The 72089-nt window shown below is 34.0% G+C and overlaps 4 protein-coding genes and 1 non-coding gene across 8 annotated transcripts in view; 1 reads left to right on the top strand and 4 right to left on the bottom strand.

Moving 5' to 3' along the window:
* Nucleotides 1–1600: 1600 nt before the first annotated feature.
* LOC145030405 (clavaminate synthase-like protein At3g21360) lies at nucleotides 1601–5330 on the top strand. Its single transcript, XM_078978780.1, has 3 exons — nucleotides 1601–2151; nucleotides 2253–2506; nucleotides 4748–5330. Exons 1-3 carry the CDS (start codon nucleotides 1783–1785, stop codon nucleotides 5112–5114), a joined length of 990 nt encoding a protein of 329 aa, XP_078834906.1. The 5' UTR covers nucleotides 1601–1782; the 3' UTR covers nucleotides 5115–5330.
* Nucleotides 5331–5461: 131 nt separating this feature from the next.
* On the bottom strand, nucleotides 5462–9000 carry LOC145030397 (lysM domain receptor-like kinase 3). The gene is made up of 11 exons (XM_078978774.1): nucleotides 8180–9000; nucleotides 7858–7926; nucleotides 7412–7687; nucleotides 7175–7320; nucleotides 6991–7080; nucleotides 6791–6896; nucleotides 6352–6503; nucleotides 6188–6285; nucleotides 5958–6105; nucleotides 5782–5889; nucleotides 5462–5690 (listed from the first exon to the last, which is right to left on the bottom strand). Exons 1-11 carry the CDS (start codon nucleotides 8793–8795, stop codon nucleotides 5526–5528), a joined length of 1974 nt encoding a protein of 657 aa, XP_078834900.1. The 5' UTR covers nucleotides 8796–9000; the 3' UTR covers nucleotides 5462–5525.
* Nucleotides 9001–16437: 7437 nt separating this feature from the next.
* Nucleotides 16438–16544, bottom strand: LOC145027972 (small nucleolar RNA R71). The gene has a single exon (XR_013675733.1). It is a non-coding gene; the product is annotated as a small nucleolar RNA R71 (small nucleolar RNA).
* Nucleotides 16545–59185: 42641 nt separating this feature from the next.
* Nucleotides 59186–63498, bottom strand: LOC145030392 (hexokinase-1-like). The gene is made up of 9 exons (XM_078978770.1): nucleotides 62982–63498; nucleotides 62349–62496; nucleotides 62077–62259; nucleotides 61919–61993; nucleotides 61674–61829; nucleotides 61223–61321; nucleotides 60979–61109; nucleotides 60773–60854; nucleotides 59186–59854 (listed from the first exon to the last, which is right to left on the bottom strand). The coding sequence occupies exons 1-9, from the start codon at nucleotides 63251–63253 to the stop codon at nucleotides 59522–59524; spliced, it is 1479 nt and encodes a 492-aa protein (XP_078834896.1). The 5' UTR covers nucleotides 63254–63498; the 3' UTR covers nucleotides 59186–59521.
* A 7189-nt stretch (nucleotides 63499–70687) lies between these two features.
* LOC145030373 (nuclear poly(A) polymerase 4-like) overlaps nucleotides 70688–72089 on the bottom strand; it is a 4028-nt gene continuing 2626 nt past the window's right edge. For 2 of the 4 annotated variants that reach the window (XM_078978756.1, XM_078978751.1), the window contains 4 exons: nucleotides 71598–72053; nucleotides 71272–71348; nucleotides 71120–71187; nucleotides 70688–71040 (listed from right to left, as the gene is read on the bottom strand). In XM_078978756.1, coding sequence (XP_078834882.1) covers nucleotides 71163–71187; nucleotides 71272–71348; nucleotides 71598–72053 — 558 coding nt within the window. In that variant the 3' untranslated portion in view covers nucleotides 70688–71040; nucleotides 71120–71162. Of the gene's footprint in view, nucleotides 71188–71271; nucleotides 71526–71597; nucleotides 72054–72089 lie in introns of all 4 variants that reach the window. The other 2 variants (XM_078978760.1, XR_013676603.1) reach the window with 2 other exon arrangements.

Raw genomic sequence — 72089 nt, 5'->3', positions numbered from 1 at the left:
TAGTGTCCAAGTGTAGTTGGACTTTGTTTCCTTATGCATGTGGATAAATGTTATGCAAAATTTATGATTAGTGTGAGTTACACCAACTTTTTTAATACAATGTTCTAATCTTTGCTTATAAGTTTTTTTTTATTTTTTTTTTATTTTTTTTTATTTATTTACATTTTTTATAATTTCATATAATTTTAATACAAGTGCTTTTAAACCAAATATTTTATAAATGTTTTGAAATTTTCTTACAAGTTTTTAATTTTTAAAAAAATATTTTCATACAATTGTTTTTATAACTTTCATACAATTAATTATTTCTAAACTTTCTTCTACAACATTTTTAAAGTGTTCCACAGATTTTGTATGACAATTCAATACTTTCTTTTATAATATGTTTAAAATGTTTATTAAAAAATTAAAAGTTTATAAACTTCTAATTAAAAAGTATTAAAAAGTTGTAATAATTTTAAAACATTTACATTATATAGATTTTTTTAATGTTTTCTATTTGCTACGTAATTTTATTTAAAAGACCCTCCATACTTATTGTTATATCTTAAATTTATTTAATTTTATTGTTAGATACTATTTACTTTAAAAATATTGTATATGCTTAAAACAAAAGAAACAAATATAAGAGGCTATATAAAATATTTCACAAACCAAAAAACATATTTATTAATTAAAAGGTATACTTTAGAATTAATCAATATTTAATTAATATTTAGGACATTATGGATACTTTAAAAGTAACGTTCGAAAAAAAATACAAACAAATACGAAATATAAAATCGCTATTAAAAGTGAGAAAAATAACTTATTAGGGTAATTAATTTTATGTTTTGTTTACATTTAGACAACTTTCTTTTTTTTTTTACACATTTGACCATTTAACTTGTTAAATGTGTTCATCATTGTCACCTGCTATAACTAATGAAAATGATAATATGTGAACAAATATAATTATCACCTGCTATAACTAATGAAAATGATAATATATGAACAAATATAACAAGTTAAACGATAATGTGAACAAAACAACAAAGATGATTACTCTGATCAGTCATTTCCTTTTTTGTTGTTTGACCAAGTGATTTTTCAATGCTTGAGTTATGATATTTGTTATTCTACCAACACCTATAGCACATGTTCATTTACTATGCATTTTAATTTCTAACAATAAGGTGCTTGAGTTATGATATTTATTATTCTAGCAACACCTATAGCACGTGTTCATTTACTTATTATGGACTATTATGGACGTGTTCGGTATGGAGTGTTTGTGAGCTTCTAGCTTCTAGTGTTTGACAAAACGTTCCGTTTTAAACAGAAAATCTTGTTTGACACTATAAACTTCTAACGTTTAGTTTAAACAAACACTCCAAATCCAAATGTTACTCCATGCAACGTTTAACAAAACGCTATAAGATATCCACTACCTGCTACACACTACAAACTATCAGCTAATATTGCCGAACACATCATATGTATTTTAATTTCTAAGAGTCGTGCTTGAGTTATGATATTTATTATTCTAACAACACCTATAGACTATGTATTTTAATTTCTAAACACTGGGTGCTTAAGTTATGATATTTATTAGCAACACCTATAGCACATTTTTATGTATTTTAATTTCCAACACTCAGTGTACTTTATCTTCAACTCTTCAATTAATTTATAAGAAAGAAACAAACAACACAAATCACCAAATTGAATACCTGTTGGAGATCTAAGCCCATATGATTTTGGCTTATAATCGCCACTTATTGTTTGAATTTTGGATTGATCATGGCAGAAGTAAACCTATTCAGTGAAGTGGTTGGGTTGCAGCAGCAGAAATCTGATGGTGGAGTCGTCTTCCCCGCGGTTCTCTTCCCCAACCCTAACGCTTCCAAGTCTGTTCAGCTAACAGATGCCATTAAAGCTAATAAACCATGGCTCGAATCTCTGCTCCATAGATCTGGTGCGATTCTCTTCAGAGGCTTCCCTGTTTCCACTGCCTCCGACTTCAACGATGTCGTTGACTCCTCCGGCTACGAAGACTTTTCCTACGGCGCCGGTGGTTCAGGAACCAGGACGAAGCTTACCGATCGTGTGTACACTGCGAATGAAGCACCACCGGACCAGATGATCGGCTTCCATCACGAATTATCTCATGTATGATATACATATACTCCCTACCTCCGATCAAAACTTGTAGATAAATCTGTGTAATTACTATAGAATAAAACTCATATCGATCATCTTGTGTTTTGCAGGCTAGCGAATTTCCTTCGAAATTGTTTTTCTTCTGTGAGATCGAACCGGGAAGGGGAGGAGAAACATGTATAGTTCTGAGTCATGTGATTTACGAGAAGATGAAAGGGAAGCATCCAGAATTTGTGGAGCAACTGGAAGAGAAAGGATTGATTTACAACAGAGTTATGCGAGAAGGATTGGACCCTTCATCGCCGGTAGGACGCGGCTGGAAGGGCACGTTCATGACCGATGACAAGAGCGTGGCGGAGGAAAGGTTTTCCACACTTCTCCATCATTTACGTCTATATTCCGTTTTTCAAACTTAGATAATTATTAATAAAAAGAAAAACTAAACTAAGATTTTCAAGATTATTATATAGACTATATTACATTTTTGGTGCCTGATATAGATGATTTTTATAACTTTATTCCAAAAAAAAAATGGTTTGGTTCATGTGGGATCCAAGAGCAACATGATATATGAAACATCAAAATATATAACCCACATTGAAAACCAACTCCTTGGAACACCGAAATTGAAAACATCACTTAAAGCTAGGGACCAAAAATATAATTTATTCTATAGTTTGGTGTTTTTATAGTTTCTTAAATTATTTATATAAGAATTTTATTTTTTATGCAATATTTTTTTTTATCAAATTTAATAATTAGTTATTAATGATATTAGAAAAAGATATATAAAGAAAGTTAAGCCATTTTGATTCATCTTAAAAATTTGGTTGTTTAAAGTTTTAACTAGGATGATTATATTAACTGAAATGTCAAATTAAAATCGAATTAACTGATATAACCGAACCATTACAATAAGAACAAAGAGAGTGGTGATGAATGTTGTCAAAGTGTTTAAAGCCACTTAAGCATTTGCCTAAAAAAGCCCACCTTGTAAAAGTTGAGAAATAATAGTGATGTCATTTAAATATGTTTGATTTTGTAAAAAAAAGAAAAAAGAAAATCAAGAACACCAATCACAACTCACTTTTTCCCTTTCTATCTCTCATCTTTTCTCCCTGGCTAGATGGCCAAGCTTGATTGGCGAGAGCCAAGGGGGTGGGGTGTTGGCTTGAGCTTAGCCTCTCCCACTCCCTATAGTTTAAGAGGTGACGTGATTTCCAATTTTTATTAACCGAATAAACTAGAAAATTTAAATGTAAATATAATATGTTAAATATATTGTATGTAATTATGTCAGGAATATAAAATTTAAATGATAACAATTTTAAATTAGATTTTTTTTTGAAACAACAAACTATCTAAAATTACTTCTAAGAGACTTGAACCCATGACCTCTTTTTGAGATGATCACTCGTTATCGCTAGGCTAAAGACTATGTAATCTTCTATTATATTAATATAGTTATATACTTATATGCACAATTATTCTAGATTTCAAGGCACTATATTAAGGGCTTTAGGCACAACCACGATATTAGCATCAAAATTCAAGCATTCAACTTCAAGCAAGTAACTCCATAAGTTATGTTCATACACTTTCATTTTGTTATTCTAAATTTTCAGTGTATGAATGTATAACAATGTACTTATATAGTTTGTGAGGAGCCTGATGACCTTAAACTCTTAATATGATGACAATTATAAACGAACTTTAATTTTTCAGATGAGGTGAATTCCAGGTCCTATGGAATGTATTTTCACAAATCCTCCTTGTAACATGTTATTAAGATTACCATGGGCGAGTAAATCAAAATTTTCAAAAGTTTCAACTCATTGAGATAGTTTCTTATGTTGTAAAAATAATTTAGATGGTGCTGGTTCAAGGTGCTAAAAAGGTTAAATTACCATTATAATATTCATTAAATAGCAACAAAATTTAAGTTTTTCCCCCCTTTTGATAGCAACATACTTTTTTTTTTTTGTCATTCGGTCATTATGGTCAACCAACATTAACCATTAATCAAAATTATTAATCGACTAGTAACATTAACCAAAACTAATACCAACTCATATTCAATGGCTACCAAAATACATTAAGCAATTGTAATAGTTATGGTTCGGTTTTGACAAGGAACCTAACCAAACTATCATATACACACCCTTAATTTTAAGGTATCAAGACAATAAAGTTGCAGTTTTGTGTTGTGTTATCATATAGTCCCATCCAAGAATATAACGTGAGAAGCAAACCATACAAAATGACATGTTGGGTGGCTAGCATAATTGTTTTAGCAATCTTGTATCTATTCGGAACTCACTTTGGACGAATTGTCAACCAACCGACTTTATTTTATAAAAGTTCTTAAAAGACTTATTCCTTTGACTCGTTAGATATAATAAGATATTAACGAATTAGTAAAGTCATGAAACAACGTACTTTCATTATCTGGTTATACTTGGATTTATTTCTTTTCCAACATTATATTTTCAAATTTCAATATATTTCTTTCTTATTAAGACATTGTATATTGAAACATCTAGTAATTTACAAACAATGAAATTGATTTACATTTGAATCGCCTAATTTTTGGATTCAAATGCAGGGCTACCAAGTTGGGAATGAAACTAGAATGGATGGGTGATGATGTCAAAGTTATAGTAGGTCCGAAACCTAGTTTTAGATACAACGAAGCCCAACAACAAAAGACCTGGTTCAACAGTCTTGCGATTTCATATGGCGGATTGCATGATAAGCTAAACGATGATCCAACAAAAGCAGTTGTTTTTGGTGATGGCGAACCATTGCCTCGCAATGAGGTTAATGACTTATTAAAGATGTTTGATGATGAGTGTGTTGCATTACAATGGTGTAAGGGAGATGTTTTATTACTCGATAATTTGGCAGCTCTTCATTCACGAAGACCATTGCTCGCTCCACCCCGTCGCATACTTGCCTCATTTTGCAAGTGAAGGATGTCACGAATAATATATGTAAGCCTTTGCACCAACTTTGTACACAAATAAATTGTGATTCAAATAAGTTCATCAAACTTTCTAGTGCCCGAGCACAAGGAGAGAGCATTAACGTCTTTTTCACACCTTGTTGGGGAATAAACTGTAATTTTTGTCTCATTTGAGATCGATCTTTGTTCTAAATGCAATACAACTTGTTATGTTCTTGCATTATGTCTTATGTCTTATGAAACAACCCACAAAATGAAAACGGAAGAATACCAAAAAGAAGACTAGAGTAAATCATCTATACACCTATATACACACATTTATACGGTAGGTTCTAGAAGCATAATATATATGGATGTGGGAAAGTAAGATTAATTTTATATAGAAAAGAAGGAAAAGAAAAAGAGTCTGTCTGTACGGCTATCTACCTTGAACAAGGCCACTGAATACCTGGCTATTTCCAGCAAGTGTAGCTTCCCATTCCACAGATGATAAAAGAATATGTGAAAGGGAAATAACAATTTGCTTCATGTCAGGTCGTAAGACCGGATCATCCTCCACGCATTGCTTTCCCAGCATAGCCATCTGACAAATGTTTTAATGCAGTCAAAATAAAATATAATGGTTAATAAATAGGAATTAGCTATTCTTTTCTGTATTTCCCCTTATGCGATACCTTGAAAACACAGTCGTAGGGATATAAATCCATCAAATTGGGATCAATATGATCTTTAAAGCTCGATGTAGTGATAGACTCGGGTGCATTCTTGAGAGCTGCCAACATCTGCATTTTTTTCACAAAATTAATTACGTTTGTCAAAGTAATGTACTTTTTATTTCGAATAGACTTACAACAGATGCCAACGATCGCCTCTCTGAATTTTTTGACACAGCAGCTTCGGTTTGTATTATGGCATCCTTTCCTGATATTATCTCAAAAAGAACAACACCAAATGCATATACATCGCTCTTAACTGTCGCTAAACCATCCCTCAGGTACCTGTAATAATTTTATTATTATTATTAAATTTGAATTTTGGTTTTTAAGAAACGTGTGTATATACAGATACCGTTATACTTACTCAAGAGCTAAATAACCGTAAGTTCCAACCACTCTTGTCACTGAAGCTTCATCCTCGTTACTTCTTCCAACAAGTTTTGCCAACCCAAAGTCTGAGATCTGTTTAAGCCAAAATCAATAAGATGTATAAACAAAAAAAAAAAAGATGCAATTTAGAGAAAGTACCTTGGCTTTGAAAGCACTATCGAGTAAAATATTGCTTGTTTTGACATCACGATGCACATAATGAGGTGTAGTATGTTCGTGTATGTATTCCAGCCCCCTTGCGGTGTCAAGTGCAATTTGAACCCTCATAATCCAAGAAAGCGTCGGATTACCTACAGGAAATAGCAATGTACGCATATTTATTTACCCATAATAACAACCTACTTTATTTTCTTACCAATAATAGCAATACGTAAACAAAAACTTGTAAAATGTATTTTATATACGTAACATATCTTTACCAATAACAGCAATATGTAACATGAAACGTGTAACCATTTATAACAAGTTTCATGTTATATATATTGCTATTATTGGTAAAGAAATATAAGTACACTGCTATAGTTGGTATTATCCCATGCAATTTTCCCTATTTAGAATACAGGGCGTAAAGTATTACCCTTGTTTTGAGGCTCATGCAAGTGATTTTTCAAGGAACCTTTCTGAGCATATTCATAAATGAGGAAGAGCTCATCATCGCTAGCGGCATAACCGATCAGTTCTACCTTAACAATAACAAAACCAGACACAAGTCAAAAGTTGTCAAAAATGTAACATAGATAATGGTTATAAATCGAAGAAGTAGAGCACAATACTTACCAAATTTGTATGATGAACCTTGCACAATACTTTCATCTCTGCCATGAACTCCTTAGTTTTTGTTTCGGTCATTCTTTTGATAGCAACTTCCTACAATTATGCAACAATAATGTACAAAGTAGATTAACCATAGCTCAAAAATATATAGAAAGTGAACAAAAGAAGACAAATATGAAATATCAACCTGGTCACGAAGCAGACCATGGTACACAGCACCATATGTCCCAAGACCAAGAAGATTGGATTCTGAAAAACCGTCTGTAGCCGAAAAAATTTCTTCATATAGGAAAACAACAGGCTTCTCTACATCAAACACATCAGTCCCAATAACTGCAGGAATAAGAAAAACACACAAAAATCAGTTTAATGGTTTTCATGAAAAGAACATTAAAGATGGTCTAGAGAAGCCAGAAACTTTGACCTTTTGGAATGTTCATACGACGTTCACTAGATTCCCCCACATTTTCTCTCCAATCATCCTTTCTTGAACCACAACAAAAGCTTGTTGTCTGTAAGATACGGAACTTATGAGAAATCTTTTCAATTTTTGAATCCTTTCCATGATTCCCTTGAGCATCATCAAAGCAAATTGATGATCTTGAGTAGACAAGAAAACCTGTGACTGCTATGATTAGTGCCAAACCAACCCCCAAACTAGCTACTATCCATCCATATGGTACACGAGCCTTATGATTTCCTGGATAAAACAAAAATATTAGTCTCTTCGTCTCTGAAAGAGCCCTAATTCAGGTTCTAAGACAGCCAAAGGCAATTTAATACAAGGATTAACATCATAATGCATTTTTCTTTTGTTTCTAGTGTGATCTGCAAAAAATATATTCGATAAAAAGTATAAACCTACATTACCTGCAACAAAAAGGGATGGTGGAGCAGGAGCAGGAGTGTCGTTCTCAATAGGATATGGCTCACCGGGAACTGCAATAAGTTTGACAGTAAATTAGTTACGAAGTCCGATTAGTTCAAACTGAAATAATTCGTCAATTTCATGTTAAAACTCGATTATAGTTGCAGCAGATCTACAATAATGCGATGTGAAATTCATCGCGCATATGCTACAAAACAGGAACTAATCGGATCACAATTAAGGATGAAACATTTCAACTAATTAAGAGCGCAAAGAGTAGCAGTAAAAGGAACTTTATCATTAAATTAAGATTATATGACCTACCTGAATTTAAAGGTATGTAATAAAGTGCACCGACGGTGACGTTATCTGAATTTTCGATCCCATTAACGGTTTCAATACTATCCATACTAACACCAAATCTACTTGCCAAAAACTCGATGCTATCCCCTTCCTTCATCACGTAACTCATCAGATAATTCCACAGCCCATTCGAACAGCCACAAAACAACTGCAATGACACCACTGCTCCTGCACGCGCCGGCCTTGTGAAATACGGCAGATAGCCCAATCCGCCGTAAGCATCAACCACCATCCTGTACAGAGATCGCCCGTCTTTCCTCACAGTATATGTCGTATTCGTCAAGTACTTCGGAACAGGAGAATTAGAACACGAACAATTCTTCCTAACAAATATGTAATCCCTGCCGTTACCTTCAAGTGTAACATCTTGCGGCAACACATCGAACATGCTCATGATAACTGCTAGGGTTTGGTTCGGCGATAGACTAAATGCTAAGAAAGATGTACACAGACGGGATGTTTCGGTGCAATTTAACGGCGCGGTGTTTGCATACGACGGTTTCTGCAACTGCGAAGCAAATACCAGTAGCATTAGTGATTGTAGAACATGAAATGGTTTTTGAAGTCGAAAATCCATTGTTTAAGTGTAATTAACGCAATCTGAGACGACGAACACCGAGTTAAGATTTCAGGAAAAAACTAGAAATCAAAGGGAGAGTGTTCGAGAAGATTGTAGGGATTTGATATAATGAAGGAGAGCAAAAATGAAGTGTTTCTGTCATTTGTTTGCTTCGGATACTGTTTTCTTTGTACCGTTTTGGAGCAAATTGCGATGTGACAAAAGAGATGCCTTCATATTTATTCATCATTTCATTTCATAAAATGCGAAACTTTTTTTTTTCCTAATAAGAATATATTTTTATTACTTTGGTGTCAGAAATTCCGAAACTAAAGTTAAAAACTAAAGGGTTTAATATACCATCAAACATTGCTAAAGTTAAAAACTATAGGGTTACTTCCTTAAGCGAGGATTTTTTATTTTTATTTTTATTTATTTGGAAAATAAGGATAATGAATTATTGATTTTATTTATATTTAGTTTATTTATATATTATATATTATAAACTTGTTGAAATTTTTTATATTTTATCTTTATGACAACTACACCTTACAAGGATAAAATATCGCTACTAAAAAAATAAAGATTAAATGTAAACAAAATTAAAAACTCTTTTTGAGAACCAATATTTATATGAAAACTTGAGTATTTTTCATCAATTTTTTTCAAAATCAACATCACCACACCATCACTACTACATCGTCTAAGTCAATCGCATTATAATAAAAATGATGTTTATTTTTGTAATTTGCATATGTGCATATTTATAGCAATAGATTATTTCTTATTTTTAGACTAAAGGGTCGTTTGATATAGGTTCTAACTTGGTTCAAAATGGGATCGTCCAAAAAATGTCAATCAACATGTTTGATAAAGATTTGAATGTTAAGGACTCGGTCCAAGGTTTTTATTTGATCTGGTCTCCCTTTTTCTATTGATGGACCGGGAACAAAAGTATTCAATTCCATAATTGCCCTATTCTTTTGTCATGCCTCCACTGAAGAATAGCTAAATCGAAATTGTTGGGATGCTCATTGCTATCGGCTGCTGCTATCGCTTTTCACATCCAGTCGTCTTCTTCCTCCGATGAAGCAACAGGAGACAACCTACTTTCGATGACTAGGTGCGTGTTTCTTCCAATTTGTTCTTGTTTTTCCATTCCAACTGAGATTTTCGATTGGTATTGATTTTTTTGCGTTTTTTTTTATCAAGTTTGTTGTTTCTCTTATTTGTTCCCGCTGAGATTTCCATTCCAACAAAAGCTTTTGTTGTTGTGTTTATTTTTTTCTGTTCATGTTTTGTTTATATATTTTTTTGCTGTTAATTTTTTATAGATGGTTTATATGAGTAGATAATGAGTGTTATTATGTTTTGTTGTTGTTGGCATTCAGAAAGTTTGTTAAATTGAGTGTGAATGATGAAATCCATAAAGTTTTGTCAAAGTATGAAGAAGTATAGAAACTTAGTGAAGTGCACTGGAAACCGAAACCTGCTATGGTTGTTGCTGCAGAGCCTGATGAGTCATCTCAACAATGATGAGATGATGGATCATCTTTGGGAAGAAATTTGGTACCACTGTTTCTACAAGCATTTTGTGTTAAACAAGTTGGTTTTGGTTTGAACGGTTGCAAGATTTTTACTCTATAGAATTTATAGATTTTTTTTGTAAACAATTACAACTGCAATATGGAACGTGTAGAAGTTAATTAATGTGTTTTTTCTAACACCTGTTTTGAGTATCGGTTAGAAATTATCATTTGGGGGAAATGTTATGCATGAACTCGGCGAGTCGGGAGATCAACTCGTCGAGTAGGGTCGAGGCATTTTGGACGCGGCTCGGAACCGACTCGGCGAGTCGGAAGGCCCAACTTGGCAAGTCAGAGTTGTTTAGAGAAAACCCTAGTTTCTGGGTTTACCCCATATATAAACATCATTATACGCCTTTGTAGCCTTCCTTAACACCATAGGAGAACGTTCACGGCCGCAACCCCGCTAATGTGTGAAGTAAGAACGTTTGGGAGCTTATCTTTGGAGTTTTGGGGAGGATTCCAAGCTTGAAGAGGAAGTATCAAGGGGGAAGCTCTAGATCAGGCATCTATTACGTGTTGGACTCCTGAATGAGGTATTAATCTGCTATCTTAAGCTTTGATTTCTTTGGAAGATTGTAGCCATCCTTGAGAACATCTAACCAAGTTTGGGTCTGGACCTATCATAAGGATATGGTTCCAGATCTGGACCTTCTTAGGTCCCAAATGTCATAAAGTTGTCTCCTTGGTGCACCCTAATTCTTATTCATGCATTAGAGACTTGTAAAAAGCTTGTTGATGTAGTTTTGGCATTATGAGACTTTGTATGGACATAAAGTTGGTAACTTTATGTGGTATTATCGCTAGCAGAGTATAGATCTGAAGTTTGGGACCTTGAGTCCTGCTGGAAAGGGCCGTAAACATAAGGGACTAAGTGGACTCGACGAGTCATTCAAATGACTCTACGAATCGAGAGAGTTTTCTCGTTCATGGTTAAGGGTTTACGGTCAAGGGTTCACAACCAAGGGTTTACGGTAAAGGGTTCACAGCCAAGGGTTTACGGTCAAGGGTGTTCGGTTGGTGGTTTACAATCGTGAACATCAAGGAACTCGACGAGTCCCACTGGTGACTCGGCGAGTTGACGAGTTAAGCAAGGAACTCGATAAGTGGCTAGTTGTACTCGACGAGTTGAGGTCAACATGGACTGTTGACCTTGAAAGTGGATCTTGACTTTGCCTGGGGTTGACTCGAGGGTATTTATGGGATTATGACAAGTTAATCACCTGATGATTATGGGCAGTTAAGAAGGAGCAGCGTGTGGGATATATCTGACTTCGGCTTATCAGTTTAGCATTCGAGAGGTGAGTCTTGTCACCATACCAATGGGTCTAAGGCACTAGGCTCGACCCATTTATCTAGTTGGGATGATTGTTGTGAATGTGCTATTGATACATTATGTATTATGTGAAGACCATGTGTGGGTTCCCATGGCATACAATTATATATGCAATATACTAGTTGATTGTGTGGTATTTGGTATGCTAGTTGTCTTTGTGATTCTTTCATGGAAGACCCCGGGGGGTTCCCGAGGCAGTTGGACATAAGACCATGTGGGGGTTCCCATGGCTTCCCAAGCTAAAACCATGTATGGGTTCCCATGGCAGTGGGCTAAGACCACGTGGGGGTTCCCGTGGCACCCGATGTAAGACCTTGGAGGGTTTCCAGGGCATCCTTATATGCTTGTACATTTAGCTTATATGTTTATATGTATAGTTTGCATCAGGTATTGTTTGGCAGGAAGACCTTATGGGGGTTCCCAAGGCAGAAAGACCATGTGGGGGGTCCCATGGAAGATAAGACCACTTAGGGGTTCCCGTGGCACTAGGTGTAAGATCTTGGAGGGTTTCCATGGGTTCCTTATATGATTCTATGCAGGGTTTATGTGGTAGGGATAGCTTTTATAGCTAATATGATATGTGTTATGTGGATTGTGTGTGGGGTATACTCTAGGGGACTCGCTAAGCTTTGTGCTTACGATTGACAGTTTTGGTTTCAAGTATTATCGATTTGGGAAAGAAGAGATTGGATTGATCGCAATGCACACACCTACGATTTCCGCAATGAATGATTTTGGGATGAAATCTGATAAATGGTTTACTTAAAGATGATTTAAAATGTTTGAAATAAATGGTATCAATGTTTTAGCTATAATAAAATGAAAATTTTACCCTAGATTTTTGGGTCATTACAAGTTGGTATCAGAGCCTTGGTTTGAGGGATTCGGGGATACCTTCCGGTGTGTCTGAACTCAAAATGAGGATCTGTAAAGCTTTCAAAAGAAAATGTTTTAAGTAAAGAACTTTTAAGACAATAAAGGGTGTGGTGCATGCAATCAGCCGAGCTCAAGTAAGTTTCCCCAGAATACCCACATTTGTTATCCGTTAGGATTTGATTATGAATCTGTGAATCGCATGCTAGATAGGACTAGGGGAGATGCATGTATATGTTGTATGAGCTGGTAGACTTGCATGCTAGTGCTGAGTAGTCAGCAACAGGTTGGCCTGATATGTGATACTTGTAGCCATGAGGATATTGGATGTCATGCTTGACTGAGAATGATAATTGGTAATTATAATTGCAATGTGTATGTTTTAAAAATTGTATACGGTTAGGATCTTATAGCTTTAGAATAGCTGATTTGACCTTATTTCATGAGGTCTTAGGGTAAAGTCTATTATTCGACAATCTATTAGATCCTTTTATGTGTACAATTTTCATGCATGAGGCAGCCGACAACGTGGATGGAGGGATGGATGCGGATAACATGGGTTGTGGTACGTTGACTGAATGTCTGATGATAGCTTCGCAAGTTGGAGACTACCCTAGGGAGAGCCTATGATGAGATTAGTGATAGGTGTTACCTACTTGCATATTGGATGTGAGGATAGATTGACTTGTCTAGTGTATGCTGGTTAGATTTACCGATTACCTAAATGTTGCTTGATTTGTGCTTTGTAGGAATCTTATTAATGTGAGTTAGTTGTTAAGTGGGGTGGTTCGGTGAAGTTGGGAACCTAGGGGGAGCCTAGGAGGTACTACAGTAGAGATGGTTTTGTTGTTTAGCAAACATTTATTATATCGGTGGAGTAAGTGACTCTGAGGATTCAGGAGGATTGCCGAGGAAAGTATGGATAGGTGTGGAAGGTAGTATTGGGCTCGTACTACTGAAAGCATATGATCCATACTCGAATCGGGTTGAGTCTTGGAGAATCTGAGAAGCTTATGGGAAGGAGGACTCTTGTTTATGCCTTGATCGTGGGAAATAGTTGCTTCGCAGAATGAGGATGAGTGTGCATGAGTAGGACCAAGGTTTGGTCTCAGCTCCAGTGGTGAGCCAGTTAGTGGAGAGACTGCTAGGATTTTTGAGTTCACCTTGGATCAGGCAGCAAGGATTGTGAGACCTTTTTCACATTCGGGATTAGAGACCAAGTCTCAGGGATAGTTTGTAGCCAGGTTTAGAGCAGAGATTGTTCCAGTGTTGCAAGGTAGCCGCGACGATTAAGCTAGTAAGTGGATCAAGGTGCGAGACCCTGAATGACATGGATCACAGAACCGCGGACGAAAGATTGGTTAGGAAGACCTCAATGTGAGAGGTTCAAGTCAGATGAATTTGTTGGAGGGTCTCGGGCGGAGACCTAAGAGTTTGGATCAGCTTTTGAGATGCCAGCAGGGTCGGATCCAGTGCAACGTTTGAAAAAACTGCGCGAAGAAGCTTCGTTCCAAGGGGTTGGATCATCATTGGGATCAGAATTAGGTGTTACATTATGTTCTTAGGGTGGTCAAGGTACCACAGGAGGAGGTCAGGATTCCTTTAGATGTTTGCGGATATGTTATCTAATATTGCCATATTTATAGTTATTTTTAGGCAATATTTAAGTACATTTTTATATATAAGATGGTAATTTGTGTAGAATAATGGTACTTATGAGTTTAAATGTTATTTGCAGCCCAAAAAGAAGACATTTTGAAGAAAAGGGACTAAAAACGTTAAAAGAAGAAACTTTGGGAGTTAAAAGATTAAAGGACAAGAAAATCAGGGAAAAGCGTTCTCACGACGTGAGAACTGGAAGATTCACGATGTGAGTCTAAGTTCTAGAAGATATGTACGCGGGTGAAGGAATCCTTGCGAACACATTTATCTTGTATTCACGACGTGAATAACTTATTATTCACAACGTGAATTATGAAAATCGGAAAACTATATATATCCTCGACCATTACGACTTAAAGAACTTTTGGGTGATTAGAGGGGTTCCTGAAGACGAAAAATCAGAGGAGAAGGATACCTGGAAGCTGTTTTCAACACCAAAGAAGAGGAAGTTCATAATTTGCTTTATAAACTTGGTACATTTATCATGTGTTTGACTATAGATTTTTACTGTTTAGTTGTTAATATGTCTAGCTAAATCTAGTTGCTTATGTTAGCTAGATGAAGCTGGAACTCATGGTTTGAATGCATTAGAATTATCTTTATTTGTTGGTTATATGCTTGTGTTGATTGATTTTACCTAGCATGCTTAGTTAGTGATTTACTTGCTTTAAATTCTTGTTATGTGTAGTTAGTGAACACAAATCTGCATGAATATGAATACCTAATAACAAAGTGAACACTAGTTTATTAGAGCTAAGATCAAACCAATCTTAGATAAGTAATTGAATCATTGAATCAAGTTGTGTTAGAGAAATCATATTATGAATGTAATTGTGTTTTGATCAAGCAATCGTCATCGCTCCAATCTTACTTAATAATAGATTTTGTGTTAACTATTGTGTGACCGCACATAGATTTACATGAATTGGTTAATAATTAGTAGGTTTAGAACTAAACTGCTAATGCTTCTTAAATTGGTAACCACCGGTAATAGTCTTGACTAATATATAACCATTGAGTGAAAGTGGATTCGAACTAACAGAAGTATTTTGTTTATTGATTAAGTTATCGTTAAAGAATTAAGTTCATCTAAACTTGCAAAATTAGATAAAAACCCTTTTAGTTTGTTAATAATTAGATTAATTTAATAGTAAATTAATAACACCGTTCCCTGTGATCGACACCCGACTTACATAAGCTATACTGTAATCTGACTAGGTACACTGCCTATAAGTGCATAGTTAGTCTAAGTTTGTTAGGTTATAAATATTAAAATTTGTGGGTACTTTCGTGCACATCAAGTTTTTGGCGCCGTTGCCGAGGAACGACTTAGTTTATTAGCTTTAGGTTAATCGATCATTTTTGTGGGTAAAACCTGCAAAAAGATAATTTTCCAGCAAAAGTTTTTTTTAGTATTAATTTTTTATTCTCTGTTTTCCAATTTTTTTTATTTTACAGAACTCACGACGTGAGAATTGTGATTTTTAGTTTTATTTAATTTTTAGTTTATTTGTCTATTTTAGTTCATTTTTACGTTGTCTTTATTGATTATCTGCAGGAGTTCATGACCAGAGGCTCAAACACACCTTTGGTGCCACCACTTGAAGATCCTGAGTCTGCAATTCACAAGAAGAAGAAGCCCTTACAAGAATTCAAATCAGTGTTTTCAAAGAAAACGGGGGAGTCAAGTTCATCCTCGAAGAACAAAAGCAAGCTTGAACACTTGGATCAAATACCCGTCCAAATCGAATCCGAGTACAATACCGAGCCCGAATTTGAAGAACATACGAGCGAACCCGAGAACGAGCCAAGGCACGAGATGGCAAATATTGAGGAAATGTCCATGGGAGCTTACAGAAAGAGAATTCGAGATGATGTTGGTCCAGGCTTAGTACAACCTGCAATCCCTGCCACTGCCATATTCGAGCTAAAGGGACATATCGTTTCCGTACTAAATGATATCCCATTCTATGGAAAAGATCACGAGGATGCATTCAAACACTTAGATGAAGTGAATGAAATTGCTGATTACTTCAATGTCCTAAATATTAACAAAGATACCATTTTGATAAGGATGCTCCCTGTTACCTTTAAAGGAGCTGCAAAGGATTGGTTAAAAGCACTTTCACCCGGTACCGTAACCACTTGGGCTTAAATGCGCGAGCAGTTTCTAGATCAACTCTGTCCACCATCCAAGATTGCTAAACTCAAAAAGGCAATAGCCAATTTTGAGCAAAACCCGGGAGAGTCACTTTACAAAGCTTGGGACCGTTACAAAGGGTTGTTAAGGAATTATCCTCAACATGACCTTAACATTCAACAGGAGGTGTCAATATTTTATTACGGGGTAAATGTGATGACAAGACAACTCCTTGATTCTCAAGGACCACTTACAAGGAAAAATCCGGGCGAAGTCAAGGAATTAATTGAAGAATTCGCAAAACACTCTCGGGAATATCATAATCCAAGAAATGAAGGCATTAAAAGAGTTGGGGGTGCACAAACCGAAGAGATAGTTGTTGTGATGGAAATGCTTAACACTATGGAGAGAAGATTAACACAAATGGACCAATCTATTCATGCAATTAGAGTTGGTTGTGAGAGATGTAGTGGTCCACATTTGACAAAAGATTGCAACTTGGACGAATATGGAAACAAGAAAGCTCAAGTCTGCTATTCGAGTGGGGACAAGTATGATGAAGATTGGAGGAAACCAAAGAAAGAGTGGTTGCCCTATGATGAATATAAGAAGCAAAAGGAAGAGAAATATAGACAAACTGGCAAAGGCTTCTACCAAAAAGAACAACCACCAATCGAGAAGAAACCCGATCTAGAGACCATGTTAATGAAATTTATGGAAGCTTCTGAAAAGAGACACGAGGCTACTGATTCTGCTATTAATGAACAAAGAACTTTGGTAAAGAATCATCATGCATTGATGGTAGAACAAAAAGCTTTGATGAGAAATCAACAAGCCTCCATCGATAATCTTGAAGTGCAACTTGGTCAAAATAACCACTCTGATTCATGAGAAGTTGTCCCCAAAAACTCCGGAAACAAAGACCTAATCTCATGTGATGGCTATATATACTGAAGAAGAGGCCATCTCTGAGTTCCTAGAGGCACTAGAAGAAGAACCAAAGCAGCCCGATCCAAAACCAAAGAAGCCTAAGGTCGAAAATCAAGATGTTGCTGAATTGATGATCTCACGACGTGATCCATTTAAGCGCACAACGCGGACCCATCAGGAACAGAAAGATTATGTAGCTGGTTTGATTTATCAGCCACCCTTTTCATTTCCTTCCCGAGCTTCCCTTAGTCCACTGGAAAGAAATCATGTATAGTTTGTCAAGCACGTGAAGGGTATCCCGATTAATACTCCCTTTGTCGAATCCTTATCCGGAATTCCCGAGTATCAAAAATTACTACAAGATTTGATAGACACTCACAAGCAATTAAAGAAGAATTCCCAGGTGATTCTAAGTAAGCAAAGCTCAAAAGCTATGTTGGGAGAGACACCTAAGAAAATGGGGGATCCTGGACGCCTCACTTCCATGTGAGTTTGGTAACAACATGAAGGTTGATGTTTTAGTCGATTCTAGGGCTAGCATTAATTTGATGTCTTATTCATTGTATCAGAAGTTAGATATTCGGAAGTTGAAGGCTACAAGAATGACTATTCACATGGCGAATCGTTCAGTGACACAGCCCCGAGGTAATGTGGAAGACATTTTAGTGAAAATTGGGAAATTCGTTTTTTCAATAGACTTTGTGGTATTAGACATGAAAGAAGATCCCGATGTACCAATTATTCTTGGTCGCCCATTATTAAACACTGTTGGAGCTCTTGTTGATATTCGCGAGTCTAAGCTCACCTTGAGGGTTAGTGATGAAAAGGAAGTTTTTGGATTGGAAGAAAGATTTCAAGAGGATCATGCTCATGAAGAAGTTTTCACCATTGATGATGAAGATGAACTTGAAGAATTAGAGAAGCTCATGGAAGAAGAGATCAAGATAATTCATCAAGCCAAAAGAACAAAACCAAGAGAAAGTGTTCCATATTTATTTGAAGTCATTGCATACCAAAGTCTAACTTCTTGGGTGAGCAAGGAAGATGATGTGATGACAAGTGATGAAGAGGAGGTTACTTCAAAGGTAACAAAGCCAGTAGTGAAAGAGGAGAAGGAAGCTATGAAGTGCAAGGAGGAAACTAAAGGGACCAAACGCAAGCTTGAGGGAGATGAGGTCAAAGCTAAAAAGGAAAAATTCGAAAAAGGCATACAAAAGACGAGTGCAAGCTTACAGGAGGTGTTTCAAGGAACAAAAGGTCCAGCTGGTGGTAGACTCTTCAGACGATTCAACGTAGGATGCATGGAGTCCAGCTCAAGACTCCAAGAAAAAGAAGCGCTTCTCGGGAGGCAACCCTAGTTTGGTTTGAAATTTTCTTTTTAATTTTTGCATTTTAGTTTTAGAAACATAGCTCATATCATCCAATTCGCTTAAACACTGAATGTGGGGGCCCTAAAATGGAAGTAGTAATAATTGAGAATTTAGTTAAAAGACAAAATTGATTTAGTATGAATTGTCCCTTCCAGACAGAATTCACGACGTGACCCCTTCAGAATTCACGACGTGAATAGTGAATAAACCGGATAATAAGTCAATAATATATTTTAGCCCATTTTATAAGTGGCTCAAGACCAATATGTGAGTGCATGGCCCAATATTAATCCCTGACGAAATTCACGATGTGAATTGCAATAAACTCACAACGTGAGTTTTGAATTGCACGGGACCACAAAATAAAGACCTAGAAACCAGTTGACTCCCATTTCTTTAATACCCCATGAAGTGAACAAGCAATCTGGTCCCCCTTTCTCCGATTTAGGCTGACAATACTCAAATCTTGTGCTTGCTTACGTAATAATTCCATACAAGGTAATAATTCTTCTATTTTATGTATAATTTTTGCTCTAATAGTTGAATTTAGGGCTAGGGTTTGTTCATTTTTTGAATCGTTTAAAATACGCCCTAAGATTCGTGAATTACCCTTGGAATGTAGTTGATTATTGGTTGAAAATGTCATAGGAGTAAACCCCAAGCACTATTATGGCTGATTTGTATAGAAACAAGATCGAGTATAAAATCTAACTATGAACTCACGACGTGAATTCTGGACTGTGCAAGTCCTTTGTTCCTTTTATTTCTAAACTACTGGGTTGTTGTTTTGGTTGTGTTTGTTCCTTGTGTTTGTAAAGATGGCACCTAGAAGGGAAATACCTCTTGGGATTGCGAGTTTACACCCATTTTATAACTTTCCAACCAATACACCCCGGGATGTTTACACGCGATGGAATACTCGGTTGGGATGGCTTTACAACCGGGAGTTAGCTAATGCTCCCACTATTCAGTGGGCAACGCCGAGGGAGGTTGGCTTGGTTGATAGGATGTCCCAATACCTAACAAAAATCTTTTTGGGGGACGGATTTCAATTTACATGCAAGGGGTGGTTCAACTTGTTTAACATCCAGGAGTGTGTTTATAAGGAGCTTTGCATAGAGTTTCTTTCCACGGTGACATTCCATGAAAATGTTAGAGATCCCACTTTTCCCCAAGCTTTGGTCTTTCGTTTAGGAGGGAGTATCGGGAGTGCAGTTTAGTGGAGTTTTCTCGCCGTATGCGGATGTATGAAGCTCATGAGACCATCACTTATGAGTTTGTTTTATTTTTGAGGGATGCCACACGAGTGTATGCAGATGGGATTTCGGGGCTGGAGTTTTGGAGAAACATTGCCGATGGTGTGTTTAATTCCGGTGTATCTCCCGAAAGTAGCATCAAATTCCTGATACACCGTCTCATCCATCGCTTAATCACCTTCTCCATTAATCACAAACACCACGGTGATAAAGTTACTAAAAGTAACTTGTTCTTTTTATGGTGCATCTTACAACCGGGTGTTTGCTGCAATATTCCATATTTCTTGGCCCGGTATTTGGTGGATTATGCAACGAGTGCTCGTCCCGGGAGCCCCATTTGTGGAGGGCATTTTGTTACACGATTGGCCCGATCTTATGGACTCCTTGTTCCTGCCATCACTCGTTTTCTAACATGTATTGAGGGGAATGAGTTCAGTATGGGGTATCTGGAAACAATGAGGGTGGTAAAAAATTATGGGACACGTTGGGGAATTCTTCAAGATGATGATGAGGAGGAGGAGTCGGCCAACCAACCTGAACCACAACCACGGCCGAGGCGCAGTAACGTGAAAGGAAGGGGAGAACGCGGGCAACCAATGAATCCACCCGCATCCAAGGTAGGACCATCTTTTGGGAGTGACATGGCTGGTTATTTTGACCAGTTATCTTTGAGTGTCAATTGGATTGGAGGTACTATGGAGAACGTTGTCCAACACTTTGGGGTGGAGCAACCGCCTCATTTGGGGTATCACTACCCGATTTGCCCAAGGTGGATGGAGTATGGTGGACGTGGAGGTGACGAAGAACCAGGACGAGGAGGATGATTGAGTGTTTGTTTGTTTTATTTTGTTTGATTTGTTTTGGTTTGTTTTAATTTTGTTTTATTTTGTTTGGGATTGTAAAAACTATTAGGATATTATGTTACTTTTATTCGTCTTTGGTTGTTATTTCCTAGAAATTGCTAGGAGCACCTAAAAAGGATATCGAGATATAAGTGTGTATATGTTTATCCGGGAGTGTTTCAAGCCAAGAGTCGATACCCATATTTTAAATTAAGTGTGGGGTGAGTCAAGTGAGAAGAAAGTTCGATAGAGGAGTCCAAAATAGTAAGGATAGAAGAGTTTTCATACGTTAACATTGGTTCGAATACAAGAATTAAAGTGAAGTTGGAAGACCAATATTTCTGATGTTCCAGTTTTCACGTCGTGAACATGTTAAGGTTCCCCTCGTGAGTCTGTATATGGTGGCTTTCCAAATCCACTTCACAACGAGTTCATGTCGTGAGTTTGAGTATACTCACGTCGTGAATTTCAATTTTTCACAAAGAAGAGTTATATTTTTCCATATTCATTGTGCGGTTTGCCACTATTCTTTTTGGGGAATATTCTGAAGATTATGGTTCATACAATGTGGCGTATGATTTCCCGCAGTGTTCGTTCTATTTTGGAGATTTCCACCACATTAGTTGAAGATTGAAGACTTGATTCCATATTTTGCCGGTACATTACTTATCTCGCGTGTTCAAGATCCTAGTTTCTATTTCTCAAAGTCCGTATTCAAGATGCACATTCCATCCGCACTTTTGGAGATGATCACACCACTATCCAAGGGGAGTTTGTTCCTTTTTCTCCCTTTTCTTAATTTTTATATTAATTTAGGCATACAATGAGGGCATTGTATGAAATAAGTGTGGGGTAGGGGGTAGAAAAACTAAATTGCTAGATAATGGTAAATTTTGAAATATTGAAACTTTTAATAATTAAATCTAGTATTAATAATTTGAACTGCAATTGCTAGTGTTGCATGGGATGATCCGATAAGAGCTCAAATGTTTAGTTGAGCCAATACACGTTATAGTGCATTTGTGGCCTCCCTTATTTTAGTGAAATCATGGAACAAAAACACAACCTCGCTTAGTTTAAAGGATGCAATATGTTTAGCATCCTGTACCAGAAATGTATCCAGGAAAATTATTATCTTTAACCAATAAATGTTGAAGTTGAGTGCCCATGCTTAAGCATGTAGGGTTTTGAGTGAGAAAAAAAAAGTGAGTTACATGTTTAAAAAAAACAGAGAGAATTACAAGAAAAAGTTTGAAGAATTTTTGGAGCATCAAAGTCAAAGCATGAAGAACAAAAACCAAAATTCCATGAAATTCAAAAGTTGAAGATACCAAAAAATTAAACAACAAGGTGTGAATTCAAAGAAATCAAAGATCAAATTATCAAGAAAGTGAAGAAATTCAAAATAACTCCATAGTGGTATCATAAATTGTAATTGTCTAGATTATGTATGCTTGGGTTGCTCAACCAAAAATACCTTGAGGTTAAAAGGTTTTCTAAGGATGGATTCGAGGGATGCATAAAATGAGCATTGTTCGGAAGAAGTGGGCGAGTGTTTATGAAGATTCTGAGTATTTAAAGTATGGGGGTACTTTAGGGAAAATTTTAGACACAAATGCTTGCATTGAGGTCTTGGCATAATGGTTGAGCTGGAATCGGATTGCTCTATGTGATGTTAGTAATAAAGGGTTAAGTTTAAATTTGCTTGAGGGCACCCGATGTAAGACCACGTGGGGGGTTCCCGTGGCACCCGATGTAAGACCTTGGAGGGTTTCCAGGGCATCCTTATATGCTTGTACATTTAGCTCATATGTTTATATGTATAGTTTGCATTAGGTATTGTTTGGCAGGAAGACCTTGTGGGGGTTCCCAAGGCAGGAAGACCATGTGGGGGTTCCCATGGAAGATAAGACCACTTGGGGGTTCCCGTGGCACTAGGTGTAAGATCTTGGAGGGTTTCCATGGGTTCCTTATATGATTCTATGCAGGGTTTTTGTGGTAGGGATAGCTTTTATAGCTAATATGATATGTGTATGTGGATTGTGTGTGGGGTATACTCTGGGGGACTCGCTAAGCTTTGTGCTTACGGTTTACAGTTTTGGTTTTAGGTATTATCGATTTGGGAAAGAAGGGATCGGATTGATCGCAATGCACACACCTACGATTTCCGCAATGAATGATTTTGGGATGAACTCTGATAAATGGTTTACTTAACGATGATTTAAAATGTTTGAAATAAATGGTATCAATGTTTTAGCTATAATAAAATGAAATTTTTACTCTTGATTTTTGGGTCGTTACAATTTTTGATTTGTTTTGTTATTTATGGAAGGGCTTTTGAGAGAATTGCCTTTTTCATTTGTGGTTTACCTGAACCATTGACCCAATGAATTATTATAAAAAAATGTTGTTTGAGGGTAATATTGTTATTTTGTATAGTCAATCAGATACAAAATCAAACAAGTTTTGGTTAGAAGTTAACTCATTCAGAAGTTGTAACCCAATCAGCTTCTAACCCGGTCAGTTCTAACTGAGTTAGCAACTATCAAACGAACCCTAAATTATCAATGTATGTAGGTGTTTTATTTGTCGTTTTAATTGGTTATTTGTTTATTCAATTTAGTTTAATCGGTTTTTTACTTCTAAAATATTAACCGAAACCGAACCAAATAAAGTTTAGGTAAATTGGGTTTCAGGTTATTTTTTCGGTTCTTGGTTAAATATGAATAACAAAAATCAACATTTCAAGTGTATTAAGAAACATTGATTTGTCCAAAAAAAACTTAACAAACAACGTCTGGGTCATTTGTACGTCAAAAAAATATGAACAAAAAAAAAGATAAAAACTATAAATGTGCATTGTGTATATATGCATATTTGTGAATATTCAAATTTATATATATGCACATTACAAAAAACATCGTTTTTTATTATTATGGTGTGACTGGATTAGACGATGCACTAAGGATGGTTTGATGGTGTTAGTTTTGAAAAAAAAAGTTAACCGAAAAAAAATCTCGTGATCTAGACATGCATATAGAAACAATATCTACCGCTACTCCACCATCTTGTGTTAGTTTTCCACTTAAGGATATCCACAACTTTCACCAAAGAACAATAACAGTATTGGTGTCTCTACAACACCATTAGTTTTTGAACTTCGGGTGTCTGTTACCAAGGCCTGCTCAATCATGTAGGCAGTATTGATCTTAATTCCAATAACTTTATTGGTTTTTGGGAAATAAATTCAGGTGAACCTATAACGTGAAAGCAAAACTTGAGATAATTACGAGATTATTATCCCAATAAGGGAATTAAATGTGGTTCTATAAGTGCTTACTCGATTCCAAAGAATGGAATCCGTGAATATGAACCAAACATTGTCCAAATTTAAGTTTGACTTTTTTGCAGGTTCATGGCTAACAGTGGATAAAGAACATTCTCATCCTTCTCAATATCTATGTTATATAAATCCCAAAGAAGAACTGTTAAAAATACAAAATAAATGTTACAAACATAACATTCTTGGTTTTGCAGGGTTTTAAGGTGAAATATTTATTAATTATGTTGTTTATTATTTAGTCCTTGGGTTATTTGCGTCAACTACAAAAAAAGTTATGGGGTTGCATCTCACATCTGTTGACTATTGTTCGGGTAACACGCGGGTTGCATTGTAACACCATGGTTTTCAGGCATGTTCAAATTCATCTCTTGGTTTTAAAGTATGTCATTTTGGTCTTTCTTTTGGAAGGAAATCGTCGCAAGAAGCCCTAGTGGCAAAATCGTAATTTTGGGAGAAGGAGTAGTACGCTAAGCGTACATGTGAGTATGCTAAGTGTACTAGGGTGTTCCCTAGTACGTTGGGCTTACATATATGTACGCTGGGAACACATTTTTCCGAAAGAAACCCTAAGTTTTAGGGTTTGTGGGGTATTTAAGCACCTTTATGGATCATTTAGCCTCATCTTTTCAGCCTCGAAGCCCTTGATTCATTTTTGGCAAACCCTAACCCCATAAGAGAGTGTCTTAAGCTAAAAGTGTGTTATTTGTGTGCTTAATGAAGAAGGAGTTGCATCAAGGAGATTAGTAGTTGAAGCAAGCTTGTGGATCTTGGATCATCACCTTCTTGGGAAGCTCCAAAAGGTAAAAAATCCTACCTTTATGATTTGTTTGCTTGGATCTCATTTTGGTAGCTATATGGTGTTCTTTTTGTCCCAAAAGTCGCATTGTTATGCATGTTTGGTTTTGGTCGTTTTGGGTTGTCCTTTCAGTCCCTAATAGGGGTTCTAAGCCATAAAAATGAGGTCCTTTTATCTAGTTTGGCTACATACTTCTTTTTGAAGGTCTTAATGGATTAATACCTTGCATTAAGGACTTTTTGGACGTGGAAAGTCATAAAGTTGGGAACTTTATGACCCTAGTGTTGGATTAGTGTCTAAGTCCATAACTATTTTGGTATGTACTTGACCCGATGGTGCATGGTCCTTTTGGGTTGCCTTCACCAAAGCAACTTGATAGGATGAATTATGGAGAGAAAGGATTAAATATGATTTATTAATATATTATGAGAATAATATATTAAAGGAGAAATCATACTGTTTAATTAATATTAGTCAAGAATTAATTAGTAATTAGTTTTGTGACTAAAAGAGATTAATTAAACTTAAGGGACTGGAATTGTAATTATAAGATAATTGCAATTTGGGCTAAGGATTGTCTTAAATTAAGGAGTGGATGAATTCTATGGGGAAGCCCATAAGGAAATCGTCCAAGGCCTTAAGGAAAGGCGTCCATGGGTTGCTTAGGGCTTAAGCATCCAAATTAGGGTTTCCTTGTTAGATAACCCTAATAGCCTCACTATATATAGACCCCTTAAGGACCAAAAACGTGGCTAAGCTTTGTTCTAGGGTTTCACATGTTTTTGGGCAGCATCCATCCTCTCTCCTCTTCATCATCTTGCTTATGGTGTTTGTGAACCATTAGAGGAGTGACATTTGTGACTCTAAGCTTTCTAAAGTCAACACTAGGAGGAATTGGATTGTTATTGCTACATAACAATCAAGGTATGATCTTAAACCTATTCTCATGTTAATATGATTACTTGAATACTAGAATTAGGGTTTATAGTCTTGGATAACTTGCATGTACAATAGAGAAACCTAGATCCGAGCATTAGGGTTTGTATGAGCAAATAGGATGTTCTTATGACCAAAACCCATCAGTGGTATCAGAGCCTAGATTGGTTTCTATTGTATTGATGCCTTGTATGTTGAAAAAATTTGTTTTTTGTGGTTCTGCATGATGGACTCGGCGAGTTTCCCCCTACTCGGCGAGTCCATGGGGGTACTCGGCGAGTTCGAGCGTCAGATGCAGCTATTTTCGGGATTTCTTGTTGTTTATCTTTGAAATACTTGCCTTTATCATATTAGATCAATATAAATCCGATTTTATGATATATTTGACTATATTCTTGATCTAATTGAAGATATTTATCAATTAATAAAATATTTGTTTCCTTATGTGATAATTGATTAATTATTTTGATTAAATTGGTAATTGTTTGCAAGAAATCATTAAATAAATCAAATATGGATAGTTATGTGATTAAATGTTAATTTAGATTATTTGTTATTTGATCCTTGTTGTTATGAAAAGTTTCATATTTTCCCCTTTAGGTTTTATAGTTTAAATTTGAACCCAAAAGTTTTGTTGTTTTGAAATTTAAATAGTTGAAACCCTAATGTTTTGAAATGTTTTAAAACTTGCCCTCAAGTTTTGGAATTTAAGTTTTGATTAAAAGTTTAATTTTGATGTATATTTAAATTCTAAACCCTAATGTTTTTGAAATGTTTCAAAACTTGCCCTCAAGTTTTGGAATTTAAAAGTTGATTAAAAGTTTAATTAGGAATGTTAAATTCTAAGACCCTAGTATTGTTTTGAAAATGTTCAAATCACACCCTTATTGTTTTATTAATTAATTAAGGTGTATAATTAAAAGAGGTTTAATAAATCCATAAAAGTTTTGGTTTGCAATTTGATTAAATTAAAGGTATAATTATTAAATTTGACCACCTAGTATTTTAAAAGTGTAAAATACACCCTATACTATATATAACATTAAAAGTCTAACATTATATATATGTATGAGTAAAAGTCAGTCTTGCCGTTAGTAGGCCTCATTCACGAAGCTGGTCTATAAAGGGTGTTTAAGGAAATTGCTTATAATATGACGATTGAATGGGTATCCACTCTTACCCACCGCACTCTTAACTAGTGGAGGGTCGTTAGCCGAACGGGTAGGATAGGACGAAACCTTCCATTATAAGTATGATGAAATACAAAAGTAACTAAATGTTTTTTTTTCAAATTCCCAATCTTAGTTACTTAGGCAAAAGTGAATTGATGCAATTCCATGAAATTACACTTTGTGCCCTTACAAAGATGTTAGTGGAGTGTGTGTGGTTTACCGGCATACTAAATGGTTCTAAGCAAAGGTAGCAAAGGGTGACTTAATGTTTGTCATAGTTCGGTGGAGTGTGTGTGGTTTACCGGCACATCGAATAGGTGATTGTGACATGTGAGGGCACCATGTAAGTTTGCATGGTTATTCACACCCGCTTTGTGATCCTCGGCATCCTAGTCACAAACAAGAGGGGCATATCGAGATTTAAACATGCCATTGAAATGTTCAATGAATCTCAAAAGATCTAGGAATTTTCATAGATTTAAAACTTAAATTTCCTTTTGTTTTTCATGGTGGAAATTAGTGAATCGGCATTCACTTACCTTCAAATATTATGCAACTAGATTACGACATCCCTTTTCTAGGTTGTAGCGTATTGTGTTGGGTCCTAGCCTTAGTATCTCATTTGGGTGATTTACTAAGGACTCAATCAATCAACTAACTTGAATTCGTTTTCTCCCGTTTTGTAGATGTCAAAGTTCGACAATTATGGTCTTCTCAAATCCCATGGAACAAGCATTCCGCATGAAGATGGTATTCCACGATTCGATCGAGGAACAAGAAATCATGCTTCACTTACTCCACCTCCTCTAATTATTCTCCCTAACCCACAAGATCGAAGAATTGAAAGGTTCAATATCACTAAAGCCCTATTGGAAATGAAACATGAAGATGGTAAACCCGTGTGTGCCCACGTTCTAGGAATGAAATCACACATTGATAGGTTGATAATGTTGGGTGTGTCATTCCCGAATGAGTTGGCTATAAATTGGGTTTTGCAGTCACTTCCTGAATCATATAATGAGTTTAAAAGAAAGTATTATATGATGGATCATGACGACAACCTCATTTACCTAACTTACATGCTCATTGCTGTTGAATCAGAAATGATTTGGCGAAGCAATGGAGCGTATTTGTTGGGAAAGTCAATCGATCATACTTCCGAGGACGTTCTAAGAGAAGTGACCTGCATTTGCTTCCAAGAGAAAGGGCGTTGAATAGAAGTCTGCCCCAAGAGCCTGAAAATTCCAAAGATGGGAGAGTCAAAGAGTATGGTTGCGCTTCAGGTAAAATCCACTATCTAACTTCGTTAAGTTCCTATTCATTGATTCAAAATACATGATGTGATAAGATTGCATTTGAATGTTTTTGGAGGATCGATGAAAAGAAAGGAAGCTTGGTGAAAGAGCAAGATGAATCTAATCACAAGAATTGGATCTTGATCGCATGGACTTGAAGATTAGATTTTGAGCTTAGATAGTTATGATAGAGTTGTTAGAAATTTTCCTTTTAAAATACATAGTTTTCAATGGATTTTGCATTGTAAGGACAAATGTTTTCCGCTGCTTTTATAAATAAAATAAATTTTGGTTTGACTTATTTATTTATTTGTTTACTTCCTTGCAATGAAATCATTATGAAAATTGATGTTTGTATATCTCTACAACAAATGTATATGATTCTTATTTATGGTGTTTATATGGAGAGTTTCTGTAACACCCGCAGATCCGGGCTAGTCAATTTAAAGGCAATAGGGGTCAAAAACAACTTTTCGACAAAAAGATTATTTAGAATAAATAATCTTAACCAAGTTTTAGAATATGCCACAAGGTTTCCGTACATATAAAGAACGCCGAAATCCGAGTTATAACGAAGAAGTTATGACCCGTCGAAGTTTCGCGTCGGAACCGGCACGGCGTCGGGAAGCGTAAATAGTAAATTTATGATAGAGAGAGATTTAGCCTTAGCGCTCTAAACAAAATTCGTAGAATATGTTAAACTAGGAACATCAATAAAAAGAACGCCCAAATCTGACTTCGTATGAAGAAGTTATGATTTTTCGAAGTTTCGGATTAGCGGTGTACAGCCCGAAATTCGAATTTTAGATCGATTGATTTTTAGCCGACACAACCTAAACAAGAATCGAAGATCTCGTTATTAGTAGCGTAACGATAAAAAGACAGACGAAAATGGAAATCGGATAAAGAAGTTATGAGATTTTAACGGACCAATCCTGTCCCGGCCTGTTAAAAATATAACTTTAAAAATAAAGTCAAAATTAGCCGACGGAGTCTAAACGAAAGTTGTAGAGTACGTCTCCACCTACGCGTGGATATAAAGAACGTCAAAAACGGAGTTCGTATGAGCGAATTACAAATTATAATAGCATATTTACTTATTAAAATAAAGTATAAATCATGTATACGTACACATATATATACATATGTATATATCATTAGAAAGGTATCGACGATGCGGTCATTATAAGACTAATGTTGAGTGCTTTCGACATTAGTTTAGTACAAATATCATTAAATCCATTTAAAATAGTATTATAGAGGGGTGTTTAGTTGTTTATATAACTAAAAGGTCATTAAGTAATTATGGAGGGTAGTTTTTGAAAATTCAATTACTATAAATAAGAGCCTTGAGCTCTCATATTTCTTGCACCATTCTCTTGATTCAAGAGTCTTTCTCTCCTTATCCCCCGAGCATTTCGGTCCCTCGTGATTCGACTTCTCTTTCTGTAGTTTTAGTATAGTAAGGTGAGCGCTGAAGCGCTGCACGAATCTTTCTTAGAAAGATTCAGCGACGAAGTTCTGCCCCTGCAGAGCCCAACTCCTATCTAAAATCCCCTTGAAAGTAAGTTATGCTTACCCTATTTAAAATATACTTTATATTTAAAATTAGTATTGTTATTATAAATTTATAATAAATATTTGAGCTATTATTATGACTTATATAAGTGTCGTTATAATATATTTTTAACTACTCGCGGTACGGGGAATCTGGTTTAAAGGGCCGCATAGGGTTGTTGGATTTCAGAAGTGCTATACGCCAAAATGGTCCTGCCCTCCGGTGTTTTATGTCTGGCCCCTGTCTGTACATAGTAGTTGGAAAGTATTGTTTAAACGCTTATATAATAATAATAATAAGACTAATAAATAGTGACGGTAATATTAGATTAAAATCTAGTGGTGATAATATTAGGTTTCGAAGCGCTGTCCGAGTACCGAGTCACCACCTTCTCAGGTGAGTGCATAGTCCCTTTCATCTTACACATAGATATGAAGTATTTTATATAAACTACGTGCTATGTGTGCATATTATCTGAATACTTGTTGTCTATGCTTGATGAACGTTTTATACATGTTTTAAAGAATTTAAGCTGTATACGTATTTTATATATACGAATATGTTGGGTATGAGATGGGTAGATGAATGATGAGAGATAGAAGATGATACATTGGCAGCTATAGACTTAGTGCCTATGGGACAAACACCGGTAGCTATGGACTTAGTACCTGTTAAACGTTGGTAGCTATGGATTTAGTACATGTTGGGAATTGGTAGCTATGGACTTAGTACCTGTTGAACATTGGTAGCTATGGACTTAGTACCTATTAGATAAAGACGGGTAGCTATGGATTTAGTACCTGATGAATAGACCATAGCAGCTATGGAATTAGTGCTTTATGAACGAACATTGGCAGCTATGGATTTAGTGTCAGTCCTATAACCCTGGAGGTAAGGGACTTCGGAATAAACGAATGCAGGATAGATGACTCTTAGGTTAAATCCTTAAAGAGTAAAGAATATAATGGGGATGGGTAATTGGGTTGATTGTTTGATTGAACATAGTAATTATATTATTGTGGGTTGAAAACCCTATGTACTCACCAGGTTTCCCAACCTGACCCACTCAGTTTATGTATATCACAGGTGACGAAGTGAAGTGACATTACACTGAGAGATTTAAAAGAGATGTAGATCACTAGTGTAAATCATTGTAAGTTCTGTCTAAGCTTATGTTTCGGTATTAACGATGACATCCCAAACATTTTAAAATGAAATAAATACGTTTCTTCGAAAATGTTTTAATAACGTATTTACCATGTTTTTCTGGGAACAAATTCCGCAACCTTTTTATAAAATGAAGTACTCTGATTTTTATAAAGCATAAACAAAAATCGGTCTTTTCTGGCCGTGATTTTGGGGATGTCACAGTTTCTCATCGCCCAAGTTTCAATTGGACAGAAATTTGGAATCATGCAACTTGGTTGCATGATGAATGAGAAATTTCATATTTGGAAATTAGACTAATTCGTTGACAAAGTGTCAAGTGAAGGACTAGGAGATCGAGTACACAAAGTTGTGTGATGGTCAAAGTCCACCATAATAGTAACAAGACATTCATCATGATTTACTAAAAGTTTAGTAAATATGATTATACTTATAAGATTAAGTGTAATTATGAATTGATTGAAAAAGTTTAAATCAATAGCAGCACGAATAAGAAGAATCAAGTAGGCAGAAAGATAAAAGTTTCTCTTCTAAGAAGAAGGGAGAGTACTTTTTATGCTTTATGATTAAGAACCATATCTCAATTGATCCACTAAGTGAGTCTTAGTACAATTGTATGTTTAAGAAGAGGAATTAAGAATTGAAGAAATGGTTAAATCAAGAAGTCAATCATACTTCGTTCCAAAACAAGTCTTAGCGTTAAGATTGTGACAATGAGTGACAGGTATTAAAAGGTTTATAACGTTCATCAAATGTGGAAAGTTGTGATGTCTTAGATAAGACAAAGACCAACTAGGACCAATTTATGAAGTGTTTTGATAAAAACTACACTAACTCTTGAATATTTGTTTATCAAGAAATGTTTATTGACAAGAGAATCTTATATGTCAAGGAGTCAGTGGGAGTCTTAATGGTCTTGAAAAGTTTCAAGAACAAATCAAATAAACCTTATCGATCATCACTAGCACACGAGTTGAGGTTTACAACCTATCATGTTGACATTATTTTGTTTCTATGCCATTCCAATTGAGTTAATTATGCATATGAGTCCTATGAGTTCTCGTTTTAATGCATAAAAGGCAAGGACCTTGATCAAAGGAAAGTATTTTGATAGGCAAAGGTGAACTGCTTAACTACTTGGAAGACATGGTGGGCAGTTGTGCTACCATAAGGCAAAAAATCAAGATTAAGAAAGTTTGGTCCATATGAGTTTGAATTTGTCGTAAAATTTGGTTTTAACAAATTCACATGGACAGGAACACATACACCGTTTAAATCTAAGTTTCATAAGATTTCCTCCTTCATGAAAATGATTGTGAGGAAATGCTTTCACTAAGAAAGATTTTAAAAATATAGTGATTGTAAAATTGCATTCTCGAATTCGATTATGGTTACGGTATCTCTTTCCATGATTTGAATTGTGAGGTTTGGCAGTTAGTCTTAATTGTTTAGACACACATATAAACTATCTAATGCAAAGGTGTATAAGTTCAAGAAGCATTGATAAAAGATTATCAAAGCACTAAGTATTAGAAACATGGACTTAAGAAATTCAATAGGTATTGTTTTTCTGAAAGTTAAGATGTTTATGAATACATGTCGAAGCTAGTGGGAGCATAAGTGTTATGTTTTATAATAATCATCATGATAGTGGGAGCATAAATGTTATGATTGTATGATTATTAAGGAAAGTATTGCAAGTTGGCAATATTAATTATAGAAAACAAGAGTCATTCTTTGCAAAGTTGTAAGGATGGAATAGTTGTTTTGCTATAATTAAGGGAGAGAATATTATGCTTCATTTCAAATCTAAAGGCTTAGGTTGAAAAATGTTGATAAATTTAGTCAAAGGTACATAGTGTGTTCTTAAAATTTCGATTATGATTACGGCATTCCTCTTCACAATTCGAATTTTGAGAACATAGCAAATAAAACATTATGCGTCGTGTCCCATACGCTTCGGGTATAGGATCGATTGCAAATGCTTTAATGTTTAACCATTCTAAAATTTTCAAAATGTCTAGCGCATTTAGAGGGAAAAGGGACTAGAATCGATTTTGACTAAAATAATTAAACAACTATCAAAGGACAATCCAAAGTTCGACGAGGATTGGTTGCTTATGAGTTTGAATGGACCATGTCGACATTATTATGAATAGAAAAGATTCTATTAAGAATGAGTTGTCATATGGAAAATATGGAAATGTTTCCATATTGGATGGACCATATCGACATTATTATGAATAGATAAGATTCTATTAAGAATAAGTCGTCATATGGAAAATATGGAAATGTATCTATATTGGGAATTAAATATTGAAAAATCTATGACTAGATTAGAAACTTTTATGCAAAAGGATGTTCAAAGGAATGTACTTTGAGTGAGAGACATCATTTCTATGGAATTATCTTATAACAATCTCCAATAGAGAACTTTGTAACATCATTGGCAATAGTCTTTGTGACTTTGGTGCAGTGACATTACGAAAGGATCGTTGCATAGAATGTTAGAATCTAGCATATTTTATAAGTAGCAAGAATTTGATATTCTTTCACTTATGAAAAAGGATTTGGAGTTGTGAAATGAAAATGATTGGAAATGTATTCAATTTGATCTATTTCACAAAGTAAGAACCATAGGTAAACATTGTGTGTATGCTAGGAGCATGGGACAAGTGTAATAATTCAAGTAAGAAGTCGATTACCTGAAACAACAAATAATGAGTAATCAATATGGTGATAAATAAAAGGTGTTTTGTTTATGCTCAAAGGTTTGAGGCCATATGGGATTAGTATTATTCTTGTGTTTCACTTTGCATGTTTTGACTTCCTGAATAATTTAATTGATTAAGAACAGTCAAGTTATTCGAACGGGCCACAGTCGTTCATATGTTGGAAGTAGGTATGAATGAAGACTATCGTGAATTGGTGTGTGGATTGTCAAAAAGAGTATTAGACATAAGCAAATGTTTGTTGCAACGTTCATGAGTGCTTATGAATATGAATTTGAGCATTGGATCAAACCCACGCTCACTTGGATCACTCCATGGATTGTATCACGAGTGATTGGTGAGACGATAACATCTTATATTCTTGAAACCGAGATGTGTGAGTTGTATCTTGCAAATCGGTTGCACATTGATAATATGTAAACGCACTAGTAACTTGGTGTTATAAAACATATTATTGTGTGTGATTCGGTGAGTGAGTGCAAGCAAGCATTGTATCAAAGTTTATCCGTTCCTTTTATCCCAAGTAGGATAAAAGCGATATCTTTGGGCCCCTCGATGATTTAGTGATGACAAACGTAAATGCTCGGCCGGGCTAGGGCTAATTTGATTTGTTCAATTAGTCAGTCATCATAAATCGGAGATTGAGAAATAGTACAAAGAGAATGATTAGATATCATGTCACATACGATATCTAGAATGGAGGAATATATGATCCCTTATCTAAGGACACGCGTATCTGATATGATCAGAGTTGACAGCGGCTTTGGAAAGCTACGATTGCATATCAGGATCTGAAGTCATACGCAGAATAGTTATTAGACTTATCCAAGTGGGAGACTGTTGGATTAGTGTCTAAGTCCATAACTATTTTGGTATGTACTTGACCCGATGGTGCATGGTCCTTTTGGGTTGCCTTCACCAAAGCAACTTGATAGGATGAATTATGGAGAGAAAGGATTAAATATGATTTATTAATATATTATGAGAATAATATATTAAAAGAGAAATCATATTGTTTAATTAATATTAGTCAAGAATTAATTAGTAATTAGTTTTGTGACTAAAAGAGATTAATTAAACTTAAGGGACTGGAATTGTAATTATAAGATAATTGAAATTTGGGCTATGGATTGTCTTAAATTAAGGAGTGGATGAATTCTATGGGGTCCAAGGCCTTAAGGAAAGGAGTGCATGGGTTGCTTAGAGCTTAAGCATCCAAATTAGGGTTTCCTTGTTAGATAACCCTAATAGCCTCACTATATATAGACCCCTTAAGGACCAAAAACGTGGCTAAGCTTTGTTCTAAGGTTTCACACGTTTTTGGGCAGCATCCATCCTCTCTCCTCTTCATCCTATTACTTATGGTGTTTGTGAACCATTAGAGGAGTGACATTTGTGACTCTAAGCTTTCTAAAGTCAACACAAGGAGGAATTGGATTGTTATTGCTACATAACAATCAAGATATGATGTTAAACCTATTCTCATGTTAATATGATTACTTGAATACTAGAATTAGGGTTTATAGTCTTGGATAACTTACATGTACAATAGAGAAACCTAGATCCGAGCATTAGGGTTTGTATGAGCACATAGGATGTTCTTATGACCAAAACCCATCACCTAGCATGCCTCTGGACCTTGGATCTGAAGTATAAGCGCAAGTGCTAAAGCCATTAAGCACTTTTAAAGAAACTGAGTCTTGTGAGGCTATGCCCCACGTAGGGAGGCGTATGCCCCGCGTACCAATGCTGTCACCCTGATGATGGATTTTGTGCAACCTCGTGTACGCTGAGGGTACCTCCGAAGTACGCGATAGTTTTGGGATTCGGTTTTGGGCACAAATTATCTTGGGCCATGTTGGGCCACCTGGATGATCGGGATGATCGAGACTTACCAAACTGTTTCGACAATTCCAAAAACACCTCCCAGGATTAGTTATCTTCCAACAGGTTCGTTCTATACCTGGAACTTCATAATCACATTCCTTCACACTATCTCGCACTTGGATACAAGTTGCTTGGAGTCGATTCTTGTATTCGACGAGTTGGAAGGCATTGTTCTTAAGGAGGGCAAAAGTCAGAGGTAGATAATAGTGACTTCATACGAAAGCGTAAGAAACATGTGAATAATGTCCGATTAAGGGTTTCAATTAATAGGCTTGTCGGATCAATTCACCTACTTGGCCAAATCACTTACCTATATATGTCTTACACGTAATCAACCATCGAGATAGGCATTGCAACTGGGAAACCATTTAAAATCAAGGAAAATGACCGAACTGACAGGTAAAACATGAATTTAATGGCTTAATGTGCAAGAAAAACTTTAAGGATCAAATTGGACAAATGTCATAACTTTCATGTGTTACAATGACATTTTCACGAAATGAAAATTTTACACCATCTCTACTCTAATAAATTAAAAAAAAAAAAAAATCTGACACATTTCAATCTATCATGAGTTTTGACACTTGTCATTTTGTGGTATTTTTGAAATAAATAATATCCACATGTCAAATTTTTGTTTTTTTTTTTCGCTTTTTAAAATTAAAAAGTCACATAATTCTTCTATATATATATATATATATATATATATATATATATATATATATAATGTATTAATTGTAATGAATATTATAATAATTGCAATAAATATATTTCTTTTTTCCATATTTAATTTTTTTAATCAACTTATATAATATACAAATCTCACACCTAGTAACCTAATAAATAAAAATTTATTTTTGCCAAAATATCATGGTTTCATGAAATTTGACACATCATTTTCTACGATCTTTTAATTTATTTTTTTTCCACTTGTCATTTCTTGTGTTTTTTATTTACTTAAATTTAAAATCCACATTTTACTAAGGTTTTATATATGTAAGGTAGATCATTATATTAAATTTCAAAATAAATGTTCTACAACCGTTTCTTTACTTCCTGTTTCAAATCTCATATAATTAAAGTTTAAATCATTTAGGCATCCAACTGATATCATGTATAGGCATCCAATTAATATATCAAATATTATTTTTAATAAACTTGTGTAGTATACGGGTCTCACAACTAGGTAGTCAAATAAAATAGATCTGAATAATATGGATGAGACTCTCAATTGATATAGTTAACCAATATGATTTCTAAATTAAAAGATATACTTTCAAATCTGATTATTTTTTTAAAATGAAAACTGAATGTTGTTAAATTGACAATATGTGAGCACTTTTATCAAAAGTTAATTTATAATTAATTGTTAATAACTATCTTTTTTAGAGCAATATAACTTTAACCAATAAAAATATTTGAATAATTAAGTAGGACATTTACATGGTAAAATTAGGTCCATTTAACCAACACCTTTAAAATAAAAATAAAAAACTATTATCTTTATAGGTTTTGAAACTAAAAGATTATGGTTAAACATAAATAGGTTTGAATTAATTTTAACCATAAACCAAACCCAACCGAAAATATTTTGATTTTATAATATTTAAACTGAACCCAACTGAAATATTTTGGTTTTAAAATATTTAAACTGAACTAAAACGCAAACCGATATATTTGGTTTTTTGATTTTCAGTTTTTATTTGAGTTGATTTTGGGTTTTATCAGGTTTAAACCCAAATAAACTTTAACTCAACCAAGTTCTAAGCTTGGATGAAATCCTTTATATAATTTGATGAGAAGGATATAGCTTCTTTATTAGAAGCGATATGGGACGAGACTCCTAACAAAGCCTAAAGCAAACATGTTTATACAGGAGACAAGTATAGCAATTGTTTGATCAATTTAGCGATGTGGGATGGTTGAATTTTGATTGGAAAATATCAACTTAGCCACTCCTCAAGTTTGTTATATCTCACGGAAAACATAATAAATATGCATATAATCCATAGAATAAACATATTTCAAATAATTCGGTTCGGTTCAAATTCTTTCGGTTTTGCTAAACCCAAAAATCGAACTCAAACTGAAACTTTCGGATTTTGAAAAATCTAAACCCAAACCATCGGTTTATGCTTAGGTTTCGGTTTTTTAGTTTCGATTTTGTTGGTTTTTATCGGTTTTTCGATTTTCGGGTTCGATTTTGCTCACCTCTATAGAACATTAGGCAATTTTATAATTTTTTAACTTTGCCAAAATGTATAATTTTTGTAAAGTGGTAATTACTATAGAACATTAGGCAATTTTATAATTTTTTAACTTTGCCAAAATGTATAGTTTTTGTAAAGTGGTAATTAATAATTATATATATTTTTCTATTATTATTTATTTTTGTATACATAAAGGCCATATTTTGTAAAGTTTAATGGAAATACAAACTATAAAACCAAAACATGAGGAGTTTTCTAGAAATTGATGCATATACACCGTTTTAATGAATATGTATAATTTGTTTCTTTAAATTGAAAAACAATCCAAAAAACATACTACAAGCAGAAAAGCATGGGGTGGGTGACAGTTGTAAGAGGGACCCATCGATCGGGGTTTTGGCGGCAATTTTGGTCATTGGGCGTCTTTCGTTTAATTCACTCCATGCAGTGGACGTTGACTAAATATGTCAAACCCTAGGTCACCGACAATGACCCTTGAAAAGTCGGTTAGTTTTAGTTATATTTTATATATAAATTATCATGTCGCAAAATTAAAATTAAAAAGAATTAAATATTCTAAATTGGATGAAAATTGCCCAAAATATGTTTAAATATCAGAAAGACCTAAATCAGCTGTATAAAAAATGGCCAAAATGTATTACAACGTCAGAACATCATTAATTAGGAAGAATGTTTAAATTAAGCGGAATACTAATATTTTTTTAAACATAAAAACCCAAAAAAATCAGATAATTTATTCATTTTAAATGTATTTGAGTTGTTAATTAAATATGATTTGATGATTAATATAAATTTTGATGTAATATTGGCATTTGTTTGGTTGTGGATGATTGGTATGGTTGTATGGGGTATTTTACATCATCTAACTTTTTTCAAAATCACTATAAAAATAATCTATTTTTGAAAACGGATTTAATAACCATTCATTTTTTTTATTATTATTAAAGTTGCATATAAAAATACATGTTGAAATGCATAAGATCAGTGGCAATATGTTTCTTAATTCATTAACCAAATCGAAAATGTGTTAATACAATTTGCAGAAATATATAAACTTTGATTTAAGAGTACTCTCACTCTAATAAAACAAACCATGTTGAGATTGATTGTCATTTTAATATAAATAATAATATATTTTCATTTTAATTGTGTTTTAATTTTCAAAAATCATTATAATTGTATCAATGTTTATCAAAACCGTTCCCTTTTCAACATCATTACGGAAAATACATGTCTTTGTAAGATATCCAAAATTATCAAAATTTGAAACTACAATAATTTTATTAAAGTTTTAAAGAAAATCATCGAACAAATCGTAAATAAGTCAAAATATGTTTACATGTATTTCAAATATATATATATTGGAAAAATGAGATAGTATTTCAAATTTACATAGACGTACAAAGATGTATATCGAATATGCTATCACCAGATCCAAATTAACGAAACTTTTATCGTGGTTAATAAGTTGGCTATTCAAATTAATAACTGAATATGTGCTTTGCATTTAGATCCTAGATGTTTGAAAAATCTAAGTTTTCCTCTATTTTTAATAAACTTCAAAAAGCAACCAAAAACAAATAATTATAAGCAACCCAGTATTAAATACAATAACCAACTATTGGACCGACGGAATTTCATCTATCCGTACAATGTTAAGAAGTATCATTAAAGCCACTTTAGTGTTTGTTCCCTCACCTCTCACACGCAACTAATTACAATGAAACGAGGCATGTGCAATAGGGAACAAGTGTAAAATCTCTCTCTCTCTCTCTCTCTCTCTCTCTCTCTCTCTCTCTCTCTCTCTCTCTCTCTCTCTCTCTCTCTCTCTCTCTCTCTCTCTCTCTCTCTCTCTCTCTCTCTCTCTATATATATATATATATATATATATATATATATATATATATATATATATATATATATATATATATATATATATATATATATATATAGGGTTAGGTTATATTATTTCAGTAACTATGATATTACAATAGGGTAGCATTTATCATATAATCACACAATTTTTATCAAAAGGGTATTTTGGACAATTAACTACATTTATAAAAAGAAATTTTCGGATTTTTAGGGATGATTAATTCTCCTAATTTAAAAAAATCTGAATTTTTTAATTAATTCAATTTCAATTTTTACCGATTTTATTCTATCAGAATATTTTTTTGTTAGAATGATACTCTTTCAGAATTTTATTCTAACAGAATATTACTAAAGAAAAAAAAAATCATGAATAAGATGTTCAAATAACAAACATTCTAATATATTCTTATACATCCGAACTTAAATACAAATTCATACATATTCTTACAGACTAAAAGTCATACATTTTAATATAATTATAAAAATTCTAAAAGAATATAAACAAAAATGAATAACATTCTTAAAAAAAATAACAACATTCCGCTAGAATACTATCGTGTGCCATGTTTTCTTCTTGAATTCTGAAAGAATATTGCTGTTTTTGGATGTTGAATCTTGAAATTCTGAAATAATATTGTTGTTTTTCTTCATTCTTTGAGAATGAAGTATCATATATCTTTTTTTCATAAGTTTCCTCATCATTCTTGCATCACCTAACAACTGCACCTTAAGCATACAAATAATTAATTGCAATTCTTTTAGAATACAACAAAAATATTCTTACAGAATAAACTATTCTTACAGAATGGTTTTAAATATTCTTAAAGAATTTGTAGCCTTCTTTATCAGATCAACAACAGACTTGAAGTGGCACACTAACCACACAGGAGCCCATGTTTGACCGTTGTTCTTCCCGATTGAGTCCCTAAATCATTCCAATTGAGGTACAATTACCAATTTCATGGTTCACATCACACATTCGATTTTGACATATGCCCCAATTCCAAGACCAATAACACAGCGAACCTGAAAAACGTGAAGCACCAAATTGCGAGATGGAATTAGCAGTGCTTCGATAGCCTATGTTCTGAAAGTCTTCAAGGCATCGCACCATTGTAAAGGCTTGTTCCTAAAACTAGATTAACAAACAAAATCGCCAGTTCATTGCAACAACAACCTTCAATTGTTTAATCCAATTTTGACTTTTCATTCTTTGACCAACTATTCGACAATTGTACATCACAGGACCCAAAAATCTTGTTCATCCAACACCATGTTAATACTTAAAAGATTAATTTCATTTAGAAATCATTAGCAATTTTAAGAAACAAATGAACTCAAGTCAACATAAATAACGGGCATAAAAGAAAACGATGAACACAAAATGGATGAGCAACAAATTCAAGATACGTCTTTTACATATGGGTTGATTGTAATAGCTTTAAAGAAACGATCTATATTCAAACGTTTACAGACAATAGCATCAGTCAATCATCAAATTGTTAATTTTGACAAACAGGAAAGATTGACTTGAACACAGAATGAAGACGCAACCGGAGACTCAAAGAAAGAAAATCTTAATAATTGATTGGAGAAGGATAATTACCTGGTAATGGTTTTTGAATCTTAATGATTGATCGTAGAAGAAGAAGCAGAAGTCGTGGATTAGAAACGATGATGAGTTAGATTTAGGGCTAGGGTTAAGTAGTTGGTCAAAGAGATTTTTATGGTAATTCCCATTAATTAAGGGATTTTATTTTAATTATCATTATAAAGTTACATAATTACCCTTATTCAATTTTTTAATTATTTAAATATTCCTCAATTCCTATTGGTGCATTCAGTAACACAATAATTGTCAAAAACATTTGAACCTAGCTCTCTCTCTCTCTCTCTCTCTCTATATATATATATATATATATATATATATATATATAGTGCTAGGTTATAATGTGGATGAACAACTATTGTGTAGACGTGTGGATAATGCTATTTTATGAAAATTACTAAGAGAATATGTTGTTTAGTAAGGTGAATACGTTCAATCTCACAGAACTATTGTTATTTTAATTGATTCTCACCAATTCTAATTCATTTTTGTTCTCATGTATCGTTTTTTTATTTATTTTAATTCTTACAGAATTCGATTCAATAAACATCCTAATAACATTATGACAGAATGAGAATAATTAAAAAAAAGTGTGTAATAACTTTATAGGCGATTTAATTAGTGAAAATGCTTAATACTTACAATAATTATATAAGATTAAACGTATTCATATTATCAAACAACATATTTTCTTTGTCATTCTCATAGACTAGCATTATCCACACGTCCACACAATAGATGTCAATCCACATTTGAACCTAGCTCTCTCTCTCTCTCTCTCTATATATATATATATATATATATATATATATATATATATATTGTTAGAACGATGCGAGTCGGATCGAGTCTTGATTCACAAAAATGAAGGGACCAAAAGTCTAACTAGAAGGAAGAAAAAAAATATAACTATAGAAATGAAGCTACCACATAGATGAAATAGAACAATAAATGAAGAGAACGAATAAACAATAATTAAAGCCTTTTGTTAAGTCATATTTTCCCATAATGAGATTTGTATTGTAATAAGGTGTAACACCCAATTAGTTTTCTCAGTTATAAGTTTGATTTTTTAGGTATAAGTTATGTGTTTTGCAATATTGTGGTTTTTGGATTTTCCCATCACCATGATGTGGTGGCTGCTGTTTTCAAAACCCTAGATCTCGTACATTGGGTCTATTTAAAGGATGGGATGGTTAGGGTTCAACCTCTATCACCCTCCCAAGTCAAGAGAGCAAATCCTAATCTGTTGTCTCTATTCTTGAGCTCATTTTGGTGATCTTTGTAGGAAGAAGGAGTACATTTTGGTGCAAGGAACCTTTTGGAAAGTTCTAGGGCGTCCTTTGAGGAGCTTTTGGACCATTGTAAGACTTCCTATCCACATCTTGTTGGTTGGTTTCTTGTAGAAATTAGGATATAAGGTTATTTAGCCCATTTAGTGGAGTTTGAATGGTTGGTTCCATTAAAGTTTGCAACTTTATGGATCTTTGAGTTCCTAAATGCTTTATATATCTCAGATGTGATCTTCTAAGTTATATTGATGCCATGCGTGGGGTTTTGACCTTATTTTTTTTTACCTTTGTGACCTAATTTGGGATAAGACATGCCTTGGACATGCATATATTTAAAGCAAAGATATTTATGAAGCTTTTGGGTACTAGAAAGCTTTCTGGAAAGTATGAGTGTTGAGCTTGATGGATTAGGACCTTAATCCATTAAGTTGTTTTGGTTGGATCCCACAACATAGAGAGTATCTTGCCACGATGTGGTGGCGAGTTTCATCTGCGTCTGTTTTGTCATGTAGCCGCCACGACGCGATCAATGGTTGGCCACGATGTGGTGGTTGACCGTTTACCGTGACTTTTTGACCAGGTTGACTTTTGGGCAATTTGTTAGTTTTAGTTCGTAGATTAAGGCTTAGCCTTATTTGATTCATTAGGTGGTGTGTAGTACCAATTTCCCGACCTTGTGAGTTGTATTTGTTGGGTTTGGTAAACTACAACATCCTATGGTGCACGTACAACGCTAAATGCTTTGGACCTATTTTTCTCTAATTATACATGTAATATTGTTTCCAAAGCATAAAGTCTATAACTAGCATACAATTGACATAAACATCATAAAAGTGAGTTATATAATTATCTCTTTGTTGTAGCTTGTAGTTTTGGAGTTTAAAAACTTAGCACCTCAAATGTGATGTCTCAAATGGTTCACAAACACCATGAACAAAAGGATGTCTTTAGAGAGAGAGAGAGAGAGAGAGAGAGTATGCTAGCACTCAAAATCGGTTCTATGATCTCTAAGAACACTAGGGAAACCGATTTTAGGCTATAGGGTGTCATATGTATAGTGTAGGAATCCAAGGGTCATGGGTAAACCCTAATCCATACACTTGGGTTATGATCCATATTTCATGTGAGCTAACTCTTCATGGATACTCACACAACTTAGCCCATTATGAATCAATAGCCCAAAACTTATATATATATATATATATATATATATATATATATATATATATATATATATATATATAGGTTTAGGTTCTATGGAAAACAAAAAACTCTAAAAATCATAAAAATGCATAAAAAATACTTAAAGATCACAAAACTTTTTTTTAATTTATTTTTATGAAAAATAGCAAGTTTTTAAATAAATTCGTCGTTTTTTTTTTTGAATTTTTTTTTTAAATTTGATTTTTTTCAACGAATTTATTAAAAAACCTGCGGTTTTTTTAAAAAAAATTTTAAAAAAAGTTTTGTAATCTCTAAATATTTTTTATGCATTTTTATGATTTTTAGGGTTTTTTTGGAGACATGCTACTATTGAAGGTCTCACCCTGGAAGGGATTAATACGTTTTGGAAAATGTAGGAAACTAAATCCAAGGTATATCAGACCATTCGAGATCCTTGCCAGGATCGGCCCGGTAGCATACAAGCTTCGATTACTGCACGAACTCAATAACGTACACCCTACCTTTCATGTGTCAAACTTAAAGAAGTGCTTGTCCGATGAGACCCTCGTTGTCCCTCTGGATAAAATCGAAATCAACGAGAGTCTCCACTTTGTAGAAAAACCAGTAGAATCATGGATATGGAAATTAAAAGAACAAAACAAAGTCGCATACCCATTGTGAAGGTCCGCAGGAATGCAAAGCGAGGACCTGAATACACCTGGGAGCGCGAAGATTAGATGAAACAAAAATACCTGCATTTTTTCCCTAGTCCATAAATACTTACCTTAGAATAAATTTTAGGATGAAATTCTCTCTAACATGGAGATGATGTGACAACCCGATATTTCAAATTAATGTAATGACCTAAAAGTCAAGGATTTGTAATCTACTTTTGATATAATAAAACTAGCATCAAAAATAAAATGTTCAAAAGTCTGAACTGGGTTACATAAAGTAATAGATATCGTAACAAGGTTTTCAGAAATGTAAAGAACACAAAAATCCGAGTTATAACGAAGAAGTTATGATCAATCGAAAATCCGCAGCGAAACCGGTAAAACACTATTAAGCGTAAAACGTGAAATTTCAATAAAATACTTTTTAGCCTTAGGTATCTAAATGAAAGTCGTAGATATCATTAAACCGTGAACGTACATAAAAAGAATGTCCAAATCTGACTTTGTATGAGGAAGTTATGATTTTTCTACGTTTCGGAGTAGCGGTAGACAGCTAAAAACTCGAAATAGATATTGATCGACTTTTAGCTGACGCAACCTAAACGAGAAATTGAAGGTCTCAACAATATTAGTACAACGGTAAAAAGATAGACGAAAACGGACATCGGATGAAGAAGTTATGAATTTTTAACAAACTTTTCCTGCCTCGGCCTATTAAAAATATACAACTAAAAATAAAGTCAAAATTTGCCAAGAAGTCTAAATGAAAGTTGTAGATTCTACTCTCACCTACGCGTGGATATAAAGAACGTCAAAAACGGAACTAGTATGCGAAAGTTACGCATTTTAAAAGATTGGGGCACACAAACCGAGGGGAAGTACGCTATGGCGTACGAGGGTACGCCCAATGTACTCAATGTTGGGCCTCGGATCGACCACGTCTCCCCCTTGCCTTCTAGCCCGTCCCATCCGAAGTCCGGTATCCAATGAAGACGTCATGCATGACGTACGCCCCGCGTACGAGGGCAGTTCCCACCCCTATAAAATGAGATGCGAGGTATCCAATGAAGACATCATCCGAAGTTAATTGCTAAGTGTTACTCTTCTTCTTCTTCACCACAAAACACCAACAAACACACTTTCAAGCTCAAAGCTCACCAAATGCACTTAGGGTTTTGTTTTCAGGGTAAAGGGAGATGGAGGGTAGTCAAAAATGTCCAAGAGGTGCTATAATGATGTTTAAATTGATGAGTTTTGGTCATAAGACATCCTATGTGCTCATACAAACCCTAATGCTTGGATCTAGGTTTCTCTATTGTACATGCTTTGAATCCAAGACTATAAACCCTAATTCTAGCATTCAAATAATCATATTAACATGAGAATAAGTTTATAATCTTACCTTGATTGTTATGTAGCAATAACAATCACAAATCTCCTTGAATTGACTTTGGAATGCTTAGAGTCACAAGTGTCACTCCTCTAATGTCTTACAAACACCAAGAGCAAATGGAGAAGGTATAAAGAGAGAGGAGAGAGGTTAGAATTCGTCCTTAGGACTTCTTGGGAAGGGATACACGAATTCATGAGCCTTAGGGCCTTTATATAGGTGTAGAGATAGGGTTTCAGTCATTATCCTTATCTAGTTGCTTATCCACAAAGCAACCATAAGATAAGCCTTGAAAACCCTTATCCTTTATCCTTTGGACGATTTCAAGGATCCTTATCTCCTTGAATTCTTTCAACCCATATTTAGGATAACCATTACCATATTTTGTAACTATCACATAATTACAATTCAGCCCCTCTAGTTTAATTAATTACACTTGATCACAAAATTAATTCCTAATTAATTATTGACCAATATTAATTAAGCAAATATGATTTCTCCTTTAATATATTATTCTTATAACATATTAATAAATCATAATAACCTTTCTCTCTTTATTTATTTCTCCAATCAAGTTGCTTTGGTGAAAGCAACCCAAAAGGACCATGCACCATCGGGTCAAGTACATACCAAAATAGTTATGGACCTAGACACTAATCCAACATAAATAGGGTGAAAACCCAAAAAATTTGGGTTTTCCCCTGCACCATGTACGCCATACATACTCTACGTACGCCCCAGTGGAACTCGCGGTCAGGAATGGGCTAGTACGCTAAGCGTACTCATAAAGTACGCCCTATCTACCAGCCAATGAAAAAAATGTTAACAATTTTTATTAAAGGGGCAAAAAAGGAAACATACCAAAACTCGTATGTTACATCAGCTCTAGGAGACTTCCAGAAACCCTTCAAACAGTATAAAAATCATTCACCCTTTGGAACCATCTAGAATTTTCTTTCTTTGCTCAACTATGAATAATTACAATTCAACCCTTTCACCCTTAATTAATTCAAATTAATTTATGATTAATTTTGATTGATAATTAATCAATTCTAATCGATTTCACATTAATTTATTAATCATATAAATTAACAAATCAACTATTGATTTCCAATTAATACATTAATCATATAATATTTAAAAACCCATTTATTGCAATTGGTAATCATATAATAAACTAATAAATTTATCCTCTCTCTATAAATGTCATTATAACCAACTTCTAGATATGAGGGAAACCCAAAAATGAATTTTGTTCTAATTACAAGAATATACCAATTTAGTTATGAGCTTATATACGTTAATCCAACACAAACATCACAAGAGTTGTATCCAATATGTCGCGACTGATCTCTGATGTAATGAACGTGTGTATCCTCTCATCAATCGGCTCAGCATCAGTGCTTGTACCGGAACTAGATTCAGACCCTCGGGTAGTTACCACCATACTGAATGGCAACAGTGCAAAAGATTAGAAGATACCCAAAATTTCCTCACACTACTAGCTCCTTAGAATCTCTGTGACTTTCCTTGATTTGATTATGGATCATATGATTTCAATAGTACAGGCCCAATACTACTTACCACACTTATTCGTACTTTCCTCTAGAATCATCCTAAATCCTTCATTCATGGATCCTATGCTAAACAACATACATATCCTACTACGATACTACTTAGGCTCTCCTAGGAATCCACGTATCGCTTGATTCAACATTACTCGGAATCTGTAACAACACCGTTGGTTGCCTTATGCATGCAGATTATACACGATACTGGATCAGATAGACTATCAAATAAATGATTCTACCCTAATCCCACAATCAGAGAAGGAAAATGAAATAAGGGTAAATCAGTCATTCTAAGGCTATATGATCCTAATCGTATGTAATTTTTAAATATACACTTAGCAATTAACTTTGTTAATCTAGAACCTAAATAGCACATAACATTCATTTCTTCTCAGGCTATCAGGCATCACACATATCATGAAGTTCTATTATGCAATTCGCGAAGGTATCCTTAGCCCTATTCTAGCATGAAACTCACATAATAGCATACTAAAACATAATACTCATGTATGGGTATTTTAGAAATCAATTACTTGAGCTCGGTTGATTGCAGGCATCACACCTCCTTTCTTTCTAAGAATCTTTTTAGAAAATTTGTTTTACTTTCAAAAAGAATAATCAACCCCTCAGTTAGATTTCAGACATACCAATATTGTGCCTGAATCCCTCAAACCAAGTTTCTGATACCAACGTGTAATGTATCAAAAACACTATTAAAATTTTCATTTTCAAAACACCTAAAATGGTACAACCAATTGTTCCAAACCATCCAAAACATAAATATTCTCAACATCAGGGTAATCAAATAAACAAAGTGGAATAAAATCCAGGGCATGTTATGCAATCATTTCGGGCCATACCCTTTGGAACTAGAGGTACCTAAACATTTAAACCAAGAAACTATAAGCACAAAGCTTAGTGAGTTCCCCGAAATATCATATAACCATATAAGCCCCACCCATTCAATTCAAACAGGTCCCGCCCAACATACATATCGGGCCCCACCCATCATACATAACAGGTCCCGCCCAATGAACATAATGTTCGATTAGTGTCTAAGTCCATAACTATTTTGGTATGTACTTGACCCGATGGTGCATGGTCCTTTTGGGTTGCCTTCACCAAAGCAACTTGATTGGAGAAATAAATAGAGAGAGAGGTTATTATGATTTATTAATATGTTATAAGAATAATATATTAAAGGAGAAATCATATTTGTTTAATTAATATTGGTCAATAATTAATTAGGAATTAACTTTGTGATCAAGTGTAATTAATTAAACTAGAGGGGCTGATTTGTAATTATGTGATAGTTACAAAATAAGGTAAGGATTATCTTAAATATAGGGTGAACGAATTTGAGGTGATAAGGCCTTAGAATTCGTCTATGATAAGGATTCAAGGATTATCTTATGGGTTGCTTTGTGGATAAACAACTAGATAAGGATAATGACTGAAACCCTATCTCTACACCTATATAAACACCCCTTGGCTCATGAATTCGTGTATCCCTTCCTAAGAAGTCCTAAGGACGAATTCTAACCTCTCTCCTCTCTCTTTATACCTTCTCCACTTGCTTATGGTGTTTGTAAGCCATTAGAGGAGTGACACTTGTGACTCTAAGCATTCCAAAGTCAATACAAGGAGATTTTGGATTGTTATTGCTACATAACAATCAAGGTAACATCTTAAACCTATATATATGTTAATATCGATTTCCATATGCTAGAAGTAGGGTTTATAGTCTTGGATAACTTGCATGTACAATAGAGAAACCTAGATCCAAGCATTAGGGTTTGTATGAGCACATAGGATGTCTTATGACCAAAACCCATCAGTGGTATCAGAGACTAGGATGGTTTCAATTGTATTGATGCATTGTATATCTAAAAAATTCGATTTTTTGGTGTTCTAGAGGTTGGACTCGCCGAGTCCATAGCTGAACTCGCCGAGTCCAGGCTTGACTCGACGAGTCAACTCGTCAGATAGTGCTTATCTCGGGATTTCTTGCTGTTTTTGCATATGGATAGTTACCTTATCATGTTAGATCAATATTAATCCGATTATATGATATATTTGACTATATTTTTGATCTAAATGAAGATATTTATCAATTAATAAGATAATTGTTTCTTTATAAGATAATTGATTAATTATTTTGAGTAAATTGATAAATTGTTTTGCAAAAAATCATTAAATAAATCAAATATGGATAATTATGTGATTAAATGTTAATTTAAAATTATTTGTTATTTGATCCTTGTTGTTATGAAAAGTTTCATATTTTTCCCCTAGGTTTTATAGTTTAAATTTGAACCCAAAAGTTTTGTTGTTTTGAAATTTAAATAGTTAAAACCATAATGTTTTGAAAAAAGGTTTCAAAACTTGCCCTCAAGTTTTGGAATTTAAATTTTGTTTAAAAAGTTTAATTTTGATGTATATTTAAATTCTAAACCCTAATGTTTTGAAATGTTTCAAAACTTGCCCTCAAGTTTTGGAATTTAAAAGTTGATTAAAAGTTAATTAGGAATGTTAAATTCTAAAACCCTAGTAATGTTTTAAAAAGTTCAAATACACCCTATGGTTTTATTAATTAATTAAGGAGTATAATTAAAAGAGACTTAATAAATCCATAAAAGTCTAGGTTAACCATTTAATTGAATTAAAAGTGTAATTGTTAAAGTTAACCACCTATTATTTTAAAAGTTATAAAATACACCCTATACTATATATAACATTAAAAGTCTAACATTATATATGTATAACTAAAAGCCAGTCTTACCGTTAGTAGGCCTCATTCACGAAGCTGGTCTATAAGGGGTGTTTAAGGAAATTGCCTATAAAATGGCGATTGAATGGGTATCCACTCTTACCCACCGCACTCTTGACTGGTGGAGGGTCGTTAGCCGAACGGGTAGGATAGGACGAAACCTTCGATTATAAGTATAATGAATTACTAAAGTAACTAAATGTTTTTCAAAATTCCCAATCTTAGTTACTTAGGAAAAGTGAATTGATGCAATTCCATGAAATTACACTTTGTGCCCTTGCGAAGACGTTAGTGGAGCATGTGTGGTTAACCGACACACTAAATGGCTCTAAGCAAAGGTAGCAAAGGGTGACTCAATGTTTGTCATAGTTCGGTGGAGCGTGTGTGGTTTACCAGCACATCGAATAGGTGACTGTAACATGTGAGGGCACCATGTAAGTTTGCATGGTTATTCATACCCGCTTTGTGATCATCGGCATCCCAGTCACAAACAAGAGGGGCATATCGAGATTTAAACATGCCATTGAAAGTTCAATGAATCTCAAAGGATCTAGGAGTTTTCATAGATTTAAAACTTAAATTTCTTTTTCGTTTTTTTCGTGGTGGAAATTAGTGAATCGTCATTCACATACCTTCAAATGTTCTGCAATTTGGGTTACGGCATCCCTCTCTCGAGTTGTAGAATATTGTGTTGGGTCCTAGCCTTAGTATTTCATTTGGGTGATTTACTAAGGACTCAATCTATCAACTAACTTGAATTCGTTTTTCTCCCGTTTTGTAGATGTCAAAGTTCGACAACTATGGTCTTCCCAAATCCCATGGAACAAGCATTCCACATGAAGATGATATTCCACAATTCGATCGAGGAACAAGAGATCATGCTTCACTTCCTCCTCCTCCTCCAATTATTCTCCCTAACCCACAAGTTCAAAGACTTGAAAAGTTCAAGATCACTCAAGCCCTTTTGGCAAGTGAACATAAAGAAGGAAAGTCGGTGTGTGCACACGTCCTAGGGATGAAGTCACACATTGATAGGTTAAGAATGTTGGGATCCGTTGTCTGTGAGGAAATGAATGTTGATTGGGTTCTTCAGTCACTTCCTAACTCATATAGTGAGTTCGTAAGAGAGTACTATATGATGAACCGCGACGTGACCCTTATAGATCTCACCTATATGCTTATTGCTGCTGAATCAGCAATGGTTTGGCGCAATAGAAAAGCAAAGTTGATTGGTGAATTTGCCTTCGAGACCTCTATGGATATAGACAATGGCAACGAAAGACATGCTATGATTGAAAAGATTGATCATAAGAGAAAGGCGATGTCTAAAGTAGTTCCATGTCCTGTTCCAAAAAGAGTCAATTTGCTTTTATTGCCAAGAGAAGGGGCATTGGAGACGAAGTTGCCCTATTTACCTAAGAGATCTAAAGGATGGGAGAGTCGAAACGTATGGCTCTAATTTAGGTAAAATCCATTGACTAACTCTTTTAAGCTTCATTCTAGATTCTGAATACATAATGTGATAAGATTACAATTGATCTTTTGAAGGATCGAAGAAAAGAAAAGAAGCTTAAGGGAAGAAGTGAGCAGAATCTAACCGTGAAGGAATGGATTTCGATCGTGTTTCTCGAAGATTAGATTCTTGAGCTACTACTTAGAGTTAGAATTAGATTGCTAAGAAAGATGTATTAGCATAAGTTTTTCAATGAGTTGCATTGTGAAGGACAAATTTTTCCGCAATAAAATAAATTTTGATTTTAAATTTTATTTATTTATCCTTACAATGGCATGTATGAAAAATTGATGTTAAAATTATTAGCAATAATGGATTTGTTTCTTATTGTGTTATGGAAAGTCAAGAATTTACCAAATAGGGAGAGTTTCTCACCGCCCAAGTTTCAATTGGACAGAAACTTGGAATCATGAAACTTGGTTGCACAAAGTGTCAAGTGAAGGACTAGGAGATCAAGTACACAAAGTTGCGTGTTGATCAAAGTCCACCATAAGAGTATCAAAGACATTCGTCATGATTTACTAAAGGTTTAGTAAATATGATTATGCTTATAAGATTAAGTGTAATTCTGAATTGATTGAAAATGATTAAATCAATAGCAGAACGAATAAGAAGAGTCAAGTAGGCAGAAAGATCAAAGTTTCTCCATTCTAAGAAGAAGGGAGAGTACCTTTTATGCTTTATGATAGGTCTTAATGATTAAGAACCATATCTCAATTGATCGTCTAAGTGAGTCTTAGTACAATTGTATGTTTAAGAAGAGGAATCAAGGATTGAAGAAATGGTTAAATCAAGAAGTCTATAATACTTCGTTCCAATAACAAGTCTTAAAGTTAAGATTGTGACAATGAGTGAAAAGTATTAAAGGTTTATAACATTCATCAAATGTGGAAAGTTGTGATGTCTTGAATAACACAAAGATCGACTAGGACCAATTTATGAAGTGTTTTGATAAAAACTACACTAACTCTTGAATATTTGTTTGTCAAGAAATGTTTATTGACAAAAGAATCTTATATGTCAAGGAGTCAGTGGGAGTCTTAATGGTCTTGAAAAGTTTCAAGAACAAATCAAATAAACCTTATCGATCATCATTGGCACACGAGTTGAGGTTTACAACCTATCGTGTTGACATTATTTTGTTTGTTGTTTCCAATTGAGTTAATTATGCATGTGAGTTCAATGAGTTCTCATTTTAAACGCGTAAAAGGCAAGACACCTTGATCAATGAAAGGTACATTGATAGGAAAGGTGAGCTTCTTAACTACTTGGAAGACGTGGTGGGCAGCTGTGCTACCATAAGGCAAGAAATCAAGATTAAGAAAGTTCGGTCCATATGAGTTTGAATTTGTCGTAAACTTTGGTTTTAACAAATTCACATGGATAGAAACACATACACCATTTAAATCTAAGTGTCATAAGATTTCCTTCTTCGTGAAATTGATTGTGAGGAAATGCTTTCACTAAGAAAGATTTTAAGAAGATAGTGATTGTAAAATTGCATTCTCGAATTCGATTATGGTTACGGTATCCTTTTCCATAATTTGAATTGTGAGGTTTGGAAATTAGTCTTAATTGTTGAGACACACATATGAACTATCTAAAGGCAAAGGTGTATAAGTTCAAGAAGCCTTGATAAAAGATTATCAAAGCATTAAGTATTAGAAACATGGACTTAAGAAATTCAATAGGTATTGTTTTCTGAAAGTTAAGATGTTTATGAATACATGTCAAAGCTAGTGGGAGCATAAGTGTTATGTTTTACAATAATCATCATGATAGTGGGAGCATAAATGTTATGATTGTATGATTATTAAGGCACGTATTGCAAAGTTGGCAATATTAATTATAGAAAACAAGAGTTAAACCTTGCAAAGTAGTAAGGGTTATAAAGTTGTTTTGCTATAATTAAGGGAGAGAATATTATGCTTCATTTCAAATATAAAGGATTAGGTTGTGGAATGTTGATAAATTTAGTCAAAGGTACATTGTGTGTTCTTAAAATTTCGATTATGATTACGGCATTCCTCTTCACAATTCGAATTTTGACAACATAGCAAATAAAACATTGTGCATCGTGTCCCATATGCTTCGGGTATAGGATCGATTGCAAATGCTTTAATATTTGACCATTCAAAAATTTTCCAAATGTCTAGCGCATTTAGAGGGAAAAGGGACTAGAATCGGTTTTGACTAAAATAATTAAACAACTATCAAAGAACAATCCAAAGTTCGACGAGGATTGGTGGCTTGTGAGTGGTTGGAAGCATGGTATTGAATGGACCATATTGACATTATTATGAATAGATAAGATTCTATTAAGAATAAGTTGTCATATGGAAAATATGGAAGCGTGTCCATATTGAGAATTAAATATTGAAAAATCTATGACTAGATTAGAAACTTTTATGCAAAAGGATGTTCAAAGGAATGTACTTTGAGTAAGAGACATCATATCTAAGGAATTGACTTGTAACAATTTCCGATAGAAGGTTTTGTAATATCATTGGCAATAGTTTTTGTGACTTTGATGCAGTGACATTACGAAAGGATAGTTGCATAAAGTGTTAGAATCTGGCATATTCTATAAGTAGCAAGAATTTGATATTCTCACACTTATGAAAAAGGATTTGGAGTTGTGAAATGAGAATGATTGGAAATGTGTTCAATTTGATCTATTTCACAAAGTAAGAACTGTAGGTAAACATTGTGTGCATGCTAAGAGCATGGGACAAGTGTTATAATTCAAGTAAGAAGTTGATTACCCAAAACGACAAATAATGAGTAATCGATATGGTGATAAATAAAAGGAGTTTTATTTATACTCAAAGATTTGAGGCCATATGGGATTAGTATTATTCTTGTGTTTCACCTTGCATGTTTTGACTTCCAGAATAATTTAGTTTATTAAGAATAATCGAATTATTCAAACCGGTCACAGTCGTTCATATGTTGGAAGTAGGTATGAATGAAGACTGTCGTGAATTGGTGTGTGGATTGTCTAAAAGAGTATTAGACATAAGCAAATGTTTGCTGCAACATTCATGAGTGCTTATGAATATGATTTGAGCATTGGATTAAACCCACGATCACTTGGATCACTCCATGAATTATAAGTGATTGGTGAGACGATAACATCTTATATTCTTGAAACTGAGATGTGTGAGTTGTATCTTGCTAATCGGTTGCACATTGATAATATGTAAACGCACTAGTAACTTGGTGTTATAAAACATATTGTTGTGTGTGATTAGGTTAGTGAGTGCAAGCAAGCATTGTATCAAAGTTTATCCGTTCCTTTTATTCAAAGATAAAAGCGATATCTTTTGGGCCCTCGATGGTTTAATGATGACAAACGTAAATGCTCGGCCGGGCTAGGGCTAATTTGATTTGTTCAATTAGTCTGTCGTCATAAATCATAAATCGAGAAGTAGTACAAAGAGAATGATTAAAAATCATATCTCATACGATATCTAGAATGGAGGAATATATGATCCCTAGTCTAAGGACACGCGTATCTGATATGATCAGAGTTGACAACGGCTTTGGAAAGCTATGATTGCAGATCAGGATCTAAAGTCATACGAAGAATAGTTGTTAGACTTATCCAAGTGGGAGACTGTTGGATTAGTATCTAAGTCCATAACTAGTTTGGTATGTACTTGACCCGATGGTGCATGGTCCTTTTGGGTTTCCTTCACCAAAGCAACTTGATTGGAGAAATAAATAGAGAGAGAGGTTATTATGATTTATTAATATGTTATAAGAATAATATATTAAAGGAGAAATCGTATTTGTTTAATTAATATTGGTCAATAATTAATTAGGAATTAATTTTGTGATCAAGTGTAATTAATTAAACTAGAGGGGCTGATTTATAATTATGTGATAGTTACAAAATAAGGTAAGGATTATCTTAAATATAGGGTGAACGAATTTGAGGTGATAAGGCCTTAGAATTCGACTATGATAAGGATTCAAGGATTATCTTATGGGTTGCTTTGTGGATAAGCAACTAGATAAGGATAATGACTGAAACCCTATCTCTACACCTATATAAACACCCCTTGGCTCATGAATTCGTGTATCCCTTCCCAAGAAGTCCTAAGGATAAATTCTAACCTCTCTCCTCTCTCTTTATACCTTCTCCACTTGCTTATGGTGTTTGTAAGCCATTAGAGGAGTGACACTTGTGACTCTAAGCATTCCAAAGTCAATACAAGGAGATTTGGGATTGTTATTGCTACATAACAATCAAGGTAACATCTTAAACCTAATTATATGTTAATATCGATTTCCATATGCTAGAATTAGGGTTTATAGTCTTGGATAACTTGCATGTACAATAGAGAAACCTAGATCCAAGCATTAGGGTTTGTATGAGCACATAGGATGTCTTATGACCAAAACCCATCACATAATAGGCCCCAACCAACATATAGATGGGCCCCACCCAATATTTATGCCAGACGCACAAAGACAATTTAACGTCCTACACAGTATAATGAGAAGACTCACCTCGCTCACAAAATCGGATAAACCACAGCTCGAAGTCAGGAAATTGGTGCTACAACCCACGTAACGAATCACACAAGGTCACCCTTTAGTCTATACTCTAGTATTAAGCAATTTGACCAAAAGCAACAAAGGAAAAATAGTCAACGGTCAAAGTTAGTAATCAAGGTCAACATCAGCTGACTTCCACGTCGTGCCCAACCCATGGTCACATTGTGGCAACATCTAGCCCAAACAGTTGCAAATCCCTTCTTTCCCATGTCGTGGCGTCATAAGTCATCACGTCTTGGCTTATGTGCATGGGCATCCTATTGGATTTGGTCCTTAATCCATTAATACTCATACTTTCTAGAAGGCTTCTAGGGACACTAATGGTCAATAAAAATCCAATTTTTAAGGACATGCATGACTCATACTTGTCTAATATCTTCTATTTTTCTAGGTTAAAAGGTAAGAATATAGCCTAAAACTCATGCAAGGCTCACAAATCACATACAACTTTCTAGATCCAGAAGATATAAGACTCAAAGGACCTTGATAAACTATAAAGTTTCAAACTTTATCTCATGGTATCACTCTAAACTTAACAAAGGACCAAAACATGCAACAAATTTTGGTCTATAGCAATAGACCCAAAAAGTCCAAGAGGTGCTCAAATGAAGTCTCTAAGCTTGCCAAGATGCTCTCTACGCCACAAGGACCTTCTTCTTCTTTCAAGAGTAACCAAGAACACCAAAATGAGCTCAAAAGTGGAGAAGAGGGGATTAGGGTTTGCTTCAAGGTTTTAGGAGGTGATGGAGGCTGAGGGTGGAGGAAACCCTAGCCATCACTTAATTTAAATAAGGCCTAAGCCCAAAAAATTTGGGTTTGCTCATGCCCAAATGCCACGTTGTGGCCATTATCGTGACACATCGTGCTAGCTAAAGGAGATACGCGTCTCATACGGGTCATGCCATATCGTAGCCATCCAAAAGCTTATAAGTTATTTTAAAATTCATACTTCGGAGATCCAAATGATACATATTTATTACATTTATAAGTAATTTTACATATAAATATGTTTTTATGTGTATAAATATGCATTTTAAAAGTATCTATACACGTGTTTATTTAATAATAATACTAAAAACGAATTTAAAAATTAATTTATATAATTCGTTTTTAATAATAATAATAATAATAATAATAATAATAATAATAATAATAATAATAATTACATTTAAATCTATAGTGTTTTATATCTAGATCAAGTGTTAAGTCATTGGTAGAATAGACGGACGAGACCCGGGTTTGATCCTCCTCTCCCACTTTCTTTTCTCACATAAAAATTACATTTTTATAAGGGAAAGCTAATAGGCATTATATATTACTGTTAAGGATTAAAAGCGATAAAATATTACAGTCTAATTGACTAAGGGTGTTGCCTAGGAGAGAATCGATCCGAGTTCGAAACTTATCCCCTCATTTTCTTCTAAAAATCCGATTTGTTAATGGTGTAGTAGTATGTGATGATGTGACATGCCACGTCAGCTGCCACATCAACAAATGTCCAGCATGTCATGTAGGTGGATGACCGGCTAAATAAGTAGAAAATTACTAAATTGAATAAATTTCTTGATTTTCTAGGTTTTTATATTCGAGAGAAAAATATAAGACTTTTAAAAAAAATTAAAAAATAATAGGACTTTATTGTAGCAAACCTCTAAACGTTATGTTTTAAGTTAAAGAATCATCATAATCATAATAATATAATGGTTTAGGGTAATTTGCGTGTTTGATCTCTAACTTATTTTTTTAATTGGGAAGGTCCCTATTGTTTGTGTTTATTACGTGTTTGGTCTCTGTTTTATCTAAAAAGACTATTTTGCTCTTGATTTTTTAATTTATTTAGAATACGCACCCCAACCCTCCTCACCTTACCTTACCTACCCCACCATTTTTCTATATTTAAATAATAATCTTTTTAGGTAAGACAATGATCAAACGCGTAACAAAAACAAATAGTAGAGACTAAGCGCGTAACAAAAACAAACAGTAAAGACCTTCCGAGTTAAAAAAAATAAGTTAAGTACCAAACTTACAAATTATCCCGAATCATAGGGACCACTCGTGTAATTTACTCTAATATAATAAAAGTGTCCATATAATAATTATGAAAAATAATACTAATTTTTTTTTTTTTTTTAGTTTGGAATAACACAATTCAAATTAATAAGTTAATACATCTTAGTTATTATTATACAACGAATGAGAAAGCAAACGGACGATAAGTTTTGCCGCTAAACCTTTTTGTATGGTAAAATCAATTCTTTTGTAGACTACATTAATAGATCTAAAGGATATAATATTTTTTGGAATTATCATTTAGCAAAATATAATACAACTCTATGGTATTATACATTAAGATTTTCTAAAGTTGGTAGTTTGCGATGATAAATTAAAATCATAAACATGATTTTTCAAAAATTAAAAGGATAATAATTAAAAAATTACAAAAGAAAATTGTTAAATATAATAAAATTAAAAAAAAAAATAGTCATATATGCAATACATAAAAATTAAAGTATTTATATATGTGATTATTTAACATTTTAATAGGGTCTATCAAATTTAGAAATTTGGAAAACAAATATAAAAAATCCCAAAGGTTTTTTTTAGAATAACCCTTTTTTTATTAGGTTGATTTTATATCATTTTTTTAGAACAACAAATTTAAATTACTTCTAAACTATACCTTAATTACTTCTTAACTATATCTTAAATTTATCTATGTTTACAATAGAAACTGAACTTCACCGTCAACCACCGTCAACAGTTAAGCCCTAATTGGACTACTTATATCGGTTCAATAGTATTTGACTGAACCCATTCACGGCGACATATAACGCAAGATGAATCGCATGGCATGAAGAAAAAAATCTATTTCAAATTTCCCAATTTTTATTAACCATTAACGAGCTCCAAAACACAAGAATCACAAAACTAGGTCCAAAAAAGGGTTTGGGTGTAGCATAAGCATTAAGCAATGCCACATCCAGTCTCAGTAGAGTTCATACGCTTTCACCATAAAATTAAAGTAGTTCCAATACGAATCTCTCTCGCTCTCTCTATCTCTAAATAAAATGAGGGAAATTTCAACAACAATTTCCAATCACTACGTCTTCGGGATCGGAGCCACAACTATAATAAGTAAACAAACAACGAACCCTACTGAATTCCGTTACCTTCTTCTTCTTCTTCTTGGGGATCCAATTACCTAGACGTACTGGGAGTGAGAGGCGGCGAGAAGAGCAGCACCGATTCCTGATCCATCGGTGGACAGTACAAGCTTAACGTGTTTTCCGACTTCGTCTCCGAGCAATTCATGCAAAGTGTTCTCGAGACAGTGTCTGTATTCGGTGTAGTGCTCATACAACCCTCCGTCCATTGCTACGACCGTGTCCGGGATATCACCGTCTCTAACGGTGTCTCTTCCGGTTTTCTTCAGAATCCCCAAAATTCCGGCAGCCGCGAGCCGGGCACCTCGTGTGGCCATTATGTTGCATATCTCCACCACGATCTTTCGTGTCGGGAGGGGTGCATCGGATATCTGCAATTTAACCGATAATTCAATTCATCATGTAAATAGAAACAGAGAATAAATCAGCAAAGTCCAGTTCGGTTGAGAATCGGGTCGGGTTTGCCCATTATCTTTTTCTTCTTTTCTTTATTGATTTGTTTAGTATAATATTTTAACTTTAATTTCATTTTATTATGTTACATGATGTTGCATCATTGTATTTTAAAAAATAACTTTAACTACAACAATATTATCCAAATAGAAAACCTAGCTGCTTACATTTTTAATTGCATAATACTTTAATAATAATTTTTTTTTGAAAGGACTAAGGTTGTGTTTTAGAAAGACTAATTAAACTAGTTAGTAGCCGATAAACTACTAGAAGACAAATGTATAATTAAAAACTAATGTTAAGCTAGAGACAAATATAAAATGATATAAAAAGATCTTTAGATATATAATTAAAAACTAATGTTAAGGGTATATTTGAAAAAACGTATGAAAAAAAAAAAAAAAAAAAAACAAACAAACAGGAGCTTTGGAATGAATAATTTCAAATACCATTTTAAAAAAACTAGCTTGTAAGCAATTTGATTGGTCTCACTCTCACCAAACACTACATTGCAATAATAAGCTCAAACATAAACCAGCTTATGCACGCCAAACATGACCTAAGTAAATTTTCAAATTTTGATGTGGTAATAGAAAGAAATGAAAGTAAGATGTCATAATAAACAAATGAAAAAAAAAAGTACGTTGCTATTAGAAAAAAGATCAATAGTTTTGAGTAAAACATATTAGTAAGAAAATATTTAATATTACCCGTTTAGTCATTAAAGGTAAAATATAAGCTAGAATTGAGTTATTTTTACGCAAATGGTTAAAAATATCCCGTTTAAACTTTAACAATAAATATGAGAAGCTAAAACAAGTGTACAGAAAACGTACGTCGAATACGTCTTTCAATTTGCTGCCAACCACATTGAGATCGGGGGATGTGTCATGATGCATTGCGGACATTTCAGGTGTCCTGTCAATAATTACACAGCAAAGAAAGTAAGTTTCAGAATATTATAAAAAATCATATTTACTTATCATAAACTTAAGCTCTAATATTAAAAACTAAAGACTAGGGTTTACAAAATACATAATACCTCAATATAAATTGAGTTTTTAGCTTTGGGGGAACGGTGTCACCGAAAAGGGCAGCATCTTCAGCCATCCTTAATAAAACTCTACGAAGAATTTCTCCAAGATACATGCCCGAAATCATTTTTTCAAATATCTGCCAAATGCGCATTAAATTAAATCATTTTATAATCCCACAAGAATTTATTAAATAATAATTCAAATATCATATTCATATGACTATAAATATTAAAAAAGAAAAATCATCACCTGTTCCCCGGGGTTCAAACTCTCTGAATCGAGCTTGTTATCATACTCGGTTAAGGGAAGATGCGATGACCTAAAGTTACCCCACTCCATGTTGATCACCTATACAACAAAAATCACGTCTCATTATTTTTGCAAACTTACATTTCATTAATAATAGCAATGTAGTATTGTTACCCATAACATCAACATACTTGTATTTTTCTATCACGTACTTATATTTTGCTATCAGTATGGGCAATGGACTTTATCTTTTTACCTAGAAACAACATTTTTAGATTTTTTTTACGCATAATAACATTACTTGCATTTTTGGGCATTGTACTTATCTGTTACATATTCGTGGTATACATAAAGAAATATAAGCATGTTGCTATTATTAGTAAGAAATTGTAAGTACATTGTTATTATGTGTAACAAAACGTAAGTAGTTGACAACAAAATCATTGCTCACCATTTCTCCTGTTTTGGGAGGTGGGCCATGCCATTTTGGTATAGCCTGAGCTCGTTCCACATAGGCAGCATTACTTCCCGTACCCAAGATCACCGCAGCAACAACATCTTTGTTTCCATATCTACCCCCAGCCAAAGTTCCAACTGTATCATTTACCTACGAAATTTCAAAGTTAATAATAAAAAATCAATACACCTTTTTTTTTATTGTAAAGTTATTGATATTTGGATAATTCTTGATCCTACCAGTGCAGAAACACGCATATTGACACCTTGTCTTTTCATGGCTTCAGCCAAATGTACAACCACATCTTGACCAATCTAGTATTTGAAAAATATGTTAATTGAAAGATGTTTTTTAAACATCAGGATTGTAATTTGTAATGAATCAATAGAAAAGTAACCATTTTCTCAATGGAGAAGCCTTTTGTCCACCGAATAAGTGTCCCTGAATCAATAGACAATTGCATGACAGGGAACGAGAAAGTGAACCCTAATTCCCTCTGCCTCCCGGCAAGAAGCTGAAACTTCTCGCTTTCATCAGCAACAAATTTAGCAAGTTCTGCTGCAATGTAGTCAAAAAGTGTCTGAAACAAAACTAAATTTTCAGATCTTAGAGACCACGTAACAACACTCGTCTAAAAGCTTAAGTTCTTGAGAGAAAAGAGCAGCTTACTTCTGCATCTCCAACCATCAATTGAGGAGGAATTGACACCTCAGCAAACTCTTGACATTCAATGGAAGACTTTCCGGTCAACTGCACTCGCAAAACACGGAAATTTGTCCCCCCAAGATCTAATGCATAAAACACTCCTTGCTCTTCACTGAAGTAAAAAAAAAATAATAATAATAATAATGATCTAATAAAACTTAACAAAGGATGAGCGAATTGATTATTATTCATTTCTTTTTTGCTATGAAAACTGTTTGATTTATAGTATCATACTAAAAGTTTTAATGACTATAGTACAATTCACTGTAGCTAGTACCATCTTGGATTGAATTTTAGGCATTCTTTTCATTTATGATCAAATAAATTCCTCAAACAGAAAGGATAGAGGAAAGGCTGATCAACCAGATCAAAACGATAGATCTCAGATCCAGCAAAAGAAAGAATCATGGTTCACCTAACTTAGCCCTGTTCATGGGATTTCAATAGTAAACACAAATTATTGGTTTCCGCTGTTAGAAATTGAAGCGTAATTCATGATGCTGTAGCATTTGAATCGACATAAAGTTGCCTAATTGTGAAATAATCCAAGTAAAAACAATCGATCGACGTGAATATGTGTAGATATATGAAAATTACCCAGTGGGGAGATTGTCTACGTAGCTGATGAGCATCTTAAGTTTGCTGCCACCTTCAGAGGCGAGTCCGGCATGCATCTCAACAGTCATGGCGTCAGATATCTGCTTCAACTTGGAAGCAGGGGTAGCGCATTTCTCTTCCAATTCTTTGAGTATATCAGCGGCTGTTACACAGCGATTCGAAATACGCATACGGTGGCGCATAATTAAAGCCGCGGCAGCACAAACTGCAGCCGAGCCTACCACCGCGACACCCATAGTCACCTTCCCCATCGCAAACGATTAAGGATCTAGGACTCAAACCGACCAAGATAACAAAAATGAAGAATGGTATGATGAATTGGATGGGATGATCAGAAGGTGAGAAATGGGAATTAGCAAATGATAATGAGGTGATTGATGCATATGAGAGGCAAACCCTAAGATTGAGGGGGAAAAAGAGAGAAAAAGGGGGGATTACGTAGAATGGAACGAAAGAAGGACCTGCAAATGAGCTGAGTTCAATTGATTCCGATGAATGTGGGTTTTGGTGCCAGATTCTACCGAACCACGTGTCTATGCTTTCTTGGATCTTACCGTTTGTTCTTTGTGGGTCCCAAACCAGACAATACTAACCGTCAATTTTATCTGGAAAAAATACGTAGGACCGTTAGTTGAGATCTTACGTTTTACTAACCAAATCATTCGGTTTGGTAACAAAATTCCAACTTTAGAAATATGAATTAAGGTATTTTAACTTTTATATGAAATAAATCAAGGTTGTCTTGTCGATCTTAACACGTGGATTTGATAAGATTTGTTCCTAAAGTATAAGTTATGATGAAGATTATATATATGGTACGAATATAAGTGAATGCATGGGAAAATTTATAAATAGTAAATACTCCATTGAAGAAAGTACATTATCTTAATAGGTAATATAAGGTATGTGTGCTATTTATAATAATAGGTAATATAAGTTATATGTGCTATTTATAAAGAGGGTATGCCTTCATTGAAAACACTAATAAGACTCATGTATTATATGAGTTAATTAATTAATTAATTAATTAATTAATTAATTAATTAAATAATATATATATATATATATATATATTTAATAACTTTGGATTTATAAGAAAATAAAAAAAATAATAAATTATTAAAATTGGTTTTTTTATCTTTTAAATTTAAATAAATAAGCAAAATAAACTACTAAGCTTTAATTTAGAAATTTTGAAATAAGATGGTAAGTTCATTAATGAAATTGATATTCATTTATTACTATATTTATCGTAATTATTATATTAAAGTATTATGTGGAATTTATTAAAATAGAAAAACTCATAAAATGACATGTGAAAAAAAAATTCAAAATAACCACAAAATGATATTTTGCACATTTAACGAGAATGTAACATGCGGCAAAAAAAAAACCTTCATTTTTTTAAAATAGATAAGAACTAAGAACGGGAGTATACTTTGGAATGATTTATAAGAGTTACAAGGTCACATTTAAAGACTTAGGCGGAATATACATTAAAATATATTAGATGTGTGTCCGCGCAAAGTAACGATGATAAATAGCTCTTTGATGAATAGTTTTTTACAAGGAAATAATAGTTACATTTTATTACTTGTTGTTATGTATTATAAAGATTATCGCGTTTAAATAAAATATTTATGTTTAAAACTTATATTTATATTGCACTTTATACATTTTATGTAAATTAATTATTTTCGGTGTCTAGCTTAACAAATATAAATTAATTTATATAGATGAAATTAATACTTTAAAATTGTTATTTTGGTCCAATTAAAATTTTTAATGATTTTCCTTAATTCAAATCTTTAAACTTTTCGCAGTTATTAATGATTTGTTTGTGTATAACTGATTTGTATAAAAAGTTTTGTATTGTATACCTATGAGTGTTCGTTTGGATAGATTGGTTTAATCTAATCCGATCAAGCAAATCCAAATCAATTTTGGTTTTCAAAACTTGGATCCAAATAGTTCAAACTAAAGTCAAATTCGATTCAACCCAACGAAATTATAATTCAGTTGGATCGGTTTTTTACAATTTGGTTTTCAAGAATTAAGACATTTTAATAAATATATTATTTTAGTATTAACTTACTCTAATAATATAAACTAAAAAATATTGTTTAATTACTTGTGAATTAAATTTATAAATAACTATGGAGAAAAATATATTATAGTTTACTACTTTATAGACACATTATTTATACGAAGTACATATTAAAGTATTACAATAGATGGAAAAAATTAATTAACCAAAAGAATAATTTAGTAAATTTATAAAGTATTAAAGATATATATTAAAAGGTACAAAATAATAAATTTTTATTCGATTTTTATTTTATAAAACAAAACCAATCTGAAATCCAATATAATAATTCAGTCTTGCTAAAAACCAATCTAAAAATTTGAATATCTGAACCAAATAATTCGATCCAAATTGTCCAATTGCACAATTCAGTTTTATCCAAATAGTGAACAACCCCACTTATACCTCTTAAAATTCAAGATATGATTAATATGTCCTCCCTACTAAATGAAAATAATTTTGCCACGTGTCATTTTTTCCTTCAATTTGCCAAATATCAATTTGTAGTAATTTAGAGATATATATTTTCCACTCGCCACTTGTCAATTACTTTATTTTTCATTTTTCAGTATATCATTAATTTAGTTTCCATAAATTAAATATACCATAATATTTATATTAATTTCAAATTTCAAATTTAATTTCTAATAAATTAAAGTTTAAACCTTCTTATTTAACATTTTGTTATAATTACCATGTTTAGTACACAGGTCTAACAACTAAACACGTAATTTTAATTTATTTATTTTTGCATGTTTATTTTATTTTTTATTTTTTTCTCATAATTTTCACTTATTTCAAATTTCAAAATACAAATAAACTTTTCGTTTAGTCCTTTGTATTTAACATTTTGTTTTAATCAACTCGTATAATATACAGCTTTCACACCTAATTTTATAATATATTATAAGATATAAGATTATATGAATAGTTATAGTTAGAAGTTCAATGCTTAGTTATAAAGAATGAACATTGTGGTGTATCTTTGAGTGAATGTGTTTATATTGATTATGTTTTATATGTTAGAGCTAATATATGTTATGAAGTAGCTTATATGAGTTGCATCTCATTAGACTTCAGAAATTATGCATATCGTGGTGTTTTAAAAAAGTAATGGACTTTACAAATTATCAATGAAATTCGAGTTTTGATTTTAGATAAATTATGAGGTGCGGAGTGCATGCTTGTATAAAATGAGTTTGATCTCGATTCGACCAAATGGTGGGGGTTAAGGGGGTTGTGCCCCCTTGAGAGGTCTTGATACGAGACTGTTCCTTGAAGGATTATTCTCATAATCTAGATTTCTTGTAACCCAAACATAAGGTCAAGATATCATATTCAGAAAATGATCAAATGATTTTTCAAGCAGATCTAGACTACTTATCGATTTCAGAAACCTTCTTCCTCCAAACCCTAACATTAATTGGTGTGAAAGGAAAAAATAGTGGTTGGGAATTTGAAGATATAAGGTACCTTAGGAAGGGCTGTATGATGATTTGAAAATGTTTCACAATAAGATCCAGGAGCCTTGAACCCAAATTGATTGGAGTGACAAACTCCGAATTCGAATTGGTTAGGCATTTAGACAAATCCCTCACGTGGTGGGTGGAGTGCCCACATTGAAAATAGAAGCCCTCATTTATTAAGGTTGAGTATTACAACTAGAAGAGATAGCAATCATACACTCGGAACATGACCATATTTTAAGGCTCTTTTTCACATTAAAATCTTGAATTATGTTTAAATTTTGGGAAGAAGATTAGAGATCAACTATTTGAAATGAGGTGTTCTTATACTCAAATTAACTAGAATTAAAGTGTGGCATAAGGTCTTTTTAATCCCAAAGTGATCAAGGAGCATTGTGGAAGTAGGTCAATAATGAAATCTTCAACATAACTACGTGAGTAACATTTACGTGAATGATCTCTTTAACAATATATAATGTTTATATATATGTATATTTTGAGAAGAAAGCTAAAATTGTCAAATGTGGCTTAGGTATTAAAACTCATTGGATGGTAACATTGAAAGATGGATATTATTTAAGAATAGTAGTGCATCCACGAGGGATTGTATGGAGCTGTAGACGAGATATGTATGCCTACATTATTTTGTTGATACGTATTATAGGTCACATATAGGTGCGTAAACATCTGAGCGACCAATGGAACTGTAACATCCCAAAACCACGATAAAAATTTTCATTTTTCAATTTAAGTAAAATCATTGTTTCAATCAAAACCCAAGTCATAAGAACACAAGTATCAAATACAAATATCCCAAAGTTAGTGTATCATAAAATCTCCAAAATATATCACTGAAAGATGTGTACGATCACGCCTTCGCCTTTCCCCAATCATCAGAAGTACCTGAAACATAACACATAAACTGTACGCCAAAGCTTAGTGAGTTTCCCCCAAAATACCATCAAACTCAACAAATATCAGTATACATGTTGGGTCCACATTCATCGGAGTGGATTACCCATGAGCCCATAGCATGAGTCTGGCTTTTCTACCTAGCCCACAGCTTATATCGGGCTTGCTCCCAGGTTTGTTGGCTTCCACACAGATCAATGTTGCCTCAACCTACCCATATTATCTCGAAATATGCAACAGATAGACATATAACAAAAAACAAATAAACATATAACCAGCAACAGATAACCAAGCAGATCTACAGATCACTACAACATAACAACATCCTATATATCAGGATACATCATACAACCTAGTGGGCCAACCTTTATGCCTTCGACCTACGAGTACAGTGAGGAAAGCTCACTTCACAGTTTGAAAAGATAGATAAACGAATCACTGCTCCGAATACTGCCTCTACTGATCACCTATACATATAATATGGACTCAAGCTCCAATCTACTACTCAAAATACCCCGAATAACCTAAAGTCAAACTTAGTCAAAGTCAACTATCAACGCCAAAGTCATCTCCGGCTAGTTCCGATGTCGTGGCCTTCCTTAGCCATGTTGTGGCCACAAGACGGGCCTTAGCCCATTCGCCACGTCGTGGCGACCTAAGGTCACATTGTGGGCACTGGGTTCCAAACAACTTAATTGGTTAAGCTACTTTCTTCAATTCTAAGAGCTCCAAAGCTCAGATCTGGTCTATTCCATTGTCTAAATGGATAAAGTTTCCAACTTTATCCTTTAAGACCTTCCAGGAGGTAAATATCTCACCCTAGGTCCAAAATGGGGGGTGAAAATACATCATGGCTTAATCATTAAGCACTTAATCTTGAAGATCTCACGACCCACGATTCTATAAGGGTTTCTACTACCAAAACTATCATAAATGTCCATGATTTTCAGACATGCATGTCTAATGCATGTCTTGAACTCTTATTAGGTAAAATATAAGGGTTTGTGACCAAGATTCCATGCATGAAACCGAAGCTCACTTATAACTCAGATCTAAGGCACCAAATACTCTAAGTTGCATGGATATTCATAAAGTTGCAAGCTTTATGAGATCTCACCACTCAAATCCATAAAGACATGAAGAAAAGGGACAAAACCAAGAGATCTAACAACGCAGCAAGGAAAATGTTGGATCTTAGACACTCACCAAGGTCTAAGAAATGTGCCAACTGAAGTAGATGATGCTTGCCAAGTAAATTGTCACACCAAGGGATTCCTTCTTCAAAAATCACCAAAAAGCACAAAGAATGAGTTCACGATTGCAATGGAGGCTAGGGTTAGGGTTTTTGGGGCTTGAGAGTTACGGAGGCTGAAGATGGGTAACCCTAGCCTCCCCATTTTCCTTTAAATACCCAAAAATTAGGGTTTTCACGACAGAGGGTCGTCATGTCGTGATTAATAGATGCCACGTCGTAGGGGTCATTAAATGGTCCACGAAACTTCCAGCATCGTCACGTCGTGGGATGCCTTTACCATGACGTGGTCACTCCCAAAATTCAAAATACATTAAAACTAAGTACCACCAAAAATTCGGATGTTACAGGAACCCACTCCATGGCAGGTCATATGGTAGGTTAATCGTTGAGCACTAGCAATATTTTGGGTGTGCTAAGGTTTGAACCATTGACCTCCTATGTAGAATGATACACCTCAACTACTAGGAGTGGGGGTCATTAAATGATCCACGAAACTAAACCACGTCGTGGGGGTCACTATATGATCCACGAAACTTCCAGCATCGCCACGTCGTGGAATGCCTTCACCACGATCTGGTCACTCCCAAAATTCAAAATACATTAAAACTAAATACCACCAAGAATCCGGATGTTACTGGAGCCCGCTCCATGGCATGTCATATGAGAGGTTAATCGTGGAGCACTAGCAATATGTTAGGTGTGCTAAGGTTTGAACCGTTGACCTCCTATGTAGAATGATACACCTCAACTACTAGGCTCCGATCATAGGGGCATGTGGATGTATGATTGTCCACATGTATTGATTTCTAGTAGGGAAAGGATTAATAGTTATGTGCAAGGGAGTGTCAAAAGTGTCTACCAAAGGATTAAGGTAACACTTATAGAATATCTAAACGATACTACCTAGAGATATGGGCACTACTCATGTGGATATTTGTGTTAGTTATCTGGTGGTGTGGATAATTTACTTGGGAAGTTTTGGGAAATATTTTGGAATCGATAATTTAGTAATTGGGATGGTTCACTTAGGAAGATATTGGAAGTGACTATCAAATGATGGAAATGGTTCTCTTGGGGTGATTTGAGAAAGATATTGCAAGTGACTATTTAGCGACGATGATACTTCACTTGATAGTAAATAGGATATGAATGAGTAGTTAAGCCTATCTATAGGATGTCCATGAGATAATTATATGGGATATGTGAATGAGTAATTGTGTTTGTATATATAAAATAGATGTATCCTTGGTTGTTGATGAAGGTTTGTGATTGTGTAGTGATACACTTAAATATATTGCTTTATTTATATTTGTATAACATAATAATGTTGTTTGAATGTGAGATTAAACATTGTTAGTTGTTTACATTAAGATGTATGTAAATATATTGTGGTGGAATGTGGGGGAAGCAATAGATGTTACCTACTAAAATTTATAGGGAAGATTGTTGCGTTGTTCACATCAAGACTAGATGGCATATGAAGATCATTGTATTGATAAGTAGTATAGCATCCGACTCATGTCATATTTATTTGATGTACTTATAAAATTTTGGTGTATAACGATTTAACTCATGTATGTCCTTATTTGTCTTAGAACTACACCTTATGTAGATGTGATTTTTACAATTACAAAAATAATAAGTATATTCTGATAACAAAATTTGGGTATTGTAGCGGGTGTGAACTTTTTGTTAGTGGGCAAAGTAACCCAACATTATCACATTGCATGCAAATTGACAATAAAGATAGATTGAACCAAAGCCTAACTTATCAACGTCATATTGCTAATTTATCTTTATTTAGGTATGATTTGACCAATTTAAATAGTAAAATGTTTGGTTAAACCAGCAGGTTTGTCTTGACGACTCCACAAAGCAAAAATCAACCAAACATTAACCATGAAAATAAAAAATAAAAACTAAACCTTATTTTAAAGTTTAAACTTCACATAATCGACCAAAATGATGATGCAAAAAAAGGCTTGTGCCATTTCAACGCAATTGAAGATTTACAATCTTTGAAACCAACTTACAACACCAAAATACCCAAAAGAAAAACAAACACAACACCCTCATCAACATCAACATATCCCCACCTGACCTTGACCTCCTCCTTTAAAGCTTAAACACACCCTAAAAACAAATCTCCACTAGTCGTTTCAAGATAACTAATCTAGATGACAAGATTGACACCACTAATCAACAAGATTGACTCTTAACCACCCCACCCAACCCCCAACTCCACCTAATAACCCAACCCACTAAAACCCTAAAACTTCTTCCAACTCCAGAAAGCTTGCTTCATTTGATTTTGATTTGCTTGCAACACACAAAACCATCATGTCTCTTTGTGAAATAACACAAGTGAAAGCCTGTTAACACCAACCATATTACTTACCATAGCATAACTGCTGCTTTCTCATCCTCTTTAATCTTCTCTCTCAAGCTGTTGATGTCACATCATACCTGTAAAACAGAAACCACCATACCATGTTCACAAGGGTAGAAACGGAAATATTTGAAAAAAAAAAAAAAAAAGTTGAAGCTCGCCTCATAATCGAGTTCTGGTCCATGTCCATGTCGCCACTGCCTCTAGAGTTTAGTTCCATCCCATGTTCATCATTTGGCTTCACAAAAGAAAAAAACAACCAAAAAAAAATATTAGATCTATTAAACAAAAACAAGTCAAAACATAACATTAGATTCTATAGTCCTGATTAAAAGAAACCAAAGAAGAAAAGGCTTCCTGAATAACGGAAACCAAACAGAAAAAGCCCTTGTCCTCTTCTTGGCCTCACAACAAACTGCAAATAATTTTTGTTTTCAAAATATCCATACACAAAAACAAAAAAAAATTTTAAAACCAAAACCAAAACCTCAGCTTCAAACACCTGGATTTTATCATTATCTACAGAATCAGAACAATGGCTGAGTGGACTCATTGACTGTCTTTTTAGCGAAGGACTATCTTGCTTCACAGGGGTACATTCGTCTTTTCTCTTTCTACAAACTTCACCATTCTCAATATTTGAAACCCTTGTGGTTCTGGTGCGTTTATAACCATGTGGAAACACGTATAAAGGGATCTGCTTTCTCCTGACATGAGACACGTATATCTCCATTCCATGTCTCCAACACATGTACATGTTCACTGAATGTCTAAACTCTTCAACTGTGCCACGAATGTCAAACTGTTGACCTTCTTGAATTGCTTCACCTTGTTTCCTTTGTAATCCCATAAAGAAAGCTCCATGTGATAACTGGCTTGAAGGATCAATGTATTCATGAGGGTATGGATGACATTGCAGCTTTCCATGAGTGTCTCTCTCAATCTGTTGACACAAAAATAGGTCAATTTGGGTTTATAT

This window comes from Lactuca saligna, chromosome 1 (genome assembly GCF_052625555.1).
Source record: "Lactuca saligna cultivar CGN05327 chromosome 1, ASM5262555v1, whole genome shotgun sequence".
Lineage (NCBI taxonomy): Eukaryota > Viridiplantae > Streptophyta > Magnoliopsida > Asterales > Asteraceae > Lactuca > Lactuca saligna.
Note: the sequence above shows the minus strand (reverse complement) of the source record. Positions and strands in the feature narration are given on the sequence as shown.

Excerpts from the sequence above, each read along its gene's own strand:
- LOC145030405 (XM_078978780.1), top strand. The coding sequence starts at position 1,783 with ATGGCAGAAGTAAACCTATTCAGTGAAGTGGTTGGGTTGCAGCAGCAG. Across the intron at positions 2,152-2,252 it reads TCCATCACGAATTATCTCAT|GCTAGCGAATTTCCTTCGAA; the intron begins GTATGATATACA and ends TGTGTTTTGCAG. Across the intron at positions 2,507-4,747 it reads AAGAGCGTGGCGGAGGAAAG|GGCTACCAAGTTGGGAATGA; the intron begins GTTTTCCACACT and ends ATTCAAATGCAG.
- LOC145030397 (XM_078978774.1), bottom strand. The coding sequence starts at position 8,795 with ATGGATTTTCGACTTCAAAAACCATTTCATGTTCTACAATCACTAATG. Across the intron at positions 7,081-7,174 it reads ATGGTCTGCTTCGTGACCAG|GAAGTTGCTATCAAAAGAAT; the intron begins GTTGATATTTCA and ends GCATAATTGTAG. Across the intron at positions 6,897-6,990 it reads AGGTTCATCATACAAATTTG|GTAGAACTGATCGGTTATGC; the intron begins GTAAGTATTGTG and ends GTTATTGTTAAG.
- LOC145030392 (XM_078978770.1), bottom strand. The coding sequence starts at position 63,253 with ATGGGGAAGGTGACTATGGGTGTCGCGGTGGTAGGCTCGGCTGCAGTT. Across the intron at positions 61,322-61,673 it reads CTCCCAAAACAGGAGAAATG|GTGATCAACATGGAGTGGGG; the intron begins GTGAGCAATGAT and ends TTTGTTGTATAG. Across the intron at positions 59,855-60,772 it reads AATTGAAAGACGTATTCGAC|ATATCCGATGCACCCCTCCC; the intron begins GTACGTTTTCTG and ends GTTAAATTGCAG.